This window comes from Marmota flaviventris, chromosome 12 (genome assembly GCF_047511675.1).
Source record: "Marmota flaviventris isolate mMarFla1 chromosome 12, mMarFla1.hap1, whole genome shotgun sequence".
Lineage (NCBI taxonomy): Eukaryota > Metazoa > Chordata > Mammalia > Rodentia > Sciuridae > Marmota > Marmota flaviventris.
Window position 1 is genome coordinate 78,152,616 of NC_092509.1, and position 60,948 is coordinate 78,213,563.

Genomic DNA, 60,948 nt, shown 5'->3' on the forward strand with positions numbered 1-60,948 from the left:
AAATAAAATAAAAAGACCTAATAGTGTTTAATTATCTGTCTTCACTAATCAAGTATTGGGGTTTTCTTGGGGTTAGGATACACCTGTTGGGGATCAAACCCAGGGCCCTGGACATGCTGGCCAAGTGGTCTAGCACTGAGCGACAGTCCAGGCCTGGATCAACCTTCTGAACAGATGCAGGTGGTGCCCACTTCTGCCTTAGATTCTTTTGCTCCATCGTAGCTCCTCCAAAAAGGCACAAGAAGTGATAAAATTACCTCTTCTCCAAAAATGAAATGACTTTGAGCAAATCAATTGATACAATTGATCCATTTCTGGAGGGAATCATGTATGTGGATGATAAAAGGGTCTTATGTTAATTGAGAAGAGGTTCTATAAACAACCAGAGCTCAATTTCGACTCTTGGTGTAAACCATTTGTGCAAATGATATAAAGAATCTAATACTAATGATTGTAGAAAGGAATATAATACGAATGAATAAATTCATCAATGTCCAGCCAACTTTATTAAACTAATTTGACATATGTCATTGCTTCTTTCTTTCTTTTTTTTTTTTTCCTTAGAGGAGGGAAAGTTTATTCAGAGGTCTCAGTCTGTAGATGGCTGACTCCATTCCTTGGGGCCTGAGTGAGGCAGAACATCAAGGGGAAGGATGTGGCAGAGGAAAGCAGCTCAGGACATGGCACCAGGGAGCAGATCATTGTTCCTTTTAAACTCACTATTTGTAGCTGTTTTAAAGTTTACGTCTCTTTAGGCCACCTGAACTTATGGTACAACTTCAAATTTGTCTTTTATTATTTTCTTTTATGTTTTGGCTTACCAAGAACATTTTTAGTTTAAGACAAAATTATTCCATTTTCCCTTTCATAAACAAAACATTGATTATCTTGCATACGTGCCCACCTTTCTAGAAAAAATTTAGTATATACACTAACGTAATCCAGAGGTTTCTATAGAAGCTATCCAGCCTATTACTGGTCCCTCTGCTATATGTTATTAAGTAATAGCAGGGGTATTTTAGAACTATGTTGCTCAAATATCCAAACATTATTGATTATTTACCCAAATAAATGTTAGTTTAAATTCTTAAAGTTAACTAAAGATCTGAAAATCTCAATTTTTTTCTCAGCAGTGGGGATTGAACCCAGAGCTATCACTGAGCTACATCCTCAGCCCTTTTTAAAATGTTTTTCCTTTTGAGACAGCATCTGAGTCTCAGAGACTGACGATCCTCCTGCCTCAGCCTCCTAAGTAGCTGGGATAATGAGCATGCACCACAGTGCCTATCTTAGAAATTACAATTTTAGGGCTGGAGTTGTAGCTCAGTGGTAGAGTGCTGGCCTAGCATGTATGAGCCACTGGGATCAAACCTCAGCACCACATATAAGTAAGTAAATAGATAAATGTCCATCAACAATTAAAAATATATATAAAAAAGAAATTATAATTTTCGCTGACACATTAAGTCCATGTGATCTTTAGTATTATTAAAAATGTGTCTCCTATATAAGATATTGATTATGATAATTAATTTAGCTGGATACTTTATTTTGAAATTTCAAAATGTCTAATAAATTAGTGTTAGGTTATATGATCAGCAAAAACAGTAAGTGAAATTTAGGCAATTCAAAATAATTGAGCTTTTCATGACAAAATAAAGAGTTGTATAAACTAGAACATGGTGCTCACGTCAGCAGGTGCTAAACTCAAGAAGGCATAGACTTGTTTTTAAACCAAAATTATTAAATCAGTTTAATTTTTCCAAACAGTCATCTCAGTTACAAATATATAAATATTTCTTCTTATACAATTACACATTAGTTGGGATGTTTGTTTGTTTATTTTTAATTACTGGGGTTTGAACCCAGGGGGACCTTGACCACTGAGGTACATCCCCAGCCCTTTAAACACTTTTTTGTATACCTTTATTTTTTTTTTATGTGGTGCTGAGGATCGAACCCAGTGCCTCACACATGTGAGGCAAGCACTCCACCATTGAGCTACAGCCCCAGGCCTACATTTTTTATTTTGAGATAGGGACTGCTTAAGATGCTGACACTGTACTCGAACTTGTGATCCTCCTGCCTCAGCCTCCCAAGTCATCAAGAGTCATTTCCACACCTGGCCCAAAACTCTGAAGTTGTTTAGCAATCCCGTTTTCCTCTTATCATGTAACCTAATCACCAAGTTCATTAATTAAATCTGCAGTCAAAAGCCTTATCCTTTCCCAACCCCAAATTATAGTTTTAGCAAGAAAAATAATTTTTATTTTTAAATCAACAGATTTAAAGAATGAAAATGGAAAAAAATGTTTTAGAAATTTAAATTTTTTTACATTTGTGTAAATACTTAAATGACAATACCACATTTAGAAAAAAAGCCATTTGAAACAACAGGAGTATATTCTATTAGATTTTTTTTAAAATTTTGTATTATGATTCATTACTGCATTCTGTCTGGCATATTTTTATATTTTAACAAAAATTTATTTTTTAGATAAAGTTAATTTTTATTAATTATTGCTTTTTATTATTATATGTTTCAAAAATATTATTTATAATAATATTTATAAATATTTCTTTTTTCTTACCTTTTAATACTTATGTATATGCATATCTTATATCATCTTACATCTCGAGTTTTACCTTGCCCAAATTCAGACCCCATATTCAGAATAGTAAGACTTTAAAGATGCTTTTTGCAGCAATCGACAGACCCCATATTCAGAATAGTAAGACTTTAAAGATGCTTTTTGCAGCAATCGACAGATTTTTAATTTTATTTTATGTTGCAGTGCTGGGGCTCAGGGCCTCATGCATGCTGGGTAAACCTCTACCACTGAGCCATACCCCCAGCTGCTACAGATTGTTTAGATAGCCATGGGTAACACGGAGATTTATTCTTTTACCCTATAAAAGGAGAGAGATTTTAAAATAACCAGCTATATTTGACATTCTTCAAATGATTGATTATCTCAACACAATTATAAGTGCCATCCTATTTATGAAGAAACATTCAGCTTTACCAAGTATTTATAAGCAAAATGTATTAACTTAAATCTCTCAATGATTCTATTGAAAAATAGTCATACTCACATTTCACTTTGAAAAGAAACGTTTTTCAAACGTTCATGTGCAAAGACTGACACAATAATTTTCAAGATGTTCATTCATTTAAATTTTGTCTCTAGGCTTAAAAAACAGTTGGTTGGATTCTGACTGGGAGACAATGAAGGCCCTGGAGATTTATTAATGTCCTCTTTCCCTTACACAAATTGACTGCAAATTATACCTTAGTAAAAGACTCCACTCTCCTCCATTCTTGTTGATTAACTAGAACCATTTGATCTCATTATACACAGATGACATTTCTTTTTGCCTTGCATCGACTCCAAGCTAAAGATCAGGAATGCAGTCTTCTGGAAGAAATAACAACAGAACATCAACAAAGAGCTGAATCTGGTGTCTTGACTATAGTATACCAGGATATGCACCCCGGGTCCGGGTTGCCCTGTGAGCTGACCATGGACCTTAGATTGAACCTTACGCAAGAATACCTTACGCAAGACCAAGTGACTGAGTCAGAATTCTAGAGTGGCTGTAGTCTGGATTCGAGAACAAAAATCAGCAAACTGTGGCTCTTAGGACAAATCCAACTGGCTGTCAGGTTTTTTAAATGAAAATTAATTGGAACGCAATCATGTTCTTTGGGTCACTATTATCTATGACTGCTTTCCTGCTACAAGGACAGAGTTGAACAAGAGACTGATCAAAAAGCATACAACTTTGTAGGAGTGGAATACCTTATGCAAGACCAACAAAATAAAAATTAACATCTTAGGACTACATGGATGAAATAAATGGAATTCTTTATGATTCACATCAATTAACATATCTATACAAACTGGAATAAAATTTTCAAAACTTTTAACAATATCTTATTTAACCCAATTTATCTACAAGATTAATATCTCAATTAAATATTTTAGTCAGATATTTTACCTTTTTCATTTTATTTCTTTAAATCCAGTGTTTATTTTTTTAAAAAATTTTGTAGTTGTGTATGACAGCATGGCTTTATTTTATTTGGTTATTTTAAATGTGATGCTAAGGATCAAACCCAGTGCCTCACACATGCTAGGCCAGCACTCTGCCACTGAGCTACAGCCCCAGCCCTCTAGTGTTTATTTTTATACTTATAGCACACTGAAATGCCCTTTAAATGGAACTTTCAAATTTCAGAATTAAAAAGAAAATCCATGAGATCTTAATATAGCTTATAAGTTAATATATCATCAGGATAAGAACATTAAAAACAATTAATTGTGCACATTATAATAACTCACATGGATGGGTCTTATTTACAAACCGATGACAACCAAGTATAAAAGGAAAGTACCTTCACAAGTTTCTTTATTTTTTATGCCCAAATGCATGGTTCTATAAATTCAAAAGGGAAAATGTAACTATATAAGCTGGTGTAATTTATCCACCTCTAGATGGAACCAATGACTGTGATCACGTAGGTTATTTATATAGAAACTGTCATTTTTACTACCAGAATATAATTAGATATTGACTGTGCCAAAAATTCCATTTAATTAAATATGTGTTAAAGAAAAAAAATATCCAGTGACACTTACTAAAGCACAGGTAGGCAGACATTATTCAGGACCATGATAATGGGTATGGGGACCACAGCAGCAGGGTCTTGCAGTGGCGGGGAGAGAGTGGGCTCTGCTCTGAATAGAGCATTATCAAGAGGGGATTTATAGCCAAGGGTCAGGGTGGGGATCTGTGGAGGGAAATGACTTAAGGAAATGGCAGGGGTTAGGGGGATTCTGACTTGTCAGGGTGATCAGCTGTTACCTGGGGGGTAGTGGAGAAGGAGAACCCTGGATAGGTAGTGAGGATGGGGTGGGGGGTTCTTGCTAACTGACTTGGCAGGGCTTTTTGCTAAAACTGGATTTTACAAGGGGATACAGAGAATCTACTGTCATAGGATAAGCTCAAGGTTAAAAAAGAAAGGCCACACTTTACATGTCAAGACACATGAGAAGACACTGGTGTAGCTATATGACTTATGAAATTCCAGTCTTATGGGTTACAGACAATTTCACTTCTTGTCTGGCCAGGAATATTAATGAACATGAAGATCTTAGAGAAAGTAGTGTTGATAAGGACTTCCCATGATTACTTCACACATAAAATTCCCAGCTAGGCCCAGAGATGCATACCTGTAATCCCAGCTACCCTGGAGGCTGAGGCAGGAGGCCTCCAACAAGTTGGAGGCCAGCCTGGGCATGTTAGCAAGACCCTCTCTCAAAATTTAAAAAATATTGAGAGATATTAAGAAAAATATTTAAATAATATTAAGAAATATTGAGAAATGGTTGGGGGGATGTAGCTTAATGGTAGAGTGCCACTGGGTTCAATAGCCAGTACTACAAAATAATAATTATTATTATAATTCGTAATCATAAGGGCTTTCCAGACAGAAGTTCACTGTAATGCTTTTTTAAAGTCTTTTTTAAACTATATATTTTTTTTTGTTGATGGACCTTTATTTTACTCATTTATTTTTATGTGTGCTGAGAATCGAACCCAGTGCCTCACACATGTGAGGCAAGCATTCTATCACTGAGCCACAGCCACAGCCCCACTGTAAAGCTTTAACTAGCATTTGACTCTGGTTTTGCTAACCATATTAAAAGAAAATATTTACATATGAATGGACAATACATTTATGCCAATTGAAATAAATCTTGGCCAAACAAACAAAAATATCAATTGGATAGAACTGAGTCAGAAAATTGTTAAGCAACTTACATGGTCAAATCCATGAATCAAAGACAAGAATTTGCCCACCGGGAAGAGGGATTAGTAAAAGCAAAACCTGGCACTTTGGTCTCTTTCACTCATGACTAAGAACCACTGCAGGGAGGAGGTGGGACAACCCGAAACTGGAGAAAACCCAAAAATAACAGGTTAGGCTGTTAGGTGGGGTATGGACTCCAAAATCACAAGCCTTGACTATTTCTTATAAGTATGGAGTCATTGACAAAAATGGTTTTATCCTGATTTTTGCCACACTGGCTGACTATAAGGAACACATAAGAAGGCTACAGATTTCCGCCATGAGCAAGGTAACCTTGGTCATCATTTTTTCCCTCTAAGTATTTGCTGTTCTGCTTTTGATGAGCCTGTCTTCAGGAAATGTCACTCCCCTTCACCATTCCTAAATCATTGTTTTCTCATCCAAATATTTCTGCCTCTGAGTCTGTGACAGCATCTACTCTGGGCTGACACCAAGATGGAGCTGAGGACTTAGAAATGAATTTCAATTCCTACTTGGCAGCTACTCCCCACTTGGAAGGAGAGAACTCCATGCAGAAAAGAGACCTCCCTGCTCAGGTATTTGGGGGAGCATTAACTCTACCTGTTTGCAATGACACCCCTTACAAGAGGAAGAGAGCCTCAAAATGATTATGCCTGGGAAGCCATGTCAGGGGTCCCGGGAACATGTCCTGTGAGGGGTGGCAATGTCCACCTACAAGTTCCTTCCTGATCCTGCATCAAGCACCGTGCCCCAAGCTTGGCGTCTCAACCTCTCTTGAATTCTTCCATGACAGTCTCTTCCTGCCCAAGATTTTTTCTATTCCTCCTGCCACACACACACACCAAAAAAAAAAAAAAAAAAAATGGGGTGGGGGTATGATTAGAGCTGGGCTGGGCTGGGTATTAGTGATCGAGGCAGGAAGCATCTGACAGCTCCAGGGGAGTCCACCCTCTCCGGAGGAGTGGCCAAGCTTCAGTCTGAAGGATGAGGAGGATAAACTGGCTGAAGAAGGGCAGGTACTGGGGGCATCTCCAGGGCTGCCTGCATTAGTGCAGGTGTCCCCCACAGGGCACTGTCTGCCGTGCAAGCTCTTCTCAATGATGTCTGCAGAGCAAACAGCCTTGGAGATGGAAACAGTATCTCCCTCTGGAGTTGTTTCCTGTCTAGAATAATAAAGATAATATCTCTTTCCAAAGTCAAGGTGAGGCAGGCTTCCTGCTCGCTGTAGATCTAAGTTCCTTAAACTATGGGTTCCTCTGCTGTCACGGAACCGCTGCAAGCACAGCATCCTCCCGGCTGCTCCAGCGTCACGCTCGTGGGACTTGGGGGCCAAGGGCAAGTGGCCCAAACATGAAGTTCATCTGCTTGCTCTGCCAAAGGATTAAAAAGTCCTTTGTCCCTGGAGCAGAATCTGTCAGCATTCATAAAACTGTGGCTGCCTATTTCATTAATTTGCAAGAAGCATAAAATCTCAGGCCCTTCATAGTTATGCACAGGCAAGTTGGTGGTATACACAAAGGCCCTGTGGTGGGAGAAAGAAGAAAAAGCACACGGCTTGAGAAGGAGCCATGCATGGAGGAGTACAGGGGTTGGGGGAGCATGGCTTGAGATGAGGTAGCAGGTGATATACTATGGGACCCTTGGCCAGTCCTGCTGCGGCAGGCCAAGGAGTGTCTGGACTCTTGGTTGTGACAATGCTATTTCCATGGAGAATGTGGAATCAACAAACTGAGCCCGAAGGCTCACAGGACAACAGGAATGGCCAATGGAACATATGAGATGATTTTTAACAAAAGCAGAGAGTAATGGTAGAAGATGCTCTTTTCACATCCTATCCTCTGTGGGGGAAATGTCTGCCTGCCCAGTCTGCTGTATACTATCTCCATCAGAGATGCAAGGAAGTCCCCCGCGTCCATGCTTCCAAAAGAACAGGGAAAAGTTCTCATGGTCTGTCATTGCTGTCAATCATCAGTACAAAAGAAGCCAGTCACCTTAGAGGAAGAGGTGGTGACTTTTTAGTACTCACCAAGTACCATGCAGAACATCCACTGCTAATGGACTCAACAGCAAACGGGAGGGGCTGTTGGAGTTTCCGAGGAAGAGAAACGAGAGGCAGGGATGGGGAGAGGCCTCTCCCCGGGAGGCTGCGGGGCCAAGTGGATGGCATTTGACAATTACCTAAAGGTATGGTAAAAATAGAGGGACTGGATTGGGAAGCTCTCGGACCCATTCTGACTCCTAGAATTCTGAACTTTTCTCCACTGGCTGCCTATTAACTAAGTTCTAGTCTGCAAAGAGTGCAGTTGTCTTGCATCTTTGACCAAAAAACAGTGGCTGAACCATGCAGAGCCACACTAAGCAGTGAGTGTTGTGGTTCTGTTCTGTTTTGTTCTGGGTGGCTCGGGTGTGGAAATCAGGCCCTGGGGCATGCTAACACAGCATCTGACTAACCAGCTACACTTGTTCTTTTGCTGAAAGTGATGGGAAGTCACTGAAGGATTTAGAGAGGAGCCGCCTCACTGGGCTGGGATTTCAAAAGCATCACTGAGAGAGGAGCAGAGATTATTGATTCTCTGAGAGTCTCTGAGCCGCTGCTCCTGGGGGACATCACGAGTGGCCCACAGTTACTCCCGTGCTTACTCCACAGTACTTCCCGCAGGCTTACAAAGGCCCTTGGCAGACATCACTGTTGGCATTTCAGAAAGGGAAAAAAAAAAAATTAGTGTCAGGGCTCAGAGCATTCTCAGAAATGTCTCTCTTTTCTCCTGGCTCCCCCATTCAACAAACAGCGTATAAATTGCTTAAAAGGAAGAGGTGGGGGACCCCCTCCCCACCTACCCTCAAGTCTTTCTGGCCTTGGCCTAGACTTGGGTCAGCTGTGGGTACAGCCAGGAGACAGAAAGTTTGAGGGGGGAGGTCAGGCAAGGTGATAACACAGTCTTGTTCTGCTGCCGAGGCTCACACAACGCAGTTGTGCCCTGTTTCAACCTGGCCAAGGGCCTGGTCAGAGGTAGAAGCTGCCAGAAGAGCCCGGAAACTGCTAGAAAGAAGTGAGTTGTGGCAGGATAACAGGAAGAAGGCTTTGGAAAAGCAGCTGAGTCACACCCTGGGAACCCCCAGTCATCTCCAGGGTGGCTCTTCTGTTGGCAGGTGCATCTTGAAGAACTGGTGCAAAGTTTTCAAAAGTCCACAGTTTCTCAATCTTCCTCTAGTAGCGGGCAGGCTCCCCCACCCCCACTCACGAGTCTGATGCTTCCGTCATTGATACAAGCTTAGTTCCTGTAAAGGGGATGGTTTGGGGGTGTGGGGAGTAGAGTAGGACCAGTATAAATAGGAAGTGTGAATCCTGGGAAAGAGGCTCTGTCTGGGCAGCTGGGCACCAGGAGCTGCTGAGCACTGGGAAGAGGCCACCCCTGTCCTACTCTGCTGCAGCCAGGATGGGTCTGAGGGTGGTTCAGACAGGTCTCTGGTCCAGCCAAGGGGGATTGGATCAAGTGGGGATTGTGGGTTTTCAGGTGGGAGGGCCCAGACACCCCACAGAGCCATTGCACAGGGTCCCAGCCTCCTGTCTCTGGGGTGGGGGAGACCAGCAGGGACAAAGCAGAGCCGGGGTGGGGGGGGGTGGGGATCGAGTGTGGAGGCTTATGGTAGGGCCTTGGTTGTCTGGGGAGGGGGCAGGAGGAAGGTTCAGATGTACTTGCAGGGAGTCTGACCCTGAATTTCCCTTCAGGCTTTGCGGTCCTGGTGCTGCTGCAGTGCTGTAAGTACCCCGCCACCACCCCACCCCTACCTTGTGTCCTAGCATTTGGTGAAGGTGTAGCACCCATGAGAAGGAGGTCTTGGGCCAGAGAACATTCTTGCAGTTTCTTCAGTGACCCCAAAGGCTTAGAACTATTTGCATTCGTTAAACCAAGGGGCTGGGGTTATGGATATGTACTATTTACTCTTCAATAGATTTGAATTTTTTCAAAACAACAAACTTTAAAAAGCTCACGTTCAGTGATTAGGAGACAGAGGGACCCACCACTGTCAGGGGCCCAGGGACCACGTGGACAAGCGATGCCCACTGTCTTCCATAACCAAGTGGCCAGAAAGGACATCATTTGCTGTAGGGATCATTAGAATGAGAGGACATTGTGATATTGTACACCAGTTTGGGGACCGCCCTTCTGGGTGGGTTACAATTAGGGACACTTCCATCTGGACAGAGAGAAGAGACAGTCAGAGCCCCTTTGGGATTAAAGACCTCATGGAGGGTCCTGGCAGGAAGGCCAGGGTGTCTTCTGACACTGGCTGTCTTGAGCCGGGTCCCTGCCCTCCCTCAAGGCCACTGCTTCCAGGAAGCCTGGACCTGCACTGCACAGGAGGCCCATTTCACCTTGACCTCCACGTGGCCTGTTTCTGCCTGCAGTGTGGTCTTGTGCTGCACTTGACCTGTTCCAAGTGCCTTCAAAACGGGCCTCGTTTTTATCACATAGGGAACCCCCCAGAGGCAGGGGCGTGCACCAGCTCTTTTATGTCAGAATTTTCATTCTACTCAGGATTCTGGCCCATTCCCCCCACCCATTCCCATGCCCCATTGGTGCTCAACTCTGAGCTCAACGGGAGTGTCTCTGGCTAAATCCCGGCCCAGGTCCCACCCTAGATTTCTCCTTCAGGCTTTGCATACAAACTGGTCTGCTACTACACGAACTGGTCCCAGTACCGGGAAGGTGACGGGAGCTGCTTCCCAGATGCCATTGGCCCCTCTCTCTGCACCCACATCATCTACAGCTTTGCCAACATAAGCAACAACGAGATTGACATCTTCGAATGGAACGATGAGACACTCTATGGCATGTTGAACGCACTCAAAATCAGGTTGGCCAGGGCAGGAGGAAGATGGGGGATTAGCCGGGCTGGCTCCAGGGTAGGGCTACTCTGCTCAAGAGAATGGTGAAGGCCCCCAGGACCACCTCTGGATGGAGAGCCAAGGGTCCTCAGCTTCAGTGAGCGGAGGTGTGAAGTGGGGTTGGGCAGTATTTGGGTGATGATGGGCAGACTGTAGCTCCCCTGGGAAAGGGGCCTTCTCTCTCTCCCCTAGGGGTGCCTATCCAGGGAGCTTGGAAAGTGCTTGTGACCCTACTTGGCCATTCTCTGGCTTCTCCATCAGGGGCAACGAGAAGGGACAGCATTATCTCAGAGTAATGGCCACCAAGTCTATGACCTCTAGCCTATAATCCCTGCATCTTGGGAGGCTGATGCAGGAGGATCACAAGTTCAAAGCCGGCCTCAGCAATTTAGCAAGGCCCTAAGCAACTCAGTGAGACCCTATCTCTAAATAATATTTTTAAATAGGACTGGGGATGTGGATCAGTGATTAAATGCCCCTGGGCTCAATCCCTGGTACCAAAAAACAAAACATAAAAGAATATTGAGTCTCAGGGGCAGGAGGTCATCAGAGGCCCAGTGCAGCCCCTCACTCAAAGATAGAGACACAGAGATCCTCAGTGTCACCAAGATTTCACTCCACACCATCATCCCTCCTCTTTGCCCCACAGAAACCCCAAACTGAAGACCCTTCTGTCTGTTGGAGGATGGAACTTTGGCTCTCAAAGGTAGGACCTACTACCGGAGCATGAGGAAGGGATGGGAGTGGGGAGGCCTGGCTCTCTCCACCCACTATGGGGGGAGGGTACAGTGGCCCCAGGCTGGTTAGGCAGAGAGGCCTAAATTGTTGTCAGGGACCTGCCTCATGTATAGCCAAGAAACCAGAGTCTAGAGAGAGGGACTTACCAGAAGTCACACGGCATGTTCACAGTATACCTCCTGGTTCCCTACCCATCCTCTTTTTATTACCTTTCTGACCTGAAAGCAAAGAACTTCTGGGGGCTACTGCCACGAGGCCTGGAAGGAACCTAATGCTCACGGGGTCAGGTACCCTTTCCCACCTCCGTCACATGTGACCCTCATGACAGCACCAGGAGGTATTATAATGATCCCATTTTATAGATGGGGAAACTGAGACTTGGGCTGTGCCCTGTCTGAAGTGGCTGGTGAGTAAGTGGCTTGGAAACCAGGGGCGCCTGGCTCTTTCTAATGCTGGAGGTACACACTGTCCCAGCCAGGCCCTCCTAGGGCTGTGTCAGTCCAGGCTCCCTGCTCCCCAGGCCCCAGGAGCCCCAGTAGAAACCCGGAGCACTTGACCTATTCATGCTGAGAACACGCGGTTGGGGGGGGGTGAATTTCGTTCCAGATTTTCGGAAATAGCCTCTAACGTGGAGAAGCGCCGCACTTTCATTAAGTCAGTGCCGCCATTTCTGCGGGAGCATGGCTTTGATGGGCTGGACATAGCCTGGCTGTCCCCCGGACGAAGAAACAAGCAGCTTCACACCACCCTAATCAAGGTCCTGGTCAGGTTGGCCGGGGGCGGGGGTGGTGGTGTCAGGGGTGGGTCCGTTCTGTCCACCACAGAGGATCTCCTGAGGACAGGCAGGGGGACTTCAGCCTCCTGGCTAGGATCCAAGGCCTCTGAGCCCTAGAACTCTTAGAGAATAAGCAAGACACTTTGTGACCCCAGTGGGAGGTGGGCGTGGGGTCCTAAGAGGCAGAAGGCCATGACTGAGCAGGGTCCCCATCCCTCACTGCCACTGTCAGTGAACATGGAGCATCCATTGTCCATGGTTCAGTCCCAAACGGATGCCCCCCACTACCCAGCATTCACTGCAGCCAGGGACACTCAGCTCCACCTGGGGCAGCCCAAGCATCTCCAGTTCCCAGGGGCAGAGCGATGGTCCACACCACCTGATCCTAGGATCTCACAGACCGGCTAAAACAAAGCACAGAGTGAAAGGCAAACACGCCTGCCAACCACATCACCCACTGTTCTGATGGTCCCCCCAGGACAGGCAGTGATGGAGTGTTGTTGGGTGGGCATGGGGTTTGAGGATGAGATTGGTCCAGTTTTTTTAGAAAAAAGATGGGTGGCCCCATGACAGGCCTCTTAGCCAGATAGGTGGTCCCAGCAGATAGGGAAGGTCCATGAGGTGCCGAGAGAACTTGGCGTCCCTCCACAAGTCTCCCCCTCCTGCCACCTGGGTCTCTTTCACTCACCCACCCATCTCCCATCCAGGAGTTGAAGGCCGAATTTGCAAAGGAAGCCCAGTCCGGAGCACAAGAGCTCCTGCTCAGCGCAGCTGTGTCCCCGGGGAAGATTGACATTGACAGCGGCTATGACATCAACCAGATATCCCAGTGAGTCTCCTGCCCAGCCAGCCCCCAGAGGCCTCTGCCCACACCACTCCTTCCTCTACCCTAGAATTCAATGAAGACCCAGGAGACCAGGCTTCTAGACCCAGTTCTTTCCAAATCTGGGTATGTGAACTTGAGCAAGTCACCTTCCCACCCTGTGCTTCAGTGTCCCCATCTGTCAAATGGAACATGAGTTCTGACCTTCTTTTTTCACTTGGCATGTTGCTAACCAGTTGAGAGCATTTCTCTAGGTGTATTTGGGAAAGGCAATAGGAAAAAATATACAAAGCCACCAACCATTACAGAGTATTTTCCCGTGGCCAGCAGAGCAGGGTGCTGGGCCTGGGGGAGGAGGCCCTGCAGCAGCAATACCCTGTGTTTCTAGAATGCTGGGAGTCTCCAGGTACCCCCGTGCCTGTGCACACAGGCGGCCCCCTTTCCTGTTGCCGCCCCTCCATCCTGTCCGCATAGGAAGCCTCGCATGATCTCTCCCCAGAGCCCAGGCAGGATAGTGGCCAACCCAGCAGGAAAGAAAAGTGACTCTCCAGCCACTTTTAGAATCTCCCTTAGAATCTTACAAGTGTAGACTTGGTGTCTCAAGTGATCACTTGGTGGGAAAGAGGTGGCTTTCAACAATTTGTCCCAAATTTCTGAAGCTCATATTCTTGTCATCCACTTACAGTTCCCTCACCAGCATGCCTGCAGGGGACTTCCTCCTCCCTCCAGGGCTCCTTGGGTGGGGCCATCCTTTGTCCCCACTCTTTCTTTCCCCACTGGGCTCTTTCCCTGCTTCACCCACGTGAGCCTGGCAGGAGAGCAGAGGCTGGGGTGAGATAGAGGCCAGCCATGTGCTGGGGCGGGAGGTAACAGAGAGGACTGTTCTGGCCCTGAGTACACTCCTGGGACCCTGAGCTCACACCTTGGCATGGCCCAGGGGAGGTGGGCCAGCAGCCAGGACAGTGGTCACCAGGAACTCCTGGGCTTTGGGTTAATGGTCTGTCTGTCAACTGCCTGCTTCCCCGATCACATCCTGCTGGGGCTTTGGATGTGAGGCCAAGAGGTTTTCTAATTTCCCACCTCACCCTCCATCCCCTTCCTTCTAGACACCTGGATTTCATTAGCACCCTGACCTACCATTTCCATGGAGCCTGGCGCGGGTCCACAGGACATCACAGCCCACTGTTTCGAGGCCAGAAGGATACCCGTTCTTACAGATACAGCAACACTGTGGGTACCCAGAAGGAGGGAGGGAGGGGGTCACAAAGTCCTGCCACCTGCCAGGGCTCACACACCAACCCCTCCAATCTTCAGTAGAATCCCACAAGGCAGGGGTTATAAGACCCATTTTATAGATGAGAACCCTGAGGCCCAAATCCTTCATCCTCATGGCTGTGGGGTGTACTGAGTGAAGGCAGGTGCAGAATAGAGAGAGGCTAGAGGCTAGGAGGTGGGTGTCTGTCTTCAAGTTGCCATTTGCTAGCTGTGCAGTCTGAGCCAGGCACCTGATTTCTGCATCTGTCAAATAATAATGATCCCTTCCTATGTGTAAAGGGAGCTTTTCAAGAATGGAACTTTAAAATTCGTTTTAAACTGACATGATCAGTTCCCAGAGGAATGGGGAATCCCAGACGCACCGTGCCACTGCAACCTTGCCTGTCGCAGTGCAGTGTTCATTGTAACCCTTTCAGATCCCCGCACCACCAGCCCAGCTAACTGCTCCTCCTGTCCCCGGCTCTATCCCCACCCAGGACTATGCTGTGGGGTACATGCTGAGGCAGGCCCCAGCCGACAAGCTGGTGATGAGCATTCCCATCTTTGGGAGGAGTTTCACTCTGTCCTCTTCCGAGACGGGTGTTGGAGCCCCCATCTCAGGGCCGGGAATACCAGGCCGATTCACCAAGGAAGAAGGGTTCCTCGCCTACTATGAGGTAATAGAATTGGGGGAGAAGCTAAGATTGTCCCAAAGCTATCTACAGCCATGGGGGAGGGGGGTCCTTCCACCCCACCCCCACTTTTTCTCTCATTTGGGAATAAAATCAGATCCAGCTGACCTCACATCCCTGAGGAGGAGGAAGAGACAAGTCAGGCCTGTTGCTACCAAAGTCTCCAGCAGGCATGAGTCTGCACCACCAACCCCTGGAACATTCCTTTGGCTACAGAGCTGGGGTCTTCCTTCCAGCCCAGCAAAGTGCAATGGCTAAGAGGCAGGGTCTCCAGTCTAGCATCTGATGTTCTTGTGGCCAGGGGCTAGTACTCGGTGTCCACCCACGCCTTCTCAAATCCCTGTTTCAGATGGAGAAGGCAAACGGTGGCACATGCTTATAATACCAGCTACTTGGGAGGCTGAGGCAGGAGGATGGCAAGTTCAAGGCCAGCCTGGGCAATGGGCACAAACTTGTCTCAAAATAAAATAAAAAGAGATGGGGATGTGGCCCAGTGCTAGGGTACCCTTGGGTTCAATCTCCAAAAAATAAAAAGATGGAGGAGCCAATCAGAATCCCTTAAAGCCCTCAGGCTATGGCAGCTGAACTGGGGGGACATTTGCATCTGTTTTACATAAATTTGCATGAAGCCTACAGCTTGAAAAGCCCCTGAGAATGAGGCTGCAAGATGAAATGAGGGGCTGACAGAGACTTGGGGAGTGACTTCTCCTGGTGTCCTGCAAAGTCTCCCTGTTCTACCCATGTCCTATTCTCTGCTCAGATCTGTGAATTCCTCCACGGAGCCACAGTCCATAGAATTCCCAGCCAGCTGGTTCCCTACGCCACCAAGGGCAACCAATGGGTGGGATACGATGACCAGGAGAGCGTCAGAAGCAAGGTAAGTTCACCGGGCCACCCCCCAGGACAAAGAGGGAGGGGGGACCTGCTCCAAGCAGCCAGAGTCAGCCTCCTGCCCTGAGGTCTGGGCTGCTGGTGGGGGGGTCAGTCTCAGGTACCTGGTATCCCCTCCTCTGGGAATAGCATTTCCCCCATACGCACTCTGCCCTGGAGAACCCAACCCTTCCCCCTCTGGACCTCCCTCCCCAGGTGCAGTACCTGAAACAGAAGCAACTGGCAGGTGCCGCGGTGTGGGCCCTGGATTTGGATGATTTCCGGGGCTCCTTCTGTGGCCAGAATCTACCCTTCCCTCTCATCAATGCCATCAAGGATGCACTCTCAGCCGCTTAGCCCTGTCTTTCTGTATACTGTGGGGTCCAAGGACGCCCCACACCCTCTGACTCCAGCTGGCCGGGAGCCTGAGCACCTGTACTGCTGATCTCCCATCTGAGCCTCCGTCTTCTTCCCCACAGCCTGCGCCAAGGGCAACACCAGAGATGGGGCTGTGGGGTCAGTGAGGGTCTAGGAACCAGCACAATGTCAGACCCAGTATCAATTCATACCTGCTGATGAATAAAACTGCTCATAGACCCCCAAGCCTGGCACAGGGGAATTCTTCAACTTGCTTACCCCCGACCCTCCTAATGAAAGGACACCATTTTGGCAAGCTCTAGCACCAAGTAGCCAAACATCCTAAGAGTCAGTTACCATACTAATTATACCCTCTGCAAAGCTCAATTTGAAACCTTCGTTTAGGAACATAATCCATAATCGTATCTCCTATGCCATTTCCCTTTCCTAATCCCACAGCTGCTCAGTAAAGTACAAGAGCTTAGCGGTGCATCGCACTTGCTTGGTCTGTCTTGGTGGCACCTTGGACCATCGCGCTCACTTCCCCCTATCTTTTCTGGATTCCTCTCCCTGAGGCTTGGGAGCCCTGAGTTTGCAGAGATGAAGCTACCACGTCCTCACCACCAGGATGCAGGAAACCCCAGCGGAAGGTAGCTTCCTTAGATTCTCCTGCCTTGGACTTCACCCAAGCGTGGCTGATGGCTTTTCAGATATGAAAGCCATTGCCATCCAGACTTCCAAATTAAGTTTCTGTTGAAAGAAACCATTTTTGTTTCCTGAAGACTAGCAGACACCAGGAAGGAATGCTTTTAATCCCAGCTTTTCATCTCTCCTGGCTCCCGGGAAGGTGGTAGGAGCCCATCATAGGATGGGGTTGGAGAGCCCTGAACCCTAGACCCTCAGTGCCAGAAGGAAACACACATGTCCTCTCATGTACCTTCCCTGCCTTCCAGGGCAGGAGCCTCTCTCTGCAGGGCTTTGAAGGATGGCCTTTAGCCTCTGACATTCTCAGTGACCTGCATGTCAGTAACCCAGGGGCACTGCTGGGCTGAAAGCCGTGTCTGTCCAAAGGATGACCTTGTCTGTAGCCCAGGGTCCTTGCAGTCCCTCCTCTCACACTCATCCCTTGACCTCTGCCTAGCTGGTCTGGGGCCGTGGTGCCAGTGGAGGCTGAGGGAATCAGATACCCAAAAGAGCAGCCAGTTTCCCATGCTTTACGAGGGGGAGATGCCCTCACCAGCCTTCTGTGAATTTCCAGGGCCCTGGAATGACTTTATCCAAAGAGAGTCCAGATACATCCTCCAAAACTAAAGAGAATTTATTCATGGATTTCCTCATGTTTGGATTATCTGTGACTTGGGATAATCACGAGTTGGCCTGATGGTTTGTGACTCTGATTTCAGGTGTAGGGAAGAAAATACTTATCTGTGGCCCTGAAATCCGAACCAAGCAGAGCAGGGCAGATGCAGCTGATTCCAAGGTCACAGCTCTGCTAAAGGCAAAGAACTTGGCCAGAGCCTTAGGGGGTACCTAGCATTTCAGGGCTGGCCAGTGGCCAAGCATTCCCTCAACCCTGCCACTGCTTGCCCTGTCACACAAAGGTATTTGAAACCCCAGGGCTGAGGGGCTCTCTGGGCAGCCACACAGCAGCCCCAAGGGCAACCCTCCCCCCAGCTTGGGACGGCTCGGCAGGGCTGACTCAGGGTCCTGCAGGGTTAGTCACATTCGCTTATAGCTGCACAGTCAGAGGCCAAGGATGGAGATCGGGTCTCTAGGGCCTGCTCCCTGCCCAGAAGGACACTGAATCAACTGGCAGAGGACATGAGCACCCAGACAGGACTGCATCCAAGGCACCCTGGGTTCTCCACTTCCACTCCCCACAAGGACAGCCAGGGCTGAGAGGCGGCCACATTCTAATGTCCCCTGTTCTGAGGAAGGGGTACAGTCTGCATGTTGATGAGGGCCCTCAAAAAATAACATGCTTGCTTATTTTTAAATTGTGGGATACATCATACACAGTAAACAGTGTATAAATGTATTTGTTTAATTTACAGTCACTATGCATGAAAACTATGAAAACTCCCGTAACCACTACCAAGGGCAGGAAATGAAACCTTGATGGCACCCCAGGACCTTCCCAATCACATGCAACCCTGACCCACTCCCTAGACTTCCATGCTAACTGTGTTCTGCGTTCCTGCATGCTTTACCACCTATGGGTGCACCTTGAAGAAGTAGCTTGGTGTGGCCTGTGTTTGGATTTAGAGCATTTGAGATGGCCCCATTTCTGTGTGCCTGGCTCCCTTCCTCACCATTAGGTCTGTGAGAGCAGCCATGGTGTTGTCTGAGACTGAAGTTTGTTCATTTTATTCCGGATTTTGCTTTTGAATTGCATAAATGTTCTCCAGTGGTTTATCTGTCCCACTGCTGAAGGAGAGCTGTCCCCCACCCCCACCCCAGATTTGGGCTAGTACAAGTAATACTGCTGTGAACATTCTCATCCGGGCCTCCCTGGCCTCCCGGGTGAGTGTTTCCAGGAGTGGAACATCAGGGTCACTGAGCAGGCGCTTTGTTCATATCTCCAGGTTCTGTGTCACTCTTCCCAAAGTTGCTCCCAACTATCCCACCTGCAGCAATGGAAGTCACTATTTCCCGCTCCTGCACACGGCATTTAAATTATTACCAACATTTTATTCAGTGAGTGACTAGGAATTGGGCCATACCTTCATCATTTCCCACACTGGGCAGGTCCATGCCCACGTCCTGTTCTGAGAGGCTGGAAGTTTCGGAGATGCCCTCCAGAAGGGTTCCTTTGAGTCTGCCCACAACTTCATCCCACACCCAACTTGGTCATGGAAAACGGAAGCCCCAGGCAGGGAGGGAAGGCGGATCTGTATCAACCTCCCAGCAGAGACAGGAACTGAAGGGCTTAGTCCCTGCTACAGTTTGAATGCCTCCCCCAAAACTCACATTGAGATTCAACCGCCATTGTCACAGTATAAGTGGAGGGGTCTTTATGAGAGGTGGGGAGATCAGGCCACCAGGGCACTGCCCTCACCCATGGATTAATGTCATTATTGTGGGAGCAGGTTAGTTATCTCAAAATGGGTCCCTGATAAAAAGGATGGGTTCAGCCAAGTTCCTCTCACTGTCTCGCTTGCCCACCTGCCCCGTGATGACAGCATAAAGCCCCTCAACAATGTGGGTGCCATGCTCTTGGACTTCCCAGCCTGCAGAACTGTGAGCAGATAAACATCTATCCATAATTTACCCCTCTGTGATATTCTGTTAGAGCACAAGAAAATAGACAGGGACAGTTCTTCTTCCTGGAGTCCCAATGCTGGAGGACCTTCTCTGGCCAGCTCCGTCTTGAGCATCTCAACTCCCTGCCTAGGTAGGGCCCTGACCTCACATAGCACAAGGGAGAGTTCCCAGGGCAGAGAGGACCCCAGGGGCAAAGCCAGGAGTGAGTGCTCACCAGGGAGGCTGGAGCAGGCTGTCTGGGCCCCAGACCCCGGTCTGAAAAGACCTGCATCCAAGTGGCTCACGGAAGCCAGACTCCCAGAGCTGACCAGACTTCCTTCTCTAAACAGCAGCTGTCTCCCGTTGCCCCAAACCTGGGCACTGGTCCTAATGGTGTCCCAGCTCACCTATCTGTGCCTGCTCCTAGCCAAGCACTAGCACCCTGACTGTGAGGTCCAAACAGGGTGACGGCAAGGTAGTGCACTCCTCAAGGGGCCCCGTGGTTCTTCCCCCAGAGCTATTCCTGGACTGGGCACCTCCCCTCCCCACCCCCCACCCCCTGCCTGACCTGACCCCACAGCTGGGAATCGTTGGCTGGGGGCGGGGCAGCCCCTGGCTATATAAGCCTGGTCCTAGGTGTCCCAGACACCCTGGAGGCTCAGACCCTCCACTGCTGACCCCTGCACACCCCAGCCTCACCCTCTACAGCCCAACAATGACAGGAGAGGCCACCTCCGAGGCCACTGCCTCTGGTCCAGAGGAGACGGCATCTGAGTCTGTCAGTGTTCCCATCACAGAGCCTTCTGGAGAAGTGGCAGCATCGGAGTCCAAAGGAGAAGATCAGGCGGAGGAGCCCCAGGAGCCCCAGGAGCCCCAGGACCCTGCTTCTCAGGCACTGGCCCCCACAGCTCCCACGGTCACTAAGCCTGCACCCCCAAGCGAAGGTGAGCCGAGGCCGGGCAGGTGGAGGAGGGCAGCAGGTGTGCCGGGGGGCCTTATGGCCACGAACCTCTTCATCTCATCCTGGCTTCTCTTCAGATGTCCCCAGCGCACCGCTGCTGCTGACCGTGGAGGATGTGAGCAGCAGCTCCGTGACTGTGAGCTGGGAGCCCCCGGAGAAGCTGGGGAGGCTGGGGCTCCAGGGCTACGTGGTGGAGATCTGCAGAGAGGGAAGTAAGTGCTCAGCCCAGCGGACGCCCCACATGAGTGGCCAGGAGGGCAGCAGGGACACCTCCAGTCCCAGTCTGGGGGCATGGGAGGGAGGAGGACAGGTAGTAGTTTCCTTAACCCGCCCCCACTTCTAGCTGTACTGGGGCCCTCTGAAGGCAGAGGGATGGCAGGGACCTCAGGAGCCTCACCTTTCAGCTCCAAGGAGCCTCTGAATAACAGAACAGAGCACTGCTCTGGGGAGGAGAGAGGTGCCGTGCAGAGAGGGAGGTGATGAGGAGAAACAGAGAATGGGGAGTGTTGGGCTCCATTCCTGCTGCCTCCGTACCCCTCCACATCAGTCACCCTCATCTGGGCCTCTACTTCTGCCCCCACCTTGCTGTGTGACTTTGTAAAGGTGTCTACCCCTCACTGGGCTTCAGCAACCCCATCTCTGGTCACCATTCCAGTGGTCTAACCCTCCCCCGCTCCGTGTTTTTGATGCCACACTGGACATGAAGAATTCAGGAAAGTGGAGCAACTGGAAAATGAGCCCAGAGAGGGAGGTCAATGTCCCCAGACCACCATTGAGAAGGGACACCCCATTGAAAAGGGTGGCCCTGACCATGTCCCAAGATCTCACAGGTTCTCGGTTCCTCGCAGCCTCAGAGTGGGTCCCTGTGAACGCCCGGCCCATGATGGTGACCCAGCAGATCTTGCGGAACCTGGCTCTAGGAGACAAGTTCTTCCTGCGTGTGGCCGCAGTGAGCTCCGCGGGGGCTGGTCCACCTGCAGTGCTGGACCAGCCTGTCCACATCCAGGAGATCATAGGTAAACCTCACCTCTTGCTCCCCAGCCCCATCTAATGGAGGAAATGAAGCCATGGGCAGTGAGATCCACGAAGCCCTCTCCCCACCCCACACTCACATGCACAAGCCACGTGCTCCTGCCATCTTGACTTGAGAAAGTGCCGGGCTTCTTAGCTTCCAGTGGTCTCTGGGGGTGTCAAAGAAGTCACTTCCCTGAGTAGTCCAGCCCCAAAGCTTTGGGGAGAGGTTTCCTGATGTCCAGAAAGGAAAGCTCAGGTCCCTGGGTCACCTGTCTCAGAGTCCCAGTGCTAAGATACCACCTGATTTCCTTCTAGCCGATCTTAATCCCTCCAGTGGCCATGGAGGCTCAATTTCTGCCCATTTCCTAAGCCTGGGTTCCAGATCTCCCCCAAAGGTTCTGGAACAGAGAGAAAGCCTGCTGCCCCTGTTCTCCCAGAGCCCTAGTGGGCAGGGGAAGGGGGTCCACAAAAGGCCTGTGAGGGCTTCTCCATCCCCAAGGGGCAGTGCCTCACTAGGGACCTGAAGGCCAGCTGCTGTCCCCATTGCTAATATTTCTATTTGCAGGGTGCATTAGCCCAATCCTACCCTCACTACCCTCCCAGAGCTGATCATGTTTCAGTCTGTTAATGGCAATGAGTCATTTGGTCTGATCTCAGGTCCCTGGGGACAGAGCAGGGCCCCAGGGTGGAGAAACAGGCAGGCAAACAGGTGGCCTGAGGCCTTCTCCATCTTCCTTCTAGTTCTTCCACCAGGCGGACAGTGGTTCCTGGTGGAGGCTGAAAGCAGAACTCCACCCTTCTAGACCAGGCATTCAGAAGGAAAGGGTATCAAGGCCACAGGACGGGTCAAGTTTGGATTCAAAGAAATAGAACCAGACTGTCATGGTTCACATATCCAAGCCAAGCAGATCCCAAGGGACCTAGGGACAATCTGGAGGTCACCCAACTGTTCAATGGTGCTCCCAGATACTGATGCCCACAGGAGGCCATTCATGCCCCACCAAGCTACAGGGGACATTCCCAGCCTTTGAGTCTGGATGAGACGTGGCCCTACGTGGCAACTACAGGATAGCTGTTTGACTCTAGCCCCGAGGTGCCAGGAAGTCCTCCTGCCTGGGGGAGTCCCGACCTTCCCCCAGGGCCCCAAGGAGGTCAGACTCAGAGGCCTCTGAGGCCTGGTGTCTCAGGAGCCAGCCAGACTCAGCCAGACTCAGACCTGCTTCTCCATTAAAATTCCACTGGCGGGAGAGGAGGGAATTTCCTGGAGAGAAAAGGAGGAGGAGAAGGCCACAAACAAGTAGGGGACAGCCAGGCTTCTTATGGGAGAGCAGGCTGGGGTGGGGACCCTGTCCAGGATCCTCAGCTGCTCAGCTGTCCTTCCTTGGCCACCTGGAGCTGCCAAGCATTCCTGACCTCCTGCAGCTGCCCCTAGAGCATTCCTCGCCTGCTGCTCCCAAGCCAAATGCCCGCTCAGCTAATCCTTGGAGACACAGTGTTCCTTCTGGCTGTCTCCTCCTTCTCTGCCACCCTTCATGCCACCGACCAACTGCTGCCACCTGTTTGCTGCTGAGGAGCCTCCGTCCCAGGCCCAGCACATGCACCCCCACCTCCACCCCAGGGACAAGGTTGTGGCAACTTCCCTTGGAATGTCCAGTGATTCCCTTGGTTGCACCTGATTAGAGGAAGGTTGGGAAGGTAGTTACAAGCCATAGCGGGGCAGAGGCAGGACTTCAGGAAGGACTTTCCAACCATGAGGTTTAAAGAGAGGGGCCACAAAGAGAGAAGGGATATACTTGCTGTGGCCTCATTTGAGCAGAGAAAGACCCTAGTCCCCCGGGTTGGGTCGAGAGGCCTAGGACCGAACAAGGAAGGGCTTCTCTGAAAATCCTAGGCTGTTGGGGGGTGCGGGATGCAGGGTGTGCAGGAAGAAGTACTGCCTTCTGTCCTGGGAGTATAGTCTGACAGGTGCAGCGCCTGCTCCCCTCCAGGGGGAGCCAGAGAGCCAGCAGGGCCCATCTGGAGATTTCGAATGCTTGGGCTGCAGGGCAAATCCCAGCCTGGCAGGGTCAAGGTGCCAAGAGAGTGCCTGGGATGCCTACCACTTCACACCATGGAGGCCCTGACCTCTCTGGAACCTCCCGGCTTTCAGCTCCCCAAGGGCCTTATAGGATTTGAGCCCCACGATCTCACGAGTAAGAGCTTTGCCTCTCCCACAAGGAAGCAGCCAGAACATACCCAGGAGCGCTGCTGTCTGGCCAGAGCCAGCTGTCCCCTATCCCTGTGTCAGAAGCCCCCATTCAGCTATCCCTCTGCTGTGCTAAGCCTAGACTCTTGCTTTCATGCAGAGCCCCCCAAGATCCGTGTCCCCCGCCACCTTCGGCAGACTTACATCCGCCAGGTGGGAGAGTCGATCAACCTTCAAATCCCCTTCCAGGTGGGTATGCCTCTACCTAGAGGGAGAGTCTGGGTGGAAACCAGAGTCCCAGCCAGGTCCACAGCAGAAGCCCAGGAAAAATCAGGATTCCCCCAAGGGCTCTGCCTAGGATCCACCAAGAAGGCCTCGTCCTTCCTTGATCACACACATGACTCAGTTGTGACCCCCAGCCTGTGGACTGGCAGGTGGATCCCCAGTGCAGCTGGACACCTGGAGGACAAGGCTGGGGCAGCACCTATGGCTCCAGCCCCTGCTGCCCCTCCTGAGAAGGACCAAGGGACAGGCTTCCAAGGACACAGCTCCAGATACTCTGGAGCTGGAGGGAGTGGGGGTGCCAGCCTGACCTGCACTCACCCTGAGGGCTCCCTCCCATCAGGGGAAGCCCAAGCCTCAGGCCTCATGGACACACAATGGCCAAGCCTTGGACGGCAAGCGGGTAAACGTGCGCAGCGGGGACCAGGATTCCATCCTCTTCATCCGCTCCGCCCAGCGCTCTGACTCAGGCCGCTATGAACTCACTGTGAGGCTGGAAGGTCTGGAGGCCAAGGCAGCCATCGACATCCTGGTGATTGGTAAGGGGCCAGGGGAGACAGGATTGGTCCTCAGGGACGTAGAAACATCCCCCGTGGAGCTGATGGCTGGTGGGGGCAGGCTGAGGAAGCACTGCAGGAACCAAAACTCGGGTGTGGGGACTTTGTGGCAGGCTCAGCCTCATGCTCACTCCCCTCCACTGTGGTCCTGCAGAGAAGCCTGGGCCCCCCAGCAGCATCAAGCTACTGGACGTGTGGGGTTGCAATGCTGCCCTTGAGTGGACACCACCCCAGGACACGGGCAACACAGAGCTCCTGGGCTACACGGTGCAGAAGGCAGACAAAAAGACGGGGGTGAGGCCTGCCGGGACAGAGTGGGGTGGGGAGGAAGTGCCTAAGGTGGCTGCAAAGGCCCATCCCACCAAGAGTCTCAGGATCAGTTTCAGTGCAGTGACTGTTGACTCCCTATGGCAGGACTCTTCCCCATTAAGACAGCAAGGAGGGCTGGCCCGGGCTGTCAGAGGCCTTTCAAACTCTGGAGCTGTTTCTGGAATCTTCATGGGCATATTAGTTACCTAGGAATCTTGCTAAGATGCAGATTCTGATTCAGTAGATCCTGGCTGGGACTGAATCCTGAAGTCCCCAGGTGATAATGAGGTTGCAATCACATCCAAAATAGAAAGGCTCTAGAATTCTCTGAGGTCCCAGAGAGCTCACTTGAGTGACCCAGGTGCCCCTTCTCCCACTTCAAAGTCCTTTGGGACCCAAAGCTGGATGGTTTCACCTCCCAGGGTTGGAGACATAGAATGAACCCCTCTGGGGAGGCAGCCACCGGGAGGGTGAGGACTAAGGTGAGGGGTGAGTGTGACGGGGCCGGGGTCCCCACAGCAATGGTTCACAGTGTTGGAGCACTACCACCCAACCACCTGCACCATCTCCCACCTCATCGTTGGCAACTCGTACTACTTCCGGGTCTTCTCAGAAAACCTGTGTGGCCTCAGCGACTCAGCCACCTCCACCAAGGAGCTCGCCCACATCCGGAAGGCGGGTAGGTTTGGTTCAGGCCCGAAACCAAGCCAGGGCCAGTAGCTCCTGCCCTGGACTCTTTCCCTGTCTCTCTCTACCTCTACCTCCGCGTCCCTGCATCCCTCCCTCTGGACTTCTCCTGGGTGCCTGTTTCCTGGAACATTCTCTGCCCTCCTTTGACTCTACCGCTGTGTGTGAGTGTGTGCATGAGTGTGTGTGCACACACAGAGTGGCTATAAAGTAAGGGATGTGGCTGATGGGCTTTAACAAACACATCAGAGCAAACCCATGCAAATGAGCAGTGCCCCTTGGGAGGCTGTGTACTTATTCTAAAGATGTGTGTGGCTGTGAACGTCACAGCAGCCATGAGGTCTCATGCACAGCGTCCCAAGGGACCTACCCTGAAGGGCAATATGTACGTGATTTGTAGACTCCAGCGAGTTCGTAAAAGCAGCAAACCCACCGCCCAACGAGAACGTCACACAGATGGATGAGATCACTACAGCATCTCCACAGGGCGCCTGGCCCTCTTGGGTCAAATGCTAAATCCCAGGCCCTTCTCCCTGTCACCCTCTATGTCCAAGGCCTTTTCCCCACCCAGGGTGTGTGTGGGCTCCAGAAGGCACAGTCTTTTTGATACCAGCCTGACCTGCACAAAATTAGGAGAAAGTTTCTGTTTTAAAAAGGAAAACTAATGAGGTCTCCAAAGACAGGAATGAAACACGGTAACTCCGTGTCACTGGTCTCCGCCTTCCGCTGAGATCTGCTCCCCTGCTCTGTGTTGCTGCCCACTCTTCTCTCTGCTTACCACCCCAACCCACCTGACTCCCTCTTGGCTTTCCTTGGCTTCTTTGACTTTTCTTCTCTAAGCTCCCACAAAAAAGCAAGGCTTCTCAAAAATCCTGGATAAAGTCAACCTTATGTATTCTCCTCAAATTCTGTAATCTCAAATTTTCCCTCGAACCCAGATATTGCTGCCAAACCTAAAGGGTTCATTGAGCGAGACTTCTCGGAAGCCCCCTCGTTCACCCAGCCCCTGGCTGACCACACCTCCACCCCCGGCTACAGCACTCAGCTCTTCTGCAGCGTCAGAGCATCGCCCAAGGTGAGGGGCCCGGGGCTGGTGGGACAGGGGGCAGTGTAGGGTTGGGAGATCCCAGCGTCTCCCCAGGGGCCTGAGAATGGCCCTTTGAGAGCATCCTTCCCAGCTCTCCTCTGATTATGCCACCCAGCCCAAGATCATCTGGATGAAAAACAAAATGAACATCCAGGGGGACCCCAAATATCGTGCCCTCTCTGAGCAAGGGGTCTGCACCCTGGAGATCAGGAAACCCAGCCCCTTTGATTCCGGGGTCTACACCTGCAAGGCCATCAACGTGCTGGGGGAGGCATCCGTGGATTGCCGGCTGGAAGTCAAAGGTAAGGGATTGCTCTCTGGGGACCACACCATGGATGGGACAATAGGAGACATTCCCTCTTTGGAGTTGGATTGGATGCCACTGAGAGCTGAAGATTAAAGCAGGAGAGAAGGAGACAGTGAGGATCAGATCAGGCCTTCTGAATGACCTTCCAAGGGGGAAGATGACCCAGTGGGGGGGAGCACGTGACCTTGAACCTCCATGTTCCCTCCTCTCCTCCCCTAAGCTCTAACCTGCAGGATCTCTTCTAGCCTCAGCCACACACTGAGGAGCAATGGAGGAGGCTGGTGTGAGGAGACAGGTAAAGGACTGGACCCACTCCCTCTGCTACCTCTGGGGACACGGGGTGGAGACAGGAGGGAAGGCAGAAGTCAGCTCTGGGAACAAATCTGCAGTCCCAGGCAGCTCTGATGCCTGCCCAGAGACATGCATCAGTGGTGCAGGGCGCTGTGATGCTGTGAGGCCAGCAAGGGGGTGATGCCGGTGGTCCGCTAGACAGGGGTCTAACCCTGGCTTTGAGCCACAAGCAGGGGCAGTCTCTTGGGGCTTGTCTCCTCAACATGAAAGTGGGGACAACAGCCCCCGCACTCTTTCCCCTGGTGTGTCTAAGGCTCTGGATAAGTAAGGAAATATCTAGAACTGTGATGGGCAGAGTTCAGCCCTGGAACAGGAGGGGGGGGCAGCCTAGGAAGGGACAAGGGGCTGCTTCCCCACCCCCCTCTGCAGCTCTGAAGCCCAGCTCTGCCTCCTACCACCGGGGCTCAGAAGTATGTTCTCTGCCAGGTCCTGCAGGCCTGAGGGGTCCGTCCCCCAGGTCCAAAATCTAGCTCAGCAGATACCAAATGACCTGCATTTCCATAGCAACAACTGATGGAACCGCCCCTACCTGATGACCTCCTGTCCCCGGAGGCTGGAGTTCAGAACTCAGGAGAGGGCCTGGCAGGCCCCAGGTCAGGCATTCTGGGCACCAGGGAGCCTGGAAGGAACAGAGACTGGAACACCCTGCAGAGTTGTACCCTGAGCAAGAAGCACTCAAATAAAGGTGTGTGATGTTACAGTTTGTGGCCTCTGTGGCAGTGAGCGTCACCACGAAGGGGAGGCACTGTGTCCCCATGTGTGGGTGGATCCACCACCCTGAGGAAGGAGCCAGCAAGAAGGGTCTCAAAATGTCCCAGGGCATTTTCTGGACATGGGAATGGTCGGACCTTGTTTTGTGACTCAGGGCTTGCTATCCCAAGTATGTAACTATAGAAACAGACACACCTTCTCTGGAACCCTGCTTGCTCCCACATCCCCCACCGCTGTGTCTTTATTGCGAAGTCTGTCTTGTTTCCCCCAGGACAGTGGTGGGTGGTGCCAGCAGTGTGTTCTCCATGAGGGTTCACAGTTTTTTATTAGTCACCAGGGATATTTCAATGCCAGCAAGGCCCTCCCTGGAGGCCTCTCAGGACAGTGGCCCTCTCTGGCCTGTTCCAGCCTGCCACACCCCACCCCAGGAGTGCCCACAGTCAGCCCTGGGTCCCCCCAGATGCTTCTCACATCCTCCCTAGGCAGGCATAACGCTCCTAAGAGTGGTGTCTCTGGGGTTCTTCTCTTTATTGGGCCCAGAAGCAGCAGAGATGGTGTCACCTAGGAGGGTCCAGATCTTCATTAAGGACTGTTGGAGCTTGGCCACCCATGATGGGAAGTTACAATATCCAGGCTCCTTGGAAGCTTGGGGCAAGACCCTAGAGGGCTCAATGCTGCCACCTGGTGGCTGCCCATGGCTGGCACCTACCACACCACCCTCGGGGGCTCAGAGGCCCCATTGAGGGGCCAAAAGGACAGCCAGTGGGGAATAAACAAACTGGGAAATGACTTCTGGACCCCTCTTTCTGCCTCTTCCAAGTATAATCCTGGGTTTCCCAGGACAAAGAGAACAGGCACCCGGTGCCCAGCATGTCAGGCACAGAATCCTATTCCTGCTCCTGGCCACCTTCTCCTACAGTACAGGACAGAAAGCAGGCCAGGACACCCCCCCCCCCCCCCCCCGCCCCTTCTCTGCTTATCTCCATCTCAGAGGGGATTCTCTCCTATCCTCAAGCCTTGGTCCCAGGACATGCCACCAACCCTCTACACCAGTAGACTCCTCTGCTTCACTGAAGGAGCCAGAGCTTCCTCTCCCAGCCCCCAATGGCTCCTCCACAGTTGGCCCCTAGGACCTGCTCAGCTAGATGCCTCATGGGCTATCAGGCAGGGGGCGCTCAAGACACTTTTCTCTGGCCTCAGGGCACAAGATCCTTCCCTTGGGCTGCCCTCCCAAATCTCCGCCAGGACCCCTCGGTGCAGGGCGGCTAACTCCCTGTGGAGGGGCCCCCTGCTCCGTGGGCATCTCTTCAGACCCTCCCCACTGCCACAGCCCACAGCCCAGCTGGGGAAGGGCTCAGGAAGACCAGTGGGACAGCGGGGAGGTGAGGGCTGGTGGGACCCCATTGGGTATGGGTTGGTGGGAGCAGAAGGCAGAGCTAGTCATCAGCCTTGTCTTCAGGGAGGTCCTCGTCAGTGGGGGGCTCCGACTGGCAGCGGAAATGGTCGTTCCAGATCTTCAGGAAGGTGACCCGGAACTTCTGGATGCGGAAGGCATAGACGATGGGGTTCATGGCTGAGTTGCCGTGAGTAAGGAAGATGGCGACGTAGATGAGGATGCTGGGCTTGTGGCAGCTGGGGCAGAAGAGGGTGATGCAGTTCAGGATGTGCAGGGGCAGCCAGCTGAGGGCAAAGAGAAAGAGGATGAGGGCCAGCGACTTGGCGATCTTCAGCTCCTTCCCATAGTACTTCTGCGGGTCGCCGGAGGAGGCTGACACTTTCTTGCTGAGTTGCTTGCGGATCAGGTAGAAGACCTCCAGGTAGATGAGGACCATGAGGAGCAGCGGAGGCAGCACCCAGACGAAGAAGTTGAAGTAGACCATGTACTCCATGCTAATGACCTTCTCAAACTCGCACTTGATCACGGGCTCCCCCACACTGCCGTTGGCCACCCAGGCCCGCTCCACCTCCTGCAGGTTGTTCCAGCCGAACAAGGGTGTCAGGCCAACCACCAGGGAGAGAAGCCAGCAGCCAGCAATGGCCACTGCTGCCCTCCGTGGGGTCACCACCGTCTTGTACCTGTGGGAGAAGAGGGAAGGGTATGAGGAACTGCTTCCTAGCTGCCATGAAGATCCCTCTGAGACTCACCCAGCCCCTTGGGGGCGGCAGGGCGGGCTCCTACAGGAGGGTCCAGAGAAAGTAGAAAAGGATGGATCTTTTGCCCAAGGGCCGAGTCTTCAGTATCTAAAATTCAGGGCAAAGTTGGCAAGGCACTGGCTTGTTTCTCCTGCAGAAGGAGGGAATTATGATTAATGATCAAAAAAATAACAAAGGACCTCTTTTAGGAGTTCTAAGGGAATGACCCAATAAACAGGACCACTACAGATCATGATAGGAGCCTTAAAGGATACGAACAGGATGATGACAAGGGATAGTGCTTTCCAACCTTTCTCACCTTGTGACACACAGAGCATGTAAAACATCAGGATGATATGTGGAGACATGGTCCAGACGTGATGGCCTGTCCCCAACCCAATACTGAGGGTAGGGTTTGAATATCTTGGGGGCTCCCCACTTGCCTCTAAACCATCCCAACCAGCAGCCAGTCATCGTATCATCTGCCCACACACTGGCCTTGGAACAAGTGCCAAGGGCTGGGGCCCGCCCAGCTCTGTGCCGAGGCTGCCCGAGCAGCAGCAGCTTGCCCAGTTGTTATTTTCCAGTGCAGCATCTGAGAGGGATGGAGTGCCCTCCTAAGCACGTAAACAGCTCCTGAAATCTGGGGTAGGAGGGGGACCTCTGATTGTTTCTTTCTGTCCTGTGTCTATGGAATCTGCAGCTCTTGCCTTCTCAGGACGATTGCCCCCTCACCCTGGGCAATGATTCTTCTAGACCTCTTACAATGTGCTAAAGCCCTCCTGCTCTGTGCAGGCTATGGGGATGGGAAGGGGGACCATTAGGAGAGCAGGAGAAGCCAGATGCCTCCTCCCTGTCCCATCTAGAAAATAAACACTAAAAGGGACTGTTGGGACCTCATCTGATCTCTGCAGCATTCCAGTGGAGAAACTGAGGACCCTAGATGACTCCAACGGCTTTGCAGCACTGCCCCTTCCCTCTTCTGTGATCCTAGGATCCTTGTGTCCCCAAACCATTCAGGGGTCTTGGCTGATCAGTTCAATTGTGTTTAACTCTCTTGCAGTAAGGGAATCCCATTCCCTCCTCCTTGAATCCTCAGCAGAATGGCCAGGCCTGAGGCAGACGCTGGATCAGAAGTCCCAAATGTGTGGGCTTCTAGTCCACCCAAGTCTGCAGTGTGCTACCTCAATTCCTCCTTTGTACAATGAGACCTACTTCAGAGGGAGGGGATGGAATGAGATACTCCATGTGCAAATGTCTGTAAACATCTTGCCAATATCCTTAGCCTGAGTTCTTACCCCTCCAAGCTACTAGACAAACATGCACATGAAAAACTCCAGTGTCTCTAGATGCTCAGCAAGCCCAGCCTAAGGACTGCAAAACGTCTTACTCAGGCCTGGCTCCCGATGATCTCACTGTCCCCTGCATGTCCTTTCAGGGGCAGTGAAAGAAGTTCTAAGCATGAGTCTCTGAGCAAAGATCAAAGGAACAGGGATCATTCTGTGGGAAAAATTGTCTTGTCTGTCCCCCCCGGTAGAGTGTAGGGCCACATCCCCAGGGTGAGCCTTTGCAAGAGTGAGGCCAGAGGTGCTGTCCCGTTTACATCTATGGTTTACATCACGTTTATTGTTTATGCAGCCCTTTAACAGTCACGGCTCAGGTGAGCCCAGGAACCAGCCTGCCACGAGCCCAGCAGATAATGGATCCTGTGGAACAGATTAAAAGCTCCACTCACTCGGGGCTCCTGACTCCAAGCCCAGCTCTCCTCCAGGGTCCAGGCTGATTGTGGGTCATTTTGATCCATAAGATGGACAGATTCAGAATATTCCTTGCCTAAGAGGTTTAAAATGAGAACCACTGGACCCTGTTGAAGGTAGATACCACCGAGAGACAGAGGGTGGGCCCAGTGACCTCAATGATGACCTACTGAAAGAGGGGAGGAGTACCTGGACAGTGTCCCAGATTGGGGGAGGGAAGCGACCACTTCTGGCTGGAGAGCTGCACCCCCATCCCCCACCCTCCCCGACTGCTCAGAGCCCCCGGGGTTAAAGCTTTCCTGGGGCTCCTCCAGAACCAGGTCCCAGCCGACCCTGTGCACAGGGTATCAGTTCTCATCTGTTTTTCTTGCTATTTTCTCCTTGGTGGGAAAGGCTGAGCCCAGGACCTTGGCTTCAGTGGGGCAGGTTCTCATGGGGGCTGCCTCCCAGGATCTGGGGAGACACTCACCTCTCCTTACATGTGGGAAAGAGAAGCAGAAGCATCCATGAGGTGGGGGTGTGTGGAAGTGACTCCAATACTTGGGGATATCCCTTCCCAGTGAGGCCCAAGTCTTCCCCATCCCAGGTACTGTGCTAGGAACCAACCAGAGAGAGGGCCACCCCAGGAGGGCTCAATCTCAGACCATAGAGACAGGAAAACACCAAGTGGGCCAATCCTCAGGCCAGCAGGGCAGACAGCTCCTTAAAGCTATGACAGAAAGATACAGGTGTCTTCCTCGAGATGCAGAGTCCCACCATTACAAAATGTCCCTTTAGGGTAAGACTTGCCTTCTCCAGGCATATTTTAAAAAAGCAAGAGAACACCATAGGAAATTAGTGAGTATCTTCTTATTGGTGAGGGTAACATGAAAAGTTGGGTCCCTGGAGCAATAGGGTTGCAAAGACCCCAAGTAGGAAAAGGACCACTGAGGAAGGAAGTGGAAGGAAGCTTCCTGTTGAAACTCTCCATGATGAGATCTGTAGGTCTGTGTTTTAATGGGACAGGGCAGAAGTCACTGCTTCTTCCCTGAGCTCTGGCCAGGCTGCCATGAGAGGAGGGAGATTCTGAGGCTAAGTGATGGGGATGGGGGCTGCTGAAAGGCAATAGTCAGCTGGCAGGTATCAATAACATGCTGATGACAGAGAACGTTCCTTGCTGCCTTCCATATGCTGGGCGGGGACCATGTAGACACGATTTCACAGATTCTTCAGCACAGCCCAGAACAACAGCTGAGACTCAGAGGAATGGGGAAGTGTGTCCAAGGCTACTCCGTCGGGAAGAAGCAGAGATGGGATTTCTAAGACTGAGGCGTGTCCATGTCCAGGCAGCCAGCTCTGCCTCTCTGGAAGATGGAAGATGAGGGAGGTGTACACTGTGGAGGGAGCCATGGTGAGGGTGGGAAGGCAAACCCGGCCTGCTCCAGGGAACCTCCCGGACCAAGTAGTTCTGAGGATGCCACCATACCCTGCCCTGGAGCCTCCTCCTCCCCAAAGCCATCAGGCACACTTCCTGCCCAGGTGTTCAGCCACCTGTTCTATTCCCACTGGGGCAACCAGGCAGTTTGGGCTCTCTCCCTTTCAATCATTAAACTGATACTCCTTAAACACCTTTCAGGCCCAGGAACTCGGCGCTAGGGTTTGGGAATACAGAAGAGAACAGGTTCTAATAAAAGTACCATTCTGAAGGCAGAGAGACAGACAATAGACATGCAAACAGACGCACCAGAACATTCCAGAGTGAGAAGATCTATCAAGTGGCTCCACAAGGTACTGAGAGAGGGAGTGACAGGCAGAGTGGGCCGCCAACTTGGGCTGGGAGAGCCAGCCCTCCTCGCTGAGGAGAAGACAAGAACCGAGAGCTAAATGATCACCAGTGAGCAGCCGGGCAGAGAGCCGGGGCAGAGCCTTCCAGACGTTCCCGCCAGGTGAAGGTGCTGAGGAAGGAAGAGAGGGCTGGTGGGGACAAGGCCCAGGGGTAAGGGCAAGAGAGAGGCTGTCTCAGCCAGAGACCTGGGCAGGGATGGTCACTGAGGGCCATAGAAAAGGTTCTGAGTGCAGGAGAAAGCTGTTTTCAGCAAAGGAGGGATATAATCTAATTTCTGCTTTAAAAACATAACTCAAGGTGCCACATGGAGAATGTGTGGTAGCAGGGAATGAGGAAGAAAGCCAACGCAGGCCATTTTAGCCACACAGGCAGGAGACGAGGGCCAGGAGCCCCAGCGGGCACAACGGACAGCAGGGAGAAGGGTGTGGCTTTGGAACATATTTGGGATCAGGAGAAATAAGACTTGCTTTGAATGTGAACGCCTAGGAGAGGAAAGAACCAAGTCGTCTGGGATTTTTATCCTGACCACTAAGCAAGTCTCCCTGCCCTCGTCCCCTTGTGTGGAACCCCATTCCTCTCCCAGGGAACACACACTGTCCACGCAGACACTCCTGTGTGTGCATATAGGGGACACTCTCCCCGCTCAGGACCTTGGCACCTCCTGCACATCTCCTAGGGTGTCCGGGAGGCTAGTTCTCCCCTCATTCAGGTCTCAGCACAGATGCCACCTCCTCAGAGTTCCCAAACCATGCTGTAAAACTGGTCCCCATCACCCCGTGGCTTCATGCCATGTTTAATTTTCCTGATAGAGATGATCTCACTTTCTGGCTCGCTATATGTGTATTGATGCATTTGTATCTGTTTCTCTCCACTAGAGTGTAAAAGCTCAATTAGGATAGAGCTTTTATTTTGCATAATCAACTCAGCATCCCAGTAGCTATTTGTTGAATGAATAAATACTTGTAAAAATGGATTAATGAATGCAAACATCCCTTTATTCAGAAATGATTGACTGAGGTTCTGTCACGTGATACAGCTCAGAGAGTCAGAGATAAGGACTAAATGATAGCTGCTCAATTGGAGATGGTCAGCTAGACGGGCATGGTCTTGACCCCGGAGGCAATTACAGTGTGCTGGATGAGGACGCTAGTTCCCTCGCTCATTCCCCACTGAGCTGGGAGCTGCAGGGGATCTCATGCTGAATCAAATAACTCCTGGTCCCCTGCTTAGGTCCTGTGACCTATGGCTGCAGTGATGAGGACCTCTGATGAGAGATGTATGCAAGTGCCACCAGTCTAGCAGCCAGCCACCAACATGTTACAGCAGCTGTGAGCCCTAGCATATTGAGAGACCAGCAGAGGGGCTCCCCAGTCTTCCAGCCTGCAGCCTAGAGAAGCCACATCTCTGTGTCCTGCTAGATCCCAGCAGCAATGAGACCGCCCCAGCTCCTCATTGGTCCTTTGCCTCATGAATAGTCCCCTTTCATGAATAAGATCACTTCCATTTGGAGGCCCAACTGTGCACAGAGGGGTGGCCTCTCCCTGTCTATAGCCTCAGAGGAGGGCTCTTCCTGGACACCACTGGGGACTGATTTTTAGGCTGACTCTGAGAACATGAGCAATAAGCTTCCTTAGAACAGGAAAAGCTCACAGGACATCAGATGATGAATGTACCACAGGACCCAGGCTGGTGAAGAGGTATTTGATTGGGAAAAGAGGAGGGTGCCCTGGGAAAGGGTGGGCATGGAGGCCTTAATGAGTGGAGCCACTGTGTCGCTACTTGAACAAGACTGGAACACGCTGGTCCTGAAGCTGTCTGCCCTCGGCTTTCCTTCCTAGCTCTGCCCTGCACTATATCACGGAAGGGCTGACCCCTGCAGGTGCACTTCCAAGCCCCTGGGTCAGCTGAGTCCGTGGGAAACATTGAAGCACTAGAGGAACAGGGAGGGACCTCTCATTGACTTGATCTCCCACCAGACAGTCCCACCATGGATCCAGGCTCCAGGAACAACACGCCTCCTTTGGTCCTTCAGCCCAGGGGCAGATTCCTGTTGGGGTCCGGCTCTACGGAACCTCCCTGCCCAAACTGGTGTCTCAGCTGCTCCATCCCCTGCAGCCAGTTCCTGGTATCAAAGTTGTGAACACCTAAAATGATTTCTGTGTTCCTTGTTTGACCCTGGAAGTTCAGGAGTGAAGTCACAGCAGAAGAATTGACCCAGGTGTTCCAAAGACCTGTGGGTGAGCTGTGAGCAAGGTGACCAACCCCCTAGATGCAGAGGAGAGAAATGGTACAGTGGGTGTGTGAAGAAGACAGTAGGTTAATGTGCCCCATTGGCTGCTGAGACCAGGCTGGGGTGATAGCCCCTGTTTGCTACCATGTGCTCCTCACCCAGGTCCTGGGCGGAGCAGAGGGTCTTGATCTTCCTGCAGTCGGGATAGTCAGAGACCAGAGCCTCCATCTTCCCTTCCCTCGCCCTTGGCTGAGAGGGAGCAGTATTAGTCCCCCTCCTTCCTGCCTCTCTTATCAAGGATCTAGCCACTTGAAACTGGAAACTTGGATCTCAAGGCCAGGGAAGTAAGGCTTTCAGACTATTAAACTACTTCCTGCAGAGAAATTCTTCCTCCCAAAGGAGAACAGGAAACCAGATACAATCAAAGGCGCTCGGCACACTCCAGGGGCCAAATGTTTAATAGTAACGTTGCCCAGGGGAGTCTGGCTCAGGGGCCCAGGGCCGGGGGCAGGATGTCTGGGGCCTAAGAACCCTGCTCACTCCTGACCCTGTGACGTCACCCGTCATCTCGAACATCGGTGTCCACTGATCCCCCAAAGAGGGGTCAGGCCAACATGGCCAGGGCAAGCCCACAGGGCCACTGAGAGGAGGGGTGCATTCTGAGCCACTTGAAAGAAAAGAGCTGAATAAACTGATTAGGTCATTAGTGTAATGGGCCTTGGAAAGAGCTCCTGGTCACTTGCTGAGGGCACACAACCCCACAGCCTGGTGGGAAATATAATTAAGTTTATGTACATGATGCCAAAATGGCCTGTTTTCTGAGGAACCTCCTGTGTCCTCCCTCCTTCCCATTCAGAGCCCCTCTCTGGGTGCTGAGAGTACAAAGAAGAAACACAGCCCCAGCCCTAAAGGAACTCTGTGGGGGAGGCCCAGCCTGACATGCGAGTGACATATGAGGTGACACGTTTCCAGCAGCCACCAGCAAACCCCAGACTCCAAGCTCACACAGCAAGTCCTGAGTTCTGCCGCAAAACCTTGGGGTGAAGCATCTCTCCTCTCCAGGTGTGCCCTGCCACCCCTCAAAAACAGGTTTGGGCTTGCTGAGTGGTTCTGATTCAGAGGAGGCCACCAGGGACAGGGTGTAGGGAAAGGGACCTCAAAGGGGAAGGCACATTTTCCAGGTATAATAGCTTATGACCCCCTTCCTTTCCCCTGGTCTAGAACATACCAGAATGTTCCAGGATGGCACCATCAAGAGAGAACCCTAGGTGATGCTGAGATGCAACCACCTCCTTCCCCAAGGTCAGGTACCATCCCCACTCCTGGTGGGGGTGGTCCTTGAAGAGGAGGTGTCTGACCTGCACAGTAAATTCAAGAATTGGACCCAGACTTCAGTACTGCGGGCCTCCAGCTCTCAGGATGTGGCTGGGAAGCAGAAAGAATCAAGGCCAAATGGTTTCACCTGCCATGGGGACCTGTTTCTGACTCATCTAGTGGGCGGAAAAAACCATCTCATCTGCACACGGACTTAGTGACCTGTGAGCAGCTGGTGCAGCGAGGTCTCTGTAGGATGACCACGCTGGTGAGAAGGGCAAAATTCCTTTTCCAGCACAGTGGAAAGGCCTGTCACCGTGGGGGAGGGAGTGGGCCGGGTCATTTGGCTTCCCGGAGGCCTCTCTGGCTTTGGCTGAGTACAGTCTCTTACAAGAGGCAGCAAAGAATCCTGGAGCCCAGATGGCACATGGGGAGACCAGGGCAGGAAGGAACTAAAGAGGCAGAATTCTCCCAGCTCACAAAGCAGAGGGGGCCCATTGCTGCCAAAGTTAGGACATCCAAATGAGGGCAATCCTACCGTGGGACACCTCAATGTGGCAGGAGTCAGGATACTTTCTATATTCTTTTTTTTTTTTTTTTGGTACTGGGGATTGAACCCAGGGCCACTTAACCACTGAGGCACATCCCCAGCCCTTTTTTAAAATGTTTTATTTTGAGACAGGGTCTCACTAAGTTGCTTGGGGCATCGCTAAAGCGCTGAGGCTGGCTTTGAACTTGCCATCTTCTTGCCTCAGCCTCCCAAGCTGCTGGGGTTACAGATGTGCACCATCGTGCCCAGGTGGGAGACACTTTCTGATCCAGGTGCTGCCAGTAGTGAGCTGGCCTTGGGCGAGACCCTTCCCATTTGGGGTCATCTGCCTGGGCTTTGTCCATCTGCAGGATGAGGGATCGGATAGGACATTTTCCTGGTTCTGGCAGGTCACCTTTCCTTATTCTGGGATGTGTGGGCCCTCCTCCAGGGAGGGCTGAGCTCAGCACAGGCAGAGGAAGGATCACAGAGAAGCTCCCCTCACCACTGTGCAGCTTGGGGCTGCTCCCCAGGAGGCAGGCGCTCCTCCAGGGATCCCCTGCTCCCTGGAATGCGTCGTGTCCCACATGAGGAAGATGGGGAGCAAGATGGAAAGAAAAGAGAACTGGACATCTGTTGAGTGAACAAAGGAAAAGACGAACGAATGAATGAAGTGTGCTGTGGAGGAAGCTTCAAGTCCACACCAAGGCTCCCCCCATTAACAGCTGTGGCCTTGGTCATGGAATGAGTCTCCCTGCCTGGGCTTTGTCCAGGGCACACTGGGAAAAGAAGAGGGGGAGGGGCATTGTTAGTTTATCCAGGCGCTCAGCAAATAGCGCCAGGGACCCAGGTTATTACAACAGAAGGGCGCCTCTGATTCTCTGGGAAACACCGTCAGCTCTTAAAGAGACACCAAACGGGTTACAGGACACAGATAAACAAAAATGACTTGTGCTGCACTTTGGAAGGCCAGTCTCGGGACTTTCGTTTCTGTTTTGCAGCCGGGTCTTCCACCCAGCTGGCTATGGCTTCAGTCAGTTCCCTGATCTGTCTTACTGAAGTCCAGGGTGGCAGCGGGTGGAGGTTTGAGAACTTACTCAGCACAGCACTGGGACCCCCGCCCCCCACCAAGGCGTCCCAAAGCAGCTGCACCTTCTGGGAATCTCTCTTGTGCAGTGGCCAGCATGGAGCATGGAGGATGGAGCATGGAGGATGGAGGTGGGGGACAGACTCAGGGGAAGCCAGGTCCTTCCCCCACCTCCCCCCTGAGCATCTGGAGGCCCTTTCCCACCACGGGACTGTAACCCACCCACTCCCAGCAGTCAGTCCAGCCGGGGTGGAGGCCCTGGGAGGCAGGGCTGCTCTACTGCGAGGAGGCAACTGCTCTCACAGGACTTGTTTCTTTCTCTGTTCTCACTGCCCTGGGCTGTCAGGCTCCCTAAAGCTCACAGCATCTAGCCCTCTGTTCCGGAAAAAATTTGACAGATGGCAGGATGTGGGAGGAGGACAGAAAGGACAGAGAGAGCTCTCCACCCTGGAAATCATTCCAAAGAAAGAATCCACACCCATCCTCGGATCTCCAATCCGGACCTTATACTTCTACATTGGAAAGTCCTTCCCAGAATCTAAATCCAGTCCCTTCTGCTGCATCTGAACCCAAGGAGAGACCAGTCCTGGGACATAGAAAAAGTGCAGTCTTATTCTCCCAGCTTCTGGCCGTTCTCCCCAACTTGCCGCCAGGTCAGTGGGGTTCAGAACTCAAATAATAGCAGTTGGGGGCTGGGGGCATAGCCCAGTAGGAGAACCCTTGCCTAGCATGGGCAAACCCCTGGGTTCCACCCCTAACACTGCAAACAAACCAATAGCCCCTGAACCCTGGTCCCCAGCAATTTCTGATTGTTTTGTCCTTGTGAAGTCCTCCCGATACTTTCTCTACCTTGTGTCCCATGCACACTTACCCAGCCCCACAAGGGACAGGCATTTACATGAAGCCCAGGCTAGGCCCAATCCAGAAACCAGCTCTTCCCAGCCAGCAGCCACCCAGGGCGAGCACATGGAAGCATGCAGCTGTGGCCTTGGGCCCCACCAGCCACTGCATCTTCTCAAGCCCCGCCCTCAGCTCCAGGGGTGGAGGGGCCCAGATGCACAGATGCAGCAACAGGTGGGAAGACACCCAGGCTCACCCAGGTGGATGCAGGCAAGGCTCAGGACCCTCTTCCCAGGGCAGCCGGCAGCAGGAGATGGCACAGTAGAGCCCTGGACTGTGGTGGGGACCGACTCCTTCCTCCTCCCAACACCGGACAATCAGAAAAAAAATGATGTTTCCCTCCCTGAGGGTACAACTGCCAATACCTCAGGACAAGGACAAAGCCCAGTTCAGTGTCATCTTCTTAGCACTCCCACAGAGCCTGGCACACAGTAAGCACCCGAAACAATCATATAAAATGTTCAATCAGGATCAAAGAGGCAGTAAAAGAGGAGGAGAAAAAACAAAGAAAAAGCACCATGAATCAAAATCAGTTACAAACATGGCAGATATTAAGCCAACTATATCAACAATCCCTTTCCATGTGCATAAGGTAGGAGGGAGGGCAAGGGGAAGCCGGTCTGAGGCTTCTCCTTCATCTGAACAATATCCCTCTCATCAGGTAGAGGAGCCCCAGCCCAGCCCTCACAGATGAGGCACCTGCTATAGAATTCTAGAGAGTTCCATTTGAGATCCTGCCCTTTTACCCAGCCCCAGGATCTCAAGCCATTTTATCAAGCAGTTAGCAAGAATCTAACCACACTTCTTCCTGCTGCAGGACCAGCCCCTCTCCTCATTGCCAGGGTGGGTGGTTCCATAGGGAGCAGCCTACCCGACACCTCTTCCTTCTCCTCCTAGTCCTTCTCCTCCTTCTTTCCTTTCTCAGAGGTACCCTGTCATTTGAACTGAGAGAATGGAGCCGCGTGGTAGCTGCTGGCGGCATCCCAGAGCAGGGGCCTGGCAGGGCAATTTCTCTAAGGGCTGATCAATAAATTCATTTTCAGGCACTTCTTCCACTTCTGCACAGCCCCATAAATCACACCCACCTGCCGCGACCCTGGATGGGGGAATCTCACATTATGATGTGCGTGGGGGAGGAGGAAGCTTATTAAATCAGAGCTTTTTTTTTCCATCCACCATTCACGAAAACTTCAAAGTGTCGTGCTCAGAGCTGGAAAAAGAAAACGCGGACAGCCAGCAGTAATGGGCCTTGGGGGACTCAAGCAGGACACGCGCCACAGCCACGGGAGAGGGCGGACACGTGAACAGTGGCAGCAGGGGACACAGGCCGAGGCTACCCTCCCCAGCAGATACAAACATCACAATCTGGGCCATTTGAAAGGCCCCAGCTTTCAAGTCGCACAAAGACCTGACCTTCCACGCTTCTCCCACCCGTCCCCGTCCTATGTGGCTGGCACCCACGGTCTCCAACATGGCACACTGGTGGGCCAGGGAGGCACGGCTCAGGGCAACAAAATACTGCCACCGGCTTTTGACTGGCAGAGATGGCCTGGGCATGACTCACACTGACGTGTCTGCAAATCACATCGCCTCTAAGAATCTCAGTTTCCTCAGCTATAGAGCTGCTCTGGGCCCCACCCACCTCCCAGTGATTCCACGGGTACCACTGGCCGTGGCTTTTATACTGTCTCCCCTCCACTCTTCACCACCATCCTCAGACGAAGGTCTCCCTCTCCTCTGCACAGAGGTACCTGGGGCCTTGCCCAAGCGCAGGCACCTAGGGGCTGGAGTTGGAGCCCAGCAACTGCAGCCCAGGCCAACCTCCTGTTGTATTTTTAGCTTGTCTCATGATCTTTATTTTATTTTAGTTTTATTGACAATGATTGTATATGGATATATATATATATATATATATATATATATATATATATATATATATATATATAACCAGGGATTGAATTGAATTCAGGGGCGCTCAACCACTGAGCCCCATGCCCAGCCCTATTTTGTATTTTATTTAGAGTCAGGGTCTCACTGAGTTGCTTAGCACCTCATTTTTGCTGAGGCTGGCTTTGAACTTGCGATCCTCCTGCCTCAGCCTCCCAGACTGCTGGGATTATGCCACGGCATCCATCGACTGATCTTTGATATATGAATGCATTCTGCAACAAGCAAGTCTCTGCATTTGAAACTGTTCAAGTGAATCCTAAAGCAGGTGTTTTGTGTTCATGCATTGATGTTCCCAAGGGGCTGTGAGGAAGCTGAGGGTCCGCTCCCCAGTGTCCTTTACGGCCTGAGTTTCCCAAACTCTAGTGTCCATATGAATCACCTTGGGTCCTTTAAAAATTCAGATTATGAGTCAACAAGCCTAGGAAGGGGTGGGGCTGGGATTCTGCAATTCCAACAAGCTCCTAGGAAATGCCAAGGCTGCTCGTCCTTGACCACACACACAGAGTAGCCAGATCCAGTGGCACACAGCCCAATATCTGCACAAAAGTAGCTCTCTCCACCCTTGTTTGGGGAGGAGGGTAAAGGAGGAAGCCCAGAAAAACAATGGCATTGTCCCGGATCGTGCAGGAAACAGGAACACAGCAGAGTCCCGCAGCGTCCATCACACATCCATCCATGTGACCTACTGCCGCAATGGAGAAACACCTCCCTGGAGCCCCCATCCATTGAGGGCTACTGAACCAGGGTCAGTCGGGTGAATTTGGGGTCACACGAAATGACCACGCAGACACGGGATACCTTTTTCTGGGCATCAGGATGGCTTTCCCGGCTCCTGGCCTCAAGCTCCCACAAAGATGAGGGGGGGTAAGAGAAAAACGAGAGGCTGGAGAGAGAGAGGGGGCGCGTTCTGAGGCTCGGCTTTTATTTCCCGGGGGAGCTAATCCATGGAACATTTTATCCATAAAAGGGCAAAAGGGTAGGATTACGAGAAACAGGTGGGTGTAATTCAACGCCATCGGGTACCGCCCACTCCCAGGCTGCACCTTTCCTATCCGAGCGGAGGTCAAGTCCACTTGCGTTGCAATGGGTGCAATACCAGTCCAGGACCTCTTTACTCAGGACTTAAAGGTGTGTGCATAGCTCCTGTTCAGGGCAACCCCTCACACCTCCCCACATGGGGAGAGAGAGTCTGGGAGCTGGGCAGCAGAAGAGAGAGGGCCAAGAGGCTGCCCCCCAGCTCTAGAGTGCATATCTCAGTACCACTGGCAAAGCACTACCAAACCATGCTCCTGCTGGAGTCCCCATCAGCTGGCAAGGTGAGGAGGGCAGGTTGTGTGCTCCCCATTTCACAGGCAGGAGAATTGAGGCCCAAGGCTATGGCTTGTCTGGTTGTGTTTGAGCTAAGACTGAGCCCAGTCTCCCTCCTGTGGACATGGTGTCCCTGAGACCTGCGCTGCACCATCCCAAGACCCTGCTGGGCTGCCCCTTCAGCCCACCCCACCACTCAGCCCCGTGGGCCTCGTGGGATTATTTCTGTGAGGCTAGCAACACCTCCTGATTTAGCTTTTCCTGCACCTGTGACTGAGGCAGCTGTGTAAATGAGCACACGCAGGCTCTAGGGCTAGAAAGAAAGTAGGCAGGGCCTAAAAGAAACCAGGCAGCAGGCCAGGCCAGACTTCTCAGAAATCTCAGCCTTCTTTAGGGGCACCAATTTCTCTTGCTATCTGCAAGATTTTGTATGATTTTACTTTTGGCCTAGAAGATCCCTAAGGACAGGGGCTCTGGTTCTCCACAATCTGGAAAGCCCTGCGGACAGTGGCCTAGCACAAATAGCATCCACCTGGTTATGTGGCAGGGACACATTCAAATCTCAGTTTGGCTACTTACTAGTTGGGTAATGACTTTGAAATTACCTTATATCCCTGGTTCTCTATGGTTATATTTGTAATGGGGTGTTGACACCAGGCTTGCAGGACTAAGTAAAATTAGATATGCTACCAAAGAGGTCACCCAACGCTGCACCTGACATCAAGGAGCTACTCAACACACTAGTACTCCCTCTTCCGCAAGACCATAAGGCTTCCTTCCTAGAGACCCGCTGGTGCCAGCCTCAGGGCCCCCAGAGTTGCTGGAAGCAGCAGCCTGCTTGAAGGGAGCAGTTACTGGAAGGGAGGTGTCCACCTGATATTTCGGAGGCAGGTGCCCCAGGCATTGTACCCAGAACAGTGGCAGACCACACTGTCATCTATTCCTAGGGCTTTCTGCACCTCCTGGCCCTACCAAAGTCACTTCCCCAAGGCCAGCCTACCAATGACAGGCTTGGCGTGCTGGATCAGGAACTCCCAAAGCCACACTGTCCACCCCAACCACAAGAGAGACAGACACACACCTGCACGCCACCACCCAGCCATCCCCTCCCTCCCACTGAACAGCAGGAAGAGGAAGGAACGAGCTCCGTGGTACTGGAGGGAGATGATGGGTGACACGTCTGTTCTCACACACATTTCTCTCCATGATCCCATGAAGCAGATGTCATCGGTTCCATTGGGCAGATGTGGAAACTGAGGCTCCAAAAGAATGATCGAGTAATGGCAGAGCCAGGATCAGGGGACGAGCTCAGCCAGCCCGAATCCACAGCCCATGTGTTGCCCCCGCCCTCAGATGCACTGCGCCTCCCTCCCTCTGTCAGACCCTGCATGTCCCCATCATTAGATTCTGGCCAGCATCCACCCAGAGAAGTCATCCAGAGACAGTGAGTCCTGTTTACTGATGAGGATGCAGGTCCAGAGAAGGCGAGGCGGCCAGTCCCGGACCAGATTCAGGCCTCCTGGTTCCCAGCCGCAAGTCTCCCTGTACCAAGGAGAGAAGTGACCCTCCCCAGTTTGGGTGGGGGCTCCCTGTCTGTGATTCTCCTCACAGGGGTTTCTCTTGATCATTTTTCTTGGGGTCTTGACTGTGGGCTGAGGGCAGACCCAGCCACACGGCGACAGGACGTTCAGGGCCTAGGGAAGTTCCCCTCCCTGCAGGGTGGACTTCCTCCTCACACCCAGCCCCTACACAGAGGTCCCGGAGCTGCAGGGTCCTTGACAGCATAGTGCCAGCCTGCCCTGGCCACCACAGTGGCACCCTCCCCACCCCAGCAGTCTCCTGCTCCTGTGTGCAGGTCGCCGGGGCAGGACTGTCCTTCTGTAGGTCCCATGCTCACTGGTCGTGATGGCTCCTCTCCCTGCAGCTGGGAGCCGTCCACAGCTGCCACAGGTGGTGAGCAGCGTGGCACGCGAGGGAAGAGCTTTCTCCTCAAACACCAACTCCCCTGCCAAGCAGGCAGCGCCATCTGCTTCCGGACCCTCCCCTCCTATCTTCCCAGAACAGCTCCTCTGTCTTTCAGGTCTCTCCTCCACTCACATGTCCCCAGTCCTGTGGCCCACATCAGCTCCTGCTGTCCCCTCAGTGCCAGGCCATCAGGCCAGCCCATGGGCAGTGCCTGGGCTGCAGGCCGGATTCATACCCCCCACCCCACCCCCAAACACACACACCCCCAGAGCCAGTGCTGAACAGGGAGGCCATTCACCCTTCCTTCCTGTTCCCAGACAACTCTTAGTGGCAGGGATTGGAATTATGCCCATTGTATAAACACAGATCCAAGACCCAAGGAGGTAAGTGATTTACCCAAGGTCGCCCAGCAAGTGTTGAAGTCAAGGCTCAAATACAGGTTCTTTCATTCAATCACGCAGTTATTCATTCGCCAATTCTGGTCACACTTAGCAGCGTTACCGTTAGCGAGTTGTTAAACCTCCCTGGGCCTCAGATTTATGTGTGGAAACGGGGATATGTTATACTATTCATATAAAATACTTCTAGTGCCTCTTCATAAAATTGTGCAAGGACTGAAACAAGACCATTCATACAAGTGTTCTGCACAGGCCCAGCAAGTCCTGGGTGCTGAGAGCCACCCTATATCACTCAGGGATTCACTGAATACCAAACGCACTAAGCAACCGACTGGATTCGGAGATGAATAGCTCACATGGCTCACAGGTCAGCTCAGTTTGAGAGAGGCATGTTTTTTTTCTTGTTCGTTTTGTTTTGTTTCTGGTACTGGAGATGGAACCCAGGTGTGCTCTACCCCTGAGCTATATCCCCAGCCCTTTTATTTTACGCTGGGACAGGATCTTGCTAAATTGCCCAGGCTGAGTTTAAACTTGCAATCCTCCTGCCTCAGCCTCTCGAGAGTAGCTGGGATTACAGGCATGCACCACTGTCCCTGGCAGGAAGAGCTGTGTTAAAGAGGAGCACAGGGAGGAGTGGGAACTTCAAGACAAACCAGGAGGGCTTCCTAGAGGAGGCGCATGTTCAAGAAGGAGGAGGAATTAGACTTTTCTCATTCTTCTCAACTCCAAGGCCTGGATAGGCTAAGAAGTGGCTGGCCAGGGGAAAGGGAAGTGAGCCTGGATCACAGGTAGAAGGAGGCGTGGGACTGAGCATCCAACTGGCCTGTGTGCCTCCTGCTAGCACCTGTCAGTTTCCCCTATTAGACTTAGGGCCTGGGCCCTTGAGGACAGGACCGGAGTCATCAGAAGTACTCATGGACTTGGACATGTAAACTGTGTCTCTGTGTCAGGGAGGAGGGTGAGCGCTGGGTGGGCACAAGCAAATTGGCTTGGCAGGGACTCTTGTTGGGACCCTGGAAATGAGGGAGCAAGTTACTGGGTGGTCAGAGAAGTGGGTGAACAGACTGAACAGGCGTTCTAGAAGCCTAGAGTTACTCTTTGACATAAAACCAACAGCAGTAGCCCCCTGCACATGCATGTGTGCACTCTCACATACGCTCACGTGAGCCTGTGTGAACACACACCTGGGAGTAGTCAGAGGTGGGGGTGATGGTGGGGCTTCATACCTGCACACCCCTTGCTCCCAGACTGCAGTCAGCCCTGGGGGCCGACAGTGCCCTGCACCCTGTATGCCTTGCTGTATCACAGTCCCTAATGCGGGGGTGGGGCACTGTTGTTTATAGGGGACCATTGGCAGGTGTGTCTGTGGAGCCCAGCCAGTCCCCAAACACACTGAATGATTTCCTGCCCAAGACAAGTTAGAGCTGCCAGACCCCAAGGGAGCGCTTGCTTCAGCAACCTCAGAGGCCCGCACCCATAGAAGCTGCCCAGGATGAGTTCCTGGGGGCACGAGGGCACCGGGGAGGGCAGAGGACCCTCACCACCCTTTGCCTCATACAAACAGTCATCATGGGATGACAGGGGATGGGGAAGCTGAGCTGGGGACCAGGAGGCCAGGATCCTCACCCTCTAGCTGGCTGGGTGAGCCTGGGGAGCCCTTCGCCTTCTGTACTCCAACCTCTAACTCACAGGGACATGTTCACCGAGTGGCCTTTCGTCACCTGCCCTTGCCCCGTGTGGGCAAATGTGAAGACCCAACTGACTTTCCGACCTGGCCCCATTCTTCCCCTCTACTACCTCCCTCCTCCAGATGAGCCTCTTCTCTTTCCTGCATTAATTAAGATACTTACTAAGTGCCAGCCAGGTATGTGTTAACCACTGGCCCTGGTGAGCAGGACAGTGGGACGGACCCCACCCAGCCTTCCAGTGCACGCAACCTTGTTTTGACACTGACCTGAACCCAGGGGGATCACAACAGCCACATAACGTTGAGTCACAGAACATCAAATGGTAAATAAAAAATAAGCTTTGCATTATTTAACAATAGTAATGGCCCCTGTACTGAGCGCCTACTATGCACTAGCCCCTGGACATCATCATCTCTAAGCTTCACAGCAGGCCGAGGAAAGGAAGTATTAAGAAACCTATTTTACGGAAGAGGAAATGGAAGCACACAGTGCTAAGTAACTTATCCGAGAGAACACAGCTCTAAGTGCCTGAAGAAGGATTTTGCTGCAGGTCTGTCTGTCTGGAGAGACTGCTCTTACTCCTCATGTCACTTAGACACCCTCGTAAGACAGGGGGAGGGAGACGCTTTTTCTGGAAGGCAGATCATTAAAAATATCTGAGTACAGGAGTTTTCTTAAACAGACCTTCCTCTCTCCTGTCCCCAGGAGGATCTCTGGGGAGCTACTGGTCCTGCCTGCCAGAGCCCTGGGTTCCATGGGGACAGAGAAAGGGCTGGGAAGCCGCTCTTGGCCAGGGGCGGGGAGCTGAGAACTGGAAGCCAGGAGGCGGTGAGAGCAGGCAGTGCCCACGCCACTGCTGCCAACTGCACTGCAAAGCTCTCTGCTCCACAAGGCAAAGGAGGTGGTTTCTGTGTGAAAGGGCTGCTTACAAGGAGGCCGGAGTGACAGGGACACAGCGTGTCCCCAGGCCAGGCTTGGGGTCCCCATGCTGCCTGCCATGCCGTTGGGATGGACTAGGGCCAGTATTCCAGCTGCCTGCTTAGTGCCAGACCACCCTCTCTGCTACACTAGCAGAAACTGGGCCACTCAGTGTCCCATGGCAGCTGTGAGGGGACCTTGATTGCTGGGAGGGACAACCACTGTACAGGGGTCAACACAACCCCCAACGCAGGCCATCAGGTGGGTTCCAGGGACAGGAGGAAATGAGGCACACTGTCCAGGACTGGGCTACTGAGGATGAGTGGAGGCTTGGGTTAGGGAGTGGGCCCTCGCTGTCCCAGAAACCACTGTCTCCCAGGCTGATTGGAGCCCCTCAGAGGGCAGGACCCCCAACTCTGCAGTCTCCTTTGTTTGGTGGAGCCCAGAGTCACACATCCTGACCTCCCACCCCAGTCTAAGGAAGCCAATGGCCTCCTGAGAAGTGAGGGGGAGGAGAGCAGATGGAACAGCTGGAGGTGCCCAGGAAGGTTGCTGGAGGTTTGAAGGACACTGTCCTTGAGACCATGTGAGGCAGGAGGGGTCCATCTGCCCGACCCCGCAGGAGAAGGAAGGAAGACGACCGCCAGTGACCCTGCCGTCACCTCACCTCCATTGTGAACCTCACAGGTTCCAAATCTCTCAATTTCTTCTTCCTTCCCCATCTCCAGAAATGGCACCGTCCTCCACCAGGGGCCATCCCACTAACCAGAGAGTCACCTGTGCGTCCTTCCCTGCTCCGCACAGCCAGTGCATTCATTCCCAGCTGGCTCTCACTCTACCACGTATGAAACCTTGCCTGTCCTCTCCATCTCTGTCACTCGCCACTGCCCGCCCCCCCCACCGGCTGCCCCAGTCCCAACCCGCCTCCCTCTGGTCCTCTCCTAGCCGCTGCGGTCAGTCCTCACACACGGGCAGGCTGATCTTCTCATGCGAATGTGGTGAATTACCCTGATTGATTTTTTTTCAAATGTGAAGTCACTCTTGCATACACGGAAGAGCCATTTTGGCGGTGATATATTATCATTTTTATATCACTTGATTTAATTTGCTAATATTATGTTAAGGAATTTTGGCCTTTTTAAAATGTAATTTGAATTATGACATTCCCTGCTTAAACCACTCAGAGGCTTCAGTACACTTAGAATAAAATCTAAACTCTTGACCATGAACCACATGGCCTACAAGGCCCTACCTGAGCCCTGAGCCCTTATGGGTCCCTCCGGATGTCAACAGAGGGTTTTGGAGACACCAGCAAAGAACTGACACAGAGAATACCAAGGTGGTTTCCTCCCTCAAATTCTTCCCAAATGATAATTGTGCCTACCTGCTTGTTGACAGGTCTATTTACTGTCTCTTAACTAGTCTTTAAGTTCCATGAATGCAGGGACCAAAGCCAACTTCTAGACCATGATAAGATACCTAATGGCAGCAGGAATCTGGTACTTCTGAACCGACAAAGGATGGACGAGCCCCCTGCCCTCTCCACGCCTGCACCTGCATAGTTGAACATGGCCGGTGATAAACACACAGCCGTGTGGCTGAGTCTCACTTCCAACTCACCGCTGTGAGCTTCAGGTGGGCCCTTCATGCTGCGCCCAATTAGAGTAGATGTCCCGAGACTAGTCACTCCCCACTTCCTACAGAATTATTTCACACTTGCTCCTCCCCCCAATACCTCCTTCGGCACCCTCCCTCTCAGCTGATGACCCTGCTTCCCTCTTCACTGAGGAAGCCACAACAGTCAGAAGAGAACTTCACCTCCAGCATCTGCACCTCGACTTATGCACACAGAAGAGCCTCTGGGGTCCATCCAAGGCCAACCCCACCATGTACACCTTAGCTCCCCACCCTGCTAGGTTACACGTCACTCTAGAAATTCTCTATTGCTCCATCGTTAGTGTTCCACTGTCCTCTGGATATTTCAGCCAGCACACAAACATACGAAACACTCTTCTATCTTTAAAAAAAAAAAAACACAAAGCAAAATGCTTGCTCCCCACTGGTCCTGACTGCCACTGCCCTGATACTTGGCTCTCTACAACGAAGTTCCTTGAGAGAGTCATCTAAACCAGTGGCCTTCAATCTATTCCTCTTCTCTCCTGAACCTTCTCCAATCAGACTTTGTGGCCCTCACACACATTGACATTGACATTGCCCTTATCTAAGTCACTCATGGCCTGGCCTCCCTCAGTGGTACCTCTGAGTCCTCATCTCACTTCCCTGTTGGTGGCATTGGAAATAGCTGAGTTCTCACGCCATTTTGATGTACTTTCTGCACTTGGCTTCCAGGACCACACTTGTCTCTGGGGTTTCCTCCTACATCTGGGGTTCGTCTTCAATGTGTTGGGGCATCCTCTTCCTGCCAACTTCTCAATGCCTGGTCCTTGGTTCTCTTCTTCATCTGTACTGTGTCTCTTTGGGGATCTCACCCAGCCTTGTGAATTTCAACCCCAGGTACATGTTAGTGGCTCTTACATTTATATCCCCCAGCCCAGGCCTCTCTCCTGAATTCTCTCCTCCTATATCCCACTGTCTGCTCAACACACCACTAAGGGATCTGTGAGACTCCAAGTGCAACATAGCTAAGTCTGAACTCCTTTGCTTGCTTCCCAAACCTGCACCATCTGCAGCCTTTCGCATCTTGGATGATGCCAACTCCATCCTCCCAGTTGCTTCGGATTGAAAGTGGTCACGTTGACTCTTGTTTCTCATATTCAATCTATAGGTTCGTTCCCACATCCAAGCCAGAAGCAAAGTCTCTGGCTCTTTCTTCAAAATAGATCCAGCATTTAAACAAATCATAGTGCATTCATATGCTGAATTCTAGCAGGAGCGGGGTGGAGAAGCCTGCTGTTTCACATAACAGGGATGAGTCTCAGCCCTAAATTTGGGCTTCAGGAGCCAGACACAGAAGGGTACCTGCTGCTCAATTCCATTTATAAATGTTCATAACAGGCAAAATCGATCTATGGGAATAAATGTCAGAATAGTGCCTACCCTTTGGAGAGCGCTGACTGAAAGGGGCACAAGGGACCCTTTCGGGTATAGAATATATTGTAAGTATTAATCCAGTGGTGGCTATATAGGTATATCCATATAACAAAAAATCATTGAGCTACACACTTAAGATGTATGTACATTTACATTACTGCATGAAAATCTCACTTCAATAAAAAGGTAAAATTTAAAAATTCACATCCAGAATTAACCACTTACTACCACCTCCTCTGCCATGATTCAGATTCAAGCCCCCATTGTCTGTAGTGGCTGTAATGGCTCCTCGCTGGTCTCCTGCTTGCACCTCTGCCCTGAGCATGTTCTTAGCACAGCAGCAATCCTCTAAAACCTAGGGCAGACCCTGCCCCTTCTCTGCTCTAAGCCTTGCCATGGCTCCCATTTCCCTCGTAATAAAAGCCCACGCCCTTCCAGAGGCCTCCAGGTCGTATGTGGGCCAACCAATGGCTCATTATCTTCAGCCACTCTCCTCTTTTATCACCCCATTCCAGAGGCACAGGACTCCATGCTGGTCACCGAACACTTCAAGTACATTCCTACCCTAGGGCCTTTGTTCTAGCTATCTCTCCCGCCAGGCACATTCTCCTGATGTCCGCATGGCCTATGCCCTCACCTTCCAGGTTTTGCTCAAATGGTACCTTCTCCATGGAGCCTCCCTGACCATCCTATTTAAAGTGGCAACCCTTTCTTCCCCCTGGCCTTGCACTCCCAATCCCATTTTCCCTGCTCTTCTTGCCTGTTTCAATACCCCAACTTCTAGCATTCTACATAATTTAAGCATTGTGTTTATTATTTGGCATCTGTCCCCCAGCCCGTGACAAGGCAGGCTTCACGAGGATCTGTTTTGTTAAGGAATGACTCCCAAGGATCCATACCAGTGCCCAGCACATATGTGGCACTCAAAAAAATACTTTTCAAATGAATGAACAAATAGATCTGTCTACAATAGGTCTTGGGTGGGGATAAGCGAAGGTGATCAGTTGCCCTCTTTTCCCAAAAGGCAGAGAAATTCTGGAAGCAGGTAGCAGGAAGACAGTCCCCAAGAGCCTCTCCCTCGTGACTTGGGCTTTAGATAGTGAATGTGGATTGGGGTTCAGCACTGCAACCTGCCAGGTACCAGTCTCCTATGTCCCCTACTCCTACCACAGGCGGGCCAGGAAGGTCTCCTTGGCCACCTTGGTCTGCAGACATCCATAATCTCTACAGTGGCTAAGAGCTCACAGAGGTAGTGACTAAACCAGGCTGTGAATCTCCCTTACCAGGCCATGCCAGGCACATGAAATAGATAAATGGGTGTCACTAGTCCCCAGCCCCATACCTCTTTTCCTACTATAGAAAAGTTGTCAAGGCATGGGGCAAGACAGAGAAGGTGCCTCACCTCTTCTCCTTCAGGGTTAGGGAAGCCCATCTCCTTGCCTACCTTCAAATCAGTGTTTCTAAGAAGACACAAGTGCCAAGGCCTACCTTCCCGCCTCCTATTCCTTCCCCTTCTCCACCCCCACTCTCCATCCTTTCAACTGGCAACCTCTCCTGGGCTTGAGTTAACAAGGCCAAGGTTGAAGGAGTGATTCATGCAGCCCAAGGAGAGGTGGTGTGTGCTTCAACCTCCTTTGTCTCTGCTCCATACATCTGTGCCCCTGCCAAATGGGGTCAACCAAGAACTGGCCCTCCAGTCTGGAGGCTGCTCTCCTCAAGAAGAGGCCAAGGCCTCAGGGAACAGAGAGCAGGCAATAAGGGCCAGATCTTGGACCTGCTCTGCCCTGTCCTCCCCAGCCCCGAAGGGCAGCTGGGGTGAAAAACATCAAGTGCCCCTCAGGGATTTGCAGTGTGGAGGGTGTGGGCAAGGAATTGGGGTGATGGGGTGAAAGGAATTGGGAAACAGTCTCAAAAGAACATCCTCAGAGAGACTGTGCTGTGTACCAGGAGGCACAAACCACCGTGCTTGACCTTGACTCTGACCCCACAAACAATGGGAATCATCAAAGTGTTTTTGGTAATAATAATAATAATAATAATAATAATAATAATAATAATCAATGATAACAATCTAAATAGCCACCAATTTAAGAATGAATAAATATAATATTAAAACATTCATTTGTTCCAGAAATGTTTGTAGTTTCTGCACCAGGCATGGGGGATACATAGGTATGTAAGCAGACTTGGCCTTGGCTCTGTGGGCCTTATGAAGCCCAGAAACTCCCTGGGCCGTGAGTAACATGGAAGGAGTAAACCATGGAAGGAATAAACCCAATCCCAGCATCTAACAGAAAATGAATCTGGTCAGAGAGAGGTGAAGGAAGGATTCCCTAGAGAGGAGCTATTTCAGACAAGATCTAAAAGATAAGTAATCATACAATCCAGTGTTATATCATCATAAAGTCCTTAAAAATAATTTTAATTGACACAAGGAAATGGTAAGTGAATAAAAAGGAATATAAAACCATTTTTTAATGTTTTTATTTTTGAAACAGGGTCTCACTGAGTTGTTTAGGGCCTTGCTAAGTTGCTGAAGCTGGCTTTCAACTCATAGTCCTACTGCCTCAGCCTCCCAAGCTGCTGGGATTACAGGCATGTACCACCACGCCTGGCTTATAAAACCATTTTTAGATAGATTCTGTCGATACGTAAAAGTAATGTATCTATATCTACATTCATGTGTGTGGAAAATTTTCTGGAACATCAAAATGTTAACAGTAGTTCTCTGTAGGTGGCAGATTGCTGGTGATTTTATCATCCCTGTTCTTTCCTATACTTCTCATTATCCACACGGATTGCTTTTATGCTCAGAAACAAACATCAAATGTCAGGGTGCAGCCCTTATGGGTCCACACTATGACCCACGGGTAGAAGGAGGTTTCCAGAGCGTCTTGGCCATTCCTCTGCTTCCAAGCAGCTGACACCTGGCCAGGTTGCCCCTTAGGCTCTCAGAGACTTTCCATAAGCCATCTGATGCGTGGGGGAAGGGATCCAGATGATTCCACAGCACCTGTGCTCCTAGGCATAACCCACCCGAAGAATACCCCAATTCAGAGAAAAAAAATGGCCTTTTAAATCACAAAGTGAACAGTTAATGGTGGTGGCACAAGCCTATAATATAATCCCAGCTACTTGAGAGACTGAGGCAGGATGGTAAGTTCAATGCCAGCCTGGGAAACTTAGGGAGACCCTGTCTCAAAATTAAAAAATAAAAAGGACTGAGAGTGTAGCTCAGTGGTAAAACTCCCATGGGTTCAATCCCCAGTGCCATCATCATCATCATCATCATCATCATCATCACAAAGTGACTTCCCTCCATCACATTCCCCCTCCAAGCCTAAGGCTGATTTGCAGATCTCACTCATTTTTCTTTCTGTACCTCCAGCAGCTTGTGATTTCTCTTCCTGCTCTAGCCTCTTACATCACAGGTAGGAGGACAAGAGTCTGGATTGGGAGGAGACAAGAGCTCCCACTCTCCCTGGGGAGCGGTTTCCTCGTCAGTCTGCAAGTGTGAGGGGTTGGGCTCCAGGGCTTTCTCCACCGTTGTTTCATCTCAGACACTCTAGGCCTATGACTAATACATCCTTAGACAGAGGATCTAGAGACAGTCTATCTCTCCTGGAAGCAGATGGAGACCTCAGAGCAACTGGGACCCAGAGGCCATAGATACCTGCTGGGGTGCAATGGCATATGAGGCACTTTAGTTGCCAAGAAATCCCAGGCTAAATTGGTGCCTAAGACAAACACACCCTCATCTACCAGATTTCTTTCCTTGCCCAAACTCAGCCCAGCAAGCCCAGCCTCCCTGATTCCCTGCCTCCCAGTTGGGAAGGCTTCCAGCTGTGGACAGAAGCAAGGTTGCCAGGGGTTCAACTGCCCACTGGAGTGAAGGTGGAGAAGGAGGGGAGGAGCTGAATGTGGGCTGAGCAGAGTGCAGAGACCATTGGCAAAAGTCAGTGGAAAAAAAATCACCCCACAGACAGCTTGGGGGAAGCTCATCCATAAATCCTTCAGCTTCTGGGGCTGATGCAAGATCACTGAGGCTGAAGGTTAAAGGCATCTGTAGATAGGCCTGGGTTCAAGCCTGCCTCTGCTCCTCTGCTGTTTGTCTGGGCAAACCGCTGAACCTCCAGAGCTTCAGACCTCAGTTCATCTACAGGATTGTCTATTGAATGGGGATAACAATAAACTCCACTCCTGAGAGACGACGAACATCAAATGAGATAGAACATATAAAGACAGCTTTATGCCTCACTAGGAGCTGCAAACACAATAAAAAGCCCTCCCAGGATCCCAAGCAGCACTGGCAAGAATCAGGATAAGGAAGAACCCACAAAGTTAAGAGTCAAAAGGAGCTTAGTGACCTTGAATCCAACCCCTTCATTTAACATATGGCAGGAAAGAGGTTGAATAATTTGTCCAAGGTTGCACTTCTAACTGGTAACAGCAAGGTTCAAACTCAAGTCTGACTGAGTCCAAACAGCCACCATCCCTTCACTTTACTCCAGCCCATCTAGTCATGGGCAGCCTTTGCTAGGGTCTCTTTCTCACTGAGAGGGCTTTGGTCAGGGAGGTCCCTGGAGTAGGCACCACATTGCCACAGAATGCCACCAAGAAATCTCTAGGTGAGAAAATAATGAATGATGAAGATTCCCTAGAAGTAGGAGTGAGGGGAATAAGGTATCGATTACCAAACATATGGAGGCGCTATACAAATAACATGTAAAGCACATGCAAATGACCACAGGTTATTGATGATTCAACAACTCAAACTTTTTTTTTTTTTTTTGTATTTGTAAATGGAGCTCACACCACATGATGTGAATCTCTCTTCTCCCCTGGCTTTCTGCCAAGTGGAAGAAAATAAGATTTGTGGCTGACTGACCAACCCATGCCCTGCTCCGGAAGAACCCACCGACTCCTGTACCCAGATGATCCAGACATGCCCACCTGTGCCTGGCAGGATTATTTCTTAGTGCCCAAGGCCACATCTACTTTTGACTGACATGTCAGGGCAGGGAGCAGGATGCCTGGGGATCTCTGGTTGAGAGGGGTCTCACAGACCTGGCAGCTTACTGACTCCAGCTGCCCAGAGGGGAGCAGAGCACACTGTATGTCCTACACAACACCTGGGCAGTGTCAGGCAAAGATCTAGAGTAGGCCAACACCACTGCCAGGAGCTCTGCTTGCTCTCCATGGGATAGGGCACTCCCAGGCACTGCTGGTGAACAGCAGTGGAAGAGCCACGCTGAGCTGGGGGGGCAGCTGTGGTCAGGCCCTGAGATAGAATGGGGGGCAGACCTAATCCACAGCAAGACAGCTACAGGTTAGATACCTGAGAGGCTTGCTTGAGGCTCACCTGAATGTGTTCTGGAAACAGACAATTCAACCACCATTTATGAAATGTCTGCCAGGGGCTAGACACTGAGCTGGGTGGACATTCTGGACAATTCATAGAAGCAGACAAGACGTTGTCACTGCCAGGGTCACTGCCCTAGAGACACCAGTGATTCACCAGGGGAGAAGAAAGAGGTATAGATATAAGGTAACAGTACTTTCACACCTCCTTGGAAGAGTGTGTGTGTGTGTGTGTGTGTGTGTGTGTGTGTTGCTGCATAAGAGTACGAGAATTTGGGGTAGGGAGACAGGGCTTTCCTATCCAGTCCCACTTTGAGCCACCTATTCATAATGATAATAAAACTACTAACATAAACCTTCCATTTATGGCTTGCATATAATATGTCAGGCATAGTACTAAGGGTTTGCTTGTTTGGTTTTGCTTTTGTTTTGCAGTGTTGTGATCAAACCCTGGGCCTTGAGCCTGCTGGACAAACATACTACCACTAAGCTACATCCCCAGTCTCGAGTGATTTATATGTATGAGTTCATATTATTCCCATAATGTAGCAGTAGGTACTATTATTAATGTCCCCTCTTGTAGATGAGGAAATTAAAGTTTAAAGAGGTTAAATTAGTGACTTTCTCAAGGTCACAGAGGCAGACATTTATAGCAAGGATTCAAGCCCAGACCTGTGTTAGATTCTATGCATATCCATGTCTCAGCCCTCAGAAGACAGCCCTGCAAGACCCCAAGCTCTAAAGCAATAGCAGCTATCCCCTAAAAGAACACAGCCATCCCCAGGCCCAGCCCCACAGGGCAAACAGGGCACATTCTACAGTCCGTGACATCTGTCACATCAGGACAGGGCCTTTGATCTGCCTTGGCACCCACGCAGCAGACAGAATTGAGGAATGGCCTTTCTACATCTGCAAACATTTCCTAATGCACCACACTTAGTTATAACAGTCGGGCTGCAAGGGTCAGCCCATCTAACGTCCAGCGTCATCTGGACAGGCCCCACAGAGACTGAACTCATGGGGCCTTGGGGCTGCATTCCTGTCTCCCCTGAGCAGCAGTCTTTACCCCACCTTCCTGGAGAAAACTGGTGATGGTGAGGGAGGTAGAGAGGGCAGAGAGATTGGTATCATGGTGCTGGGCATGGAGGCAGGAGGGCAGGAGGGCAAGATGATTGGATCAAGTCCCCAGCCTGCTTCCCCTTTCCCAGCTCCTGCCCTACCTCCCTTATAGGACCATGGTGAGAACAGGAAAAAAAAAAAAGTAGCACAAAAAAGAGGCTTGGAAAAGTTAAACGTGTACAATGTGACCAGAGGGAGCACGGTGAGTGCCCAAGCCTGCCCAGGCAAGTTGCCAAGTGAGACCAGAGGCCCCATGTCCCAGATATGAGCGTCTAGGAAGCTACACTGGGGACAGCAGGTGCCGGAGATGGCCAGAGTTTCCCATTAGAAAAGGAATCTATTGGTTACAAGAATGTAAAGAGGGGGCAAGCACACAAGGGTACCCTAGCAAGGCCAGTTCCTGGCAGTGTGCCCAGGCACTTGCTGGCACTTGGTGGCCCAGGCACTGCCTGGTGACGAGATTATGGTCTGGCAGGCCTGGGTAGGGAGACCCAATGTAGACTGGACACCCACACTGAGGACTGCTACCATCAGGCTCCCCACTCTGCAGCCTGGAAGCAGCACAAGGGCCTCTGCTGTAACCAACAGAGAAAGAGAGAGAGAGAGACAGTTTTGCAGCAGAACAGGAGGAACATTAGGAGCAGGCGCTGGCATTTTCCCCTCCTCCTGCCCGCAATAGAGATCCCATTAGTGGGAGTTGGACAGAGGTAATCAGACTGCTGGGTTCAGCAGGACAGCCCCAGAGGGTGGAGCCGGCTGGCACAGAGACACCTGGAGAATGTGAAAGCTGAAGAATGCCTTCAGGGAGACAGCCTGGGTCTGGTTGGAGAAGCATCAACACAGCTGGCCCTAGTGTGCCCCCCTCACACATCCTCACCCCCACCTTAGCTTTGAGCTTTCCTCTTCTTTTTCCCCAGGACTGCTGTAATTCAACTAGTACCCCCACCCCCAGCACTCACTGCTGCCCTGTCTTGGTGTACTCTCCAAATCCTCCATCTCCATTTCAAGTCTGACGGGCAGCCTTGGGTTCCCTGGCTGCAGCATCTTCCATACTGGGATCCTGGGCACTACCAGGTTAACAATTCTCCAGCCATCCAACCCCTTCGTGCTTCTCCAACCACAGCTCAGCCTAACACCACGGCACAGAACACAGAAAGGCAGAGTGAGAGCTGGGGTGCAATGACCCAGAGAATACCTGCCTTGCTTGGGATCTTATGTTCTACCTTTCATCCTCTCTAGATGGCCCTCAAGCCAGGCAGATGGGGTGCTGCTGCCAGTACCTTTCACTGCTGTGAACTCACCGGAGAGGGATCTTGACACGGAGGTAACGGTCCACAGCAATTGCCAGCAGAGCCAGAATGGAACTCTGGGTGAGGATGAGAACAGGACAGGCCACCATGAGGCAGGTGTGGAAGTAAGTCTGTGGCCCAATGTTGATGAGGATGGCCAGTGGGATAACCAAGGCACCCACTGCCACATCAGCCACCGCCAGAGACACGATGAAGCAGAAGGTGGCATCCCTCAACGCCTGGTTCACCTTCACTGCCCAGATCACCAGCACATTCCCGGGCACGGAGACAAGAGCAATGAGCACCTCGATTCCGATGTAGGCGGCCTGGAAGGCCGAGATGGAGTGCGGCATGGCCGGCACAGGCTGGGCACATCAGCAGACAGGCACCACGGGGCACGAGGCAGGCACCTGTAATTAGGAAGCCTGGGGTGGGGAGGCCCGCCTAGAGGAGGAGGGGAGCCAGGCAGCCCCGCAACTCCCACTGCCCCGCAGAGATGCGCCCTACTTGGCACATCCAGTGCCTGTCCGGGCTGGCCAATGTACCCAGGCCCTTTTATGCCTAGCCTTTGTCCCCTCCCTTTATCATCCCCAGAGGTTCTATTCAGCAACTTAAAATAGCAGCGCTCTCTCCGCCACTGGCTTTTGTATCAGGTGTGAGAGCTCCCAGCACACGCACTCCGCCCGGGTCCCCCTGCCCGCTCTGCCCACCCCTGTCCACAGAACAGGATGCGGGGAGCTCACCATCCTGCCTGCTGGCCGGCAGGGGGTCCCAGAGGTGGTGCCCAAAGTTCCCGGCACGCCGTGCCGCCTAGAGTTCCGGGGCCGCGCCAGGCAGGGCTGGGCTCTGGGCACCGCGCGGCAGCTCATCGTCCTCTGGCTCCCGCCGCAGCGCTCCCAGCCCGGCCTTTCAAGCAATCACATGGTGCGGCAGAGGCTGGCCCCGGGCGCTTTTAAAGAGGTAGTGCCCCTGTTTCGCACCTGGGACTGGGGTGGCAGGCGTGGGGCTGAGGGACTGAGGCCAGGACCGTGCCCGAGCGCAGGCTCCCCACTTCCTAGCGCGCACGCACATCTGCCTGCGGCCACCCACCTGAGATATTGCCAGTGCCCGTTCTTAGCAGTCTCCTGGTCCTGCTCCAGCTCTGCCGGGAACCCGTGCCCACCGCCTGCCCCAAGGGGGCATTCCAGGCGCTTCATTCAGCCCTCTCCTGGACCCTCACTTGGAAGCCTCAGGGACGAACTGAAGCACAGACTTACCCAAGGTCACACCAGAGCTGACAGAGCTCCCGCCCACCTGAACTCTGCTGTCCAAGTGTCCCCACACCTCTACGCCTTCAGCAGCCACTCGCTCCAGGAATGCCCGGAGAATCCAGGGCTGGCCTGTTAGGTCCAGGGGGATGAGAGCGAGGGGGGACTCGATTGGGGCGCCGGCGCCTCCTTCGCCCCCGGCGCGGGAGCTGAGCGACAATCGGGCTCCGCACACCGGAGGGGGCGGGGGCGGCAGCGGCACCCGCGGGCCCCTCCCTCCGTCTCCTCCCCCACCCCCTCCTCTAAACAAAGGATGTGATTCTATGTGAGAAAAGCTGGGAAAACCTGAGTTTTTCGAAGGGTCTGATATGGGAACGCAGTCTCGGGACCGGACCGAAAGACCACTCGCTTCTTTCTCAATGCGACACGCTGGGAGCCCTAGTCCGGTCTCCAGAGACCCCTCCATCCTCCCAGCGCAACAACTCACCTGCAGGGCTCCAGAATGCCCCTCCACCCCAACCCCCCGCCCGGCCATGGGTTGGCAGCCCTGGCACTCTCCCCTAATCCTCAAACTGCTCTCCCAGTTAAACCAGTCTCTGCTTATTCTTAGGAACTCACATCCTCCTGCACACATTACTCCGCAGACTCTGTACTGAGTCACTAAATTCCTTTCTCATCCATCTTTCAGAGCCTATTAGCAATTACCATTTTGCAGATGGGGATGCTGAGGCTCAGGAAAGTGACCTGGCTTTCCAAGAGCATCCCTGCCCGGGTCACCCCCTCCATGCTGCATTTCTTTCCTCCTCTTCCCTCTTCAGAGCACAACACCTAAGCCATAAGATATCTAGTGCAGTCCCCTGGTATTTACAGATAAAGAAGCAGGCTCAGGAATGGAGGGGACTTCCAAAAGGTCACAAGACAAATCCTAAGATGACCAGCGTAAAAA

The 60,948-nt window shown here is 51.7% G+C and overlaps 3 protein-coding genes across 6 annotated transcripts; 2 read left to right on the forward strand and 1 right to left on the reverse strand.

The window, feature by feature from the left end:
- Positions 1–9,187: 9,187 nt before the first annotated feature.
- Chi3l1 (chitinase 3 like 1) lies at positions 9,188–16,485 on the forward strand. Of its 2 annotated transcripts, none has more exons than XM_027945565.2 (10): positions 9,188–9,301; positions 9,570–9,599; positions 10,498–10,699; positions 11,380–11,436; positions 12,075–12,225; positions 12,951–13,072; positions 14,173–14,296; positions 14,818–14,997; positions 15,362–15,439; positions 15,773–15,860. In XM_027945565.2, exons 1-9 carry the CDS (start codon positions 9,277–9,279, stop codon positions 15,392–15,394), a joined length of 924 nt encoding a protein of 307 aa, XP_027801366.2. In that variant the 5' UTR covers positions 9,188–9,276; the 3' UTR covers positions 15,395–15,439; positions 15,773–15,860. The 2 variants fall into 2 exon arrangements, with proteins under 2 accessions (XP_027801366.2, XP_027801365.2); XM_027945564.2 differs by lacking the exon at positions 15,362–15,439 and adding an exon at positions 16,099–16,485 and having other exon boundaries at positions 9,189–9,301; positions 15,773–15,889.
- Positions 16,486–20,177: 3,692 nt separating this feature from the next.
- On the forward strand, positions 20,178–27,872 carry Mybph (myosin binding protein H). The gene is made up of 11 exons (XM_071600167.1): positions 20,178–20,426; positions 20,521–20,655; positions 21,292–21,459; positions 23,803–23,891; positions 24,268–24,463; positions 24,636–24,775; positions 25,310–25,469; positions 26,416–26,552; positions 26,680–26,866; positions 27,117–27,166; positions 27,649–27,872. The coding sequence occupies exons 1-10, from the start codon at positions 20,198–20,200 to the stop codon at positions 27,131–27,133; spliced, it is 1,458 nt and encodes a 485-aa protein (XP_071456268.1). The 5' UTR covers positions 20,178–20,197; the 3' UTR covers positions 27,134–27,166; positions 27,649–27,872.
- A 367-nt stretch (positions 27,873–28,239) lies between these two features.
- Positions 28,240–60,101, reverse strand: Adora1 (adenosine A1 receptor). Of its 3 annotated transcripts, none has more exons than XM_071600165.1 (3): positions 60,012–60,101; positions 58,768–59,165; positions 28,240–30,009 (listed from the first exon to the last, which is right to left on the reverse strand). In XM_071600165.1, exons 2-3 carry the CDS (start codon positions 59,106–59,108, stop codon positions 29,370–29,372), a joined length of 981 nt encoding a protein of 326 aa, XP_071456266.1. In that variant the 5' UTR covers positions 59,109–59,165; positions 60,012–60,101; the 3' UTR covers positions 28,240–29,369. The 3 variants fall into 3 exon arrangements, with proteins under 3 accessions (XP_071456266.1, XP_071456265.1, XP_071456264.1); XM_071600164.1 differs by lacking the exon at positions 60,012–60,101 and adding an exon at positions 59,845–59,983; XM_071600163.1 differs by lacking the exon at positions 60,012–60,101 and adding an exon at positions 59,499–59,757.
- Positions 60,102–60,948: the final 847 nt, after the last annotated feature.

Coding starts and splice junctions, on each gene's coding strand:
- Adora1 (XM_071600165.1), bottom strand. CDS start 59,108: ATGCCGCACTCCATCTCGGCCTTCCAGGCCGCCTACATCGGAATCGAG. Junction 30,010..58,767: donor CGTGTCAAGATCCCTCTCCG/GTGAGTTCACAG, acceptor CTTCTCCCACAG/GTACAAGACGGTGGTGACCC.
- Chi3l1 (XM_027945564.2), top strand. CDS start 9,277: ATGGGTCTGAGGGTGGTTCAGACAG. Junction 14,998..15,772: donor GGTTCCTCGCCTACTATGAG/GTAATAGAATTG, acceptor TTCTCTGCTCAG/ATCTGTGAATTCCTCCACGG. Junction 15,890..16,098: donor AGGAGAGCGTCAGAAGCAAG/GTAAGTTCACCG, acceptor CTCCCTCCCCAG/GTGCAGTACCTGAAACAGAA.
- Mybph (XM_071600167.1), top strand. CDS start 20,198: ATGACAGGAGAGGCCACCTCCGAGGCCACTGCCTCTGGTCCAGAGGAG. Junction 20,656..21,291: donor GGAGATCTGCAGAGAGGGAA/GTAAGTGCTCAG, acceptor GGTTCCTCGCAG/CCTCAGAGTGGGTCCCTGTG. Junction 24,464..24,635: donor CATCGACATCCTGGTGATTG/GTAAGGGGCCAG, acceptor GTGGTCCTGCAG/AGAAGCCTGGGCCCCCCAGC.